At 57.2% G+C, this 60,948-nt stretch overlaps 1 protein-coding gene across 1 annotated transcript; it reads left to right on the top strand.

Annotated features, from left to right (window-relative positions):
* Positions 1-1,088: 1,088 nt before the first annotated feature.
* Positions 1,089-36,639, top strand: N4BP1 (NEDD4 binding protein 1). Its single transcript, XM_090259859.1, has 7 exons — positions 1,089-1,513; positions 19,081-20,756; positions 28,111-28,241; positions 29,960-30,056; positions 32,041-32,148; positions 34,318-34,425; positions 35,968-36,639. The coding sequence occupies exons 1-7, from the start codon at positions 1,316-1,318 to the stop codon at positions 36,311-36,313; spliced, it is 2,664 nt and encodes an 887-aa protein (XP_090115985.1). The 5' UTR covers positions 1,089-1,315; the 3' UTR covers positions 36,314-36,639.
* The last annotated feature ends 24,309 nt before the right edge of the window (positions 36,640-60,948 follow it).

Below are 60,948 nucleotides of genomic sequence, written 5' to 3'. Positions count from 1 at the left end.
CACCACTGCCACCACACCATGTCCTCTCTGCCCCTTCTACCCATCTGGATGAGTATTGCTTCTTTACATCTTTATTTGGTGGACTTCCATGCAGTTCAATTTTCTGATAGGTCTGGTTGTTTTTAGTTTCGAGGTAGTTGTATTTCTTCTTATTGTTGTGGAGGGTGGCAGAGTGTGTCTACCTCCGCCTCCATCTTGGCTGGAAGTCTAAAGAGGGGACAGTGTTGGGGGAGGATCTCAACAGAATACTCATCAGCTCTCCAGGTGAGTCCTTTCAGGGTCCTGGTCTGCACTGACTGGGTGGCGCCAGAGCAGGGGTCATTGGTCAGGGCCACTGGCCCTGATGTCAGCCCTGGCGCCGTTGTGTCTGGCTTTGCAGCTTTTCTTCAGCGCCTGGAGCTGAAACACAGCTGAGGCCTCGATGTTATCGCTAGTCCAAGCGAAACTCTTGTTTCTGTCGTCAACAGACCAGAGGCTTTGTTCCTAAGACCATACCATGCTGATCAGACCCTCCTGTCCTGGAGGCTCAGTGCTGAAAGGGAGGAGTCCTGCAAGGGCTCGGAGGGGAGATTCCAACCCGCAGGGCGAGCGCCATGCTGGTGGAGGGAAGGTCACCCTGGCCTAAGGTCCTAGCCCATCATGCTTGTTTTCCCAGTTTTGCCCATTGCTACACATCAGGGACTTTCCGTCCTGGTGACATTCCGTTGCTGGCCCACCCGATCAGTCCTGCTCTGCTCAGGCCTGCCTGCCTCCTTTGTCACCACCATCTGCCTGTCAATGAATGAGAAGATGGGTTACTCGGTGGCAGGAGCCCTAGTTGTGACCTCGATGTCGAAAGGGAAGCCAGATTCCTTGGGTGACGCTGGGTCAGCCCCGGCTCCTGGCTCGGAGACCGCGTTTCCCAGCCAGCAGGTCCCCCGGAGGTGCGCTGCGCCTCCTCAAAGAGGGCCGCCCGAGTCCCGCTCCGCAGCTGAAGCCGTGCCCTCAACAAACATGGCGGCCCGCTGCGTCGCCTCCCGTCGCCCCGCCCCCTGTGGGCGGCGAGCCTCAGTGACGGCAGCGGCCCACGCGCATGCGCGGTGGCGGGGCCCGCCCGCGGCGAAGGCGACGAAGGGGCAGAGGGCTTCTCTGCCCTCAGTTGCCGAGCCGCGGCGGCCGAGGCGGGATGGTGTAGTCGGGCCTGCGGGCAGCGGGTGGCGGGGCGCGGGTCGGGGCGAGGCGGACGCCGCGGGACCGGCTCGGGGCCAGTGGCCGCACGCTGAGGGGGCGTCGCCGCCGCCCGCCCCCGGCGCCGCTGCGGGAGGCCGCGCCCGCCATGGCGGCCCGGCTGGTGCTGGACGAGTTCACAGCGCCCGCCGAGAAGGCGGTGCTGCTGGAGCAGAGCCGCGGCCGCATCGAGGGCCTGTTCGGCGTGAGCCTGGCCGTGCTGGGCGCGCTCGGGGCCGAGGAGCCGCTGCCCGCGCGCATCTGGCTGCAGCTCCGCGGGGTGCAGGAGGCGGTGCACAGCGCCAAGGTGAGTCCGGCCGCCGCCCCCGCGCGCTGGGCGCGCGGCCTCCGCCGGGCCGGGGTCCCGGGGCGCCCCACCCCCTCCCGCCCTGCCCGCCCCGCGCGCGGCGGGCAGAGCGCAGCCCCCGGAGCCCGCGGAGCTGCGCACTCCGCTCCCGAGCCACGTGACCCTGGGCTAGCGGCTCGATCCCGGAGGGCCTCAGTTTCCCCGGCTGTGGAGGGGCGCCGACGGATGCAGCGACTTCACCGGGCAGTCGGGCGCGCCGCGAGTGTCGCCTGTGGTTGGTCCCCACGCCCTGGCGGCGGTGCGCGGGGGCTGCTGGCCGGGCCGGGCCGGGCTGCAGGGGTGCAGAGCCTTCGGGGAGTTTCCGTCCCTCGGGGACCTCGCTCCAGGACTGTCCGGGCGAGGTGGGGACGTTTCGGAGTGGGGGCGTTCAAAGAGCCCCGTTTCTTGTGTTGGCGTTCCGTGCAGCGGTCCCCTCGGTCGCGGGGATACGCGCGGGCGTGACGCTGAGTCCCGGGGGCGTAGGGGCAGGTGGTGCCCCGCTCCCCTCTTTCTCTTTAAATGATCAGCTGGGGAAACTGAAACTTTTGGGGAGGTGACTCACCGTCTCTAGCTCAGCGTGGTAGTCTTGCACCTCCTGGGGACCTGCAGCTGCCCCTCCCCGAGCCCGAGACGGCAGGACACCCCCCGCCCCGCCCGGGTGTCCACCTTTCCCTCCGTTTTCCCGGGGAATGTGCCGCAGCCGCGATTCGGGCCTAGGGGCTGTGCCCGAAGCTCCGGCTCCCGAATGATGAGCCCTCGGGGGAGGCGGGGGCCCGGCTTCAGAACCGTCCCCGCGCGAAGGCTCCCAGCGTGGGCCGCGGAGACGGGGCGCTCGCCGGGGGCTCCCCTCCAGCCGCACCGAAGGACCGTGTCCTGCTCCCGAGCTTTAGGCCGTTTCTCCGACTCCAGGCAGCTGCTCCCGCGCCTCCCCAGTCCCGGGGCTGGGACGCCCACCTGGCCGAACCCCGCGTGGGCCCCCCGTTCCCAGGACCTTTGCTGCAAGGGAGCCCTTTCTGCTGGCTGTGCGCCCCTCACTTGGCTCCGCCCCTCCCTCTCGGGACCACTGGTTCCACCTGCAGGAGACGGGTCCCCTCCTGCCCTGGGGCTTCCTGTCGCCTCGGATGCGAAGAACTTCCTAACGCAGCCCCGCCCGCTTCCCCCACTCTGCTTCAGCCGCTCTCCGTGGGAGCCTCGCCCGCGTCTGTCCGTGTCCGTGCGCACCGCCCGCTCCCAGTTCCCCTTCCCGGGGCTCACCCCCGCCTGAAAGGGCTGCTTTGGCCGCCAGAACACCCGTGCCTGTCCTGCCAGCCGCCCCCCACCCCTGTCCCTGCCCGCCCGCCCTTGAGCAGGAGCTGATTGGAAAAGGTGTGTCTTACAGGATCTCGGAAGCGTGTACCTCTGGGGTGTGTGTTACTCACCATCCAGGCCTCCCATGTGGGAGAAATCCCCGTTTCCCCGTGAGACTCCGGGAAAGAGTGGAACACCACACTGGCGGGCTTTTTATTTTTGTTCATTCGCTTTGGAGTTTGTCTTACGTTCTTTTGAGGACGAGAACACCGTCGACTTGACTTAACCCTCGGGACAGGAAAGCAAACCAGCGGCCACAGCGCCGTGAGCTGGGGAGAAGGTTCGCAGGAGGGAAGGCCGAGAGGGAAGGCTTCTGAACTAGCTGCTGGGTGTGATGGGAGTAGGCGAGGGGCCCGGTTCTGGGCCCCACCAAGTGGTTTCCTCTGCCTTCTTGCTTTTAAAAGCGTGGATTCACCGCCTTTTAGTGGCTGCCAGGGGAGCGAATGCAGACACGACAAGTGGCCTGGAGAGAGGGGAGGCAGGTGGACCCGGTGCTGCCTGGGAGGGGCCGCTCTGGTCCATGGGGAGGCCTGCGGGTGGAAGTGGCCCCGGTGGAGGGGCTGTGGGCAAAGGCCGAGCAGCCAGAGCCCCCCGGAGGGTCTTGATGATGCCTCCTGGGGCCCAGGTGCCAGGCTGCGGCCATTGCCTTACTCAGCAGGAGCCCGTGCAGATTCTGATGGGAAGAATTTGTCCAGAACTCTGTATTTGGGGGCAAGAAGACCCAACCGTGGGAGGGACATTGTTCCAGCTTAGAGCTACACAGGCGTGGGGTGACGAGATCTCTCCATGCGACTGCCCTGTGGGAATCGAGGGAGTGGCATTAAGCCCTGCTCTCGGGAAGGATGGTGGGTGCCGTGATGACCTGTTGCTTGCTGGGGCCGGGTGGCTGACATTTAAAGAAAACCTGCCCAGAAGTACGTTACCTGTTGCCTCTTGACCTCAAGGAGCCCACAGTCAGGTGGGGCAGAGAAGAGGGACTTGGGAACAGTACGGTGTGGTCCGTGTAGCCGCCGGAGGACGTGCAAGGAGCGGCAGTGATCCCAAAAGCCCGGCTGGTGCACCCGGCTGGGTGCTCACGGGGGAGTGGGGGCAGGTGCCGAGTCCCAGCGGGGTGAGACCGCCCTTCATCAGAGACCCCTCCGGCGTGGAGCGGCAGCCATGGCGGCGGGGTGAGGGCAGGCACGGCATGTGGGGCAGCCCGCGGAGCGGGGCTCTGTCCAGGCCCTGGGGAGGCAGGGGAGGGCTGTGAGAGCCAGAGGGAGGCCGTCAGAGTCCCAGAGCTCTGGGCTGGGCTGCGTGCTGTGGGCTGCCGCCGGCTTGTGATGCTGCAGCTCGCGTGAGCGTTCTGCCACGTGTGTAGCAATGCAACACGGCTGCGAGGGGCCGAGGGGCAGCGTCTGGAAGTGCGAGGAAAACCAGGAGAGGGCACGGCTGGGTGGGATCCTCGGGGTCAGGCAGGGGTGGGGGAGTGCTTAGCCCTGGGGAGTGAAAAGTGTTAGACTTTCCCTTCAGGTCCAAGAGTCACCATTCAGGTGCCCCCTGGGACTGGGCAGGGACTGCAGAGGGCAGCAACTGGTCAGCTAAGGCGCTGTCCCTGTGGGAGGGGGACAGGGCAGGTGCCATGCTCAGTGTCAGCCAGGCACACAGTGTGGGCCCAGTGGTGTCTTCTTGTCAAGAGGCAACTAATGGGACGACTGTAATAGAACAACAACAACAAAAATCCCTGGCTGGTGTGGCTCAGTGGACTGAGCACCAGCCTGTGAACTGAAAGGTCGCCGGTTCGATTCCCAGTCAGGGCACAGGCCTGGGTTGAGGGCCAGGTCCCCAGTTGGGGGCGCACGAGAGACAGCCACACATTAGTGTTTCTTTTCCGCTCTTTATCCATCCCTTCCCTTCTCTAAAAATAAATAAATATAAAATCTTTTAAAAAGTCTTTAGAAAAAAAGAGGTAACTAATTTATGTTTTAACCACGCATACTGTGAATGAATGAGATCTCAAGAAAAGTTCTGAGTTAATGTGTTATTTTTAGAGTATACCTATTCTTAAAAAGGAGAACAACAGAAACCCACCGTGCACGCCAAGCAGAGCATGCCAAGCGGACCAGGGTCGGCTTCGGGCCGCAGGCCGCAGCGTGACTGAGGAGACGCTTGTCTGCTGCTCTGGGGGAGGACGGCGGTGGAAGGCCCAGTGGCCGCAGGGCGTCCTGTTGACACAGGGTGCCCGTCCTGTGGGCAGTGGGAGGGTGTGGGCCTGAAGCCGGGGAGCGTGTTGGGGTCGATGCGGAGGGGCCGCGGGAAGGGCTGGGAGGACGCTGGCGAAGAACGTGAAGGGACTGGGGGCCAAGGGAGGCTCGATGGCGGGGTTTGTAGTGTGACGCGGTCCCGAGACTCTCCAGTGGGTGGTGACTGCCCCCTCGGCAGTCTGAGCCGCCGCTCGGGGACTGAAGGGACCCAAGGTGCCCAGGAAATGTCAGGGTCGACCTCATTGGAGCAAGGACGGTCCCCAAACACCAAGACTTACCTTCTAGCCCTGGCTGCTGTGGCTCAGTGGACTGAGCGTCGGCCTGCAAACCTAAGTGTCGCTGGTTCGATTCCCAGTCAGGGCACGTGACTAGGTTGCACGTCAGGTCCCCAGTTGGGGGCACGTGAGAGGCAACCACACAGTGACGTTTGTCTCCCTCTCTCTCCTTTCCCCTCTCTCTATAAGTAAATAAATAAATAAATATAAATCTGTAAAACAAAAATAGTGCTTTAAAAATATATATATAATCAATAAACTGTACCTAAAAAAAGACTTACCTTCTGGTTTCAGTGACCTGACCGCCTGAGAGGTCAGCCTGCAGAGGAGGCAGTTAAAGGCAGGAGCGACATAAGAAAGGGGGACTAGGGGGCCAGGCCTTGGACTCCGTGGACCACGCCGCTGGGGCACAAGTTCAGCCAGCACAGGAAAATTCTAGAGCTGCTGGCGAGGGAGGAATGGTGGGGGTGATTCTGAGTGGGCGAGGTTCCTTCCCACTCCGAGGGAAGGCCGTGGGGGCCTCTGAGGTCCCCCAGGACCTCGCGGGGAGCCGGCCGCGAGTTAGGGGGTGAACCCGGACCCTGTGTGAGGCCAACAAACAAGAGAAAAGTAACTGGCGTGAATGGCGTGGCTCCTCGGTGTACAGGTGCCCCGTGAACTTCGGGGCACTGGACCTGTGGGCCGCACCCCCCGGCCCGTTGCTGTTTTGGGCACGAGGTCACGCATGAGGCTCAGCAGCGGCCTGCCCACGCGCCCGGCCGGAGAGCTGGCGAGCGGAGGGACTCGAGGTCGGAGGCCACGCCAGTGCATCCCACGGAAGTGCCGCAGAGGCGCTGGCTCTCGGCTCCTTTGTGCGGGAAAGGAAGGGGGCGGGAGGGGCCGGAGGAGGCGATGCTGCCCTTCTCCCATCGGGAGTCCCGACTTCCTTCCGCGTTCGCGGAGTGGGAGGGGAAGAGAGGAAACGCGGTTGCTGCAGAGGGGCTCCCGCTGCTCCTCCGTGGGCGGGCCGCGCACCGGGTTCCTCTTCTCTTCGCTGCTGCTTCTGCAGTCTGTTTTGATCCTCTTTATTTGGGGGGCGGGTGGCACCTGGTTTCATGAATGAATTCTTGAACAGATTTGTTCGCGGAGGAAATACTTCGTAGACGTAGTGCTGGGTGGTGGCATGGAGTTTTTGCTTTGATTTTACCAGAAAAGAGGTTGGTGGCGTTTTTGTATTTCCAAGAATGATATTTTTTTAAAACTCCCCATGGTTGTGAAAATCATCTTCTTAAGAAACAGTGGTTTGTTCAGTCTCTTGTTACGGTTAATATTTTGGGGTTATACCAGAATGTTGAAATAGGGGATCCTCACTGACCGCTGGGGTGAAGGGATTGCTCGTGGCTACTTCCCCTTCCCTCTCCGCTCCCCAGCGAGCGCTGCAGGGTTTAATTCAGTCGAGGGCGGCTCGTTCAGCGCTGCCTTTTTACGAAACTAATGTAGTTGTATAGAATTAGTCTTGCGTTTCAGAGACAAAATTATGGGGGGGGGGGTCTTTATATAACTAATTAAAGAACTTTTTTTTAAATTAAAAAGTCTTATGTCATATGGAAACTGGAAAGTCTTGTTTAAAGACATTGAATTATTTCTTTTTATTGTTACTTTAAGGGTTTCCTTTCAACTTCAAGGCGGTTTTGCCCCGTGTGGGCGCTGACAGAATTAGCGGCTCCCGTTAGCTGACGGGTTCACGCCGGCGTGTGGCTGGGAGCTGTTTGTGCTCGGTGCGCACCGGCACTTCTGTGAGGTCTGGACGAGCTCTGGGCCTGTGGCTAGGATCCCAGGCAGCAGAAGCGGGAAGCTCCGAACGACTCTCCATCCCTGATGGTTCTCTGGCTCAAGCTCGGGCTCTCTGGGCACCGGAACACACGTGCTCGGGCTCAGACAGCGCTCAGCTGCCCTCCTGGGCTCCACCGAACAGCGCCGCGCTGGTGAGTTACTTGGACGTTTCCATGGGTCCTACCAAACTGCCAAAGCGTAAGTAAACATTTTTTTAGAGTTATAAACATAGTTTCAAACACCTAAATCGTGAATGAGGAACCATCAGGAATGTAGAAGTGGCTCAGAGAGCATTTGAGGACCTGAGTTTTTTATCGGCACTGAAAAGAAAGACTGGTGGGTGAAATTGCTTGACTAGATACAAATTGGTTACATCTTCTAGACAGTGAAATCGCGACCTTTGGGGTTACCTCTTCCGCCAGACTGAGAGCTTTCCCTGTGTGCCTGCGGCAGGCTACACCTGAACATGCGGCCACGCCCCCCCCCCACGCCCCTGGCCGCCCCCAGCCCTGATGGGTGGGCAGGGGTGAGTCAGACAGAGGCTGATTCCCAGAGAATTAAATCACCTCTGGGCGGGCCAAGGAGTGTGCTGCACTGTGATCGAAAGGCCGTCCTCTTGCCGTGTTTAGAAGTATGTGATAATTTTCCTTAATAGTGCGCAGTCATTAAAATGGAGCACACGCCCCTTCGGGTCACGTTAGGCACCTTCTCTCTTGAGCAGTGTTGCGCACATCATCGATGCCTGCCTGGGTGCCAGCTGGTGTTTTGGGATCTATTTGTTAGATGTTTATTGATGCGTCAGGGCTTCCTAGCAGTGGCACTGTTGACATTTTGGTCAGAGTGCTGACCCTCTTCCCTGGCGATGACGCCAGGAGCACCCCTCAGTCGTGAGAACCAGGAGTGTGTCCTGGTGCTGCCACTGCCCCCAGAAGAACGGGGTCACCCCTTGTTGGGAGGCACTGTGTTCAGGGACCGAGGCCAGCCCCACCCTGTGTAGTGAGGTCGCGTGCTCAGTGCTGTGGTTTCAGTAACCAGGTGCTGTGGTCAGTAGAAAGCAGATCAGTGTTACCGGGCCCCCCTTCATTCTTGGAATGCATTTTTGGATAAAGAGTGGAAGGAAGGAATGGTTAGATTAGGCTGCAAATACAAGAAACATCCTGAAGTCCAAACCACAGAGGACTGAGTGTGGCTCAGGTCGTGAGCGTTGATCTTGGGCACCAGGGAGCTTCAGGGAGCTGAGCGAGGACCTGCCGTGGGTGCGCTCCCAGACACGACATGGGGCCCGATGGGCAGCAGGAAGAGGAGGAGGGCGGCACGGGCTTCAGTGGCCCCTTGAAATGAGCTTGGGCGAGGCTTGCATGGGAGGCGAAGGGACCAGAACTTTGAATCCAGGTGACCGCGCTTCATCGAAGGAAGGGGAACGGAGGCTTGCTGTGAGCTCCAAGTCAGCCCTTTGCGGGGTGGGCACTTGTGGGGCGGGCACTTGTGGGGCCACCCAGGGTGCGCTCTGCAGCCTCACGCATTCTGCAGTGATGCTGGAGGCGAAGACGGGGGTTATCTCCAGGGAGAGGGGGAAGGCACGGTGGGAATTGAACAGCTGGGAGTGTACTTGAGGGAGAGAACCAGGACGGACCCTTGGGAATACCTGCACAAAGTGCAGGAGGAAAAGGTAGCAGAGCATTTTGGGGAGTAGTCAGAAAAGCAGGACGTAAAAGACAGCTCGTGGTATCTCAGATGTGCGAGGGAAGAGCTTGTCCAAGGGGATGTGGTCCAGGAGGAGAGTGCAGAGAAGGGGCGGGGCCTTTGGGGTGTCCCTGGGTCCCTGTAAGTGTTCAGGAAAGTGGTTGCCATTTGAATGGGCCTGACGCTAGATTTCAAAGGGTTGACAGTGGAGTGGAATTTAGGATACTTTTTCAAAAAGTGGGAAGGTGAAGGGACGGGTGGAGTGGGCCCAGGCGCAGGGCACAGGCCGCGGACTGGAGGAAGTGGTCTGGAGAACCACCCACGTGGTGGGGACAGAGGTGACAGGGGCAGGGCTGCGTTGGGAGTGCTGCGTCAGGCTGGGAGGGAGGGAGGTGTGGCTGTGAGACAGGAGGAGACAGTTCCTGAGAAGTCGGGCTTTAGCTGCAGAAGGAGGGACACACGTGCTGGCCTCTGGGCTCTGTTAAAACACTGTCTTACCAAGTGAAAGGGGGACAGAAATTAGGTTGGGGACCTGAGGACATGACCAGGGTAAGAGCGAAGAGTACATTGATTAGGGATGCTGAGAGTGGTGGGAGCTGGGGGGTGTCAGAGATTGGCAGGGGAACAGGGTGAGGTCGGGGGTCGCACTGAGTGAGGCCCCTGGTCCGGGAGTGCACTCGTGAGCACGCAGGGTAGTCCTTTCCTGGGGCCGGTAAGACACACCCCTCCTGGGAAGAACTTGGTAAACGTTTTTGAAATGAAGTTGAGGAGAAGGGTGAAAAAGAAAGCAGAGGTAGGAGTACGCTGGGAGAACGGCTAGCATCATTGTTACATCGGCAGCAGCGTTAGGAATCCAGCCAGCCAGGTAGAAACCTCAAATGACCCTGGCACAGGTTTGTAGGTTAGTGAGGTCGGAGAGTCCGGTTCTTATAAGGCTTAGGCCGTGCTTCTCATTTATATAGATTCTGTAGGACTCCGGGTCAGTGTCTAAGGGTCAGGCCAGCCTTCCAGCTTCCTCTCTCTCAGCGGTAACGTCCAGCACCGGTTTTGCCGGTCTCCTAACCGTAGGAAATCTTAGGTCCCGGAGCGCACCGCCAGGGTCAAGAGCTGCTGCCGGGCCGGAGCCGCCTCCCTGCGGAGGATTGGGTCTGCTCCCGCCTGGCCTCTCCCCGGAGAGCTGCTGTCGGCTCGCACAGCTTCTGCGGGGCCGTGCCAGGGCACGCTTGTGCCCCGGGGCTGCCAGGCGCGACAGCTGATCGCAGGGGCTGCGGTTTTAACCTCTGTGTCTTGCTTACACCTGTTCTTGGACCAGGGCTGCCAGCTGTCACCTGCTGCCGGGTGCTTTGGAGGTGCGCCCTGTGCTCTGGGAGACGAGCTGACGGAGCCCTTTCGGTGTGTGCCCGTAAGGGGCGGCGGACGTGAACGGGGGTGCTGAGAACCCTGCCCAGGGCGCCCCGCCCTGCAGGCTCTGGTTCGCTGTGCTCTCTGCACTCGTGAGCTGGTGTGAGAGCTGAGGGCTGAGGCCGTAGAAGAAGGCGGGCCAACAGAAACTCACTTCGCCGTGTGAAAGGGAAGTTATGTGTATTATATGCATGCCTCCCCTTTTTCCCTTAAAACCCCAAGTAACATAAAACAGAAGAAGGTGAATATCGCAGGGTGGAGAGAGTTTTTGACTAGCATTCAAATGTTCAGATACCAAATACAGCCAAATGCAAATAATGGCTATTTGAGTCCACACAGTATTTCTTATCAGTGCAGCTGACGGCCAGACCTCTCCTAGAATATGAGAATACTGTGTCTTTATTGCTCACCTCTGAACTTGAGTATAAAAATCAACAGTTGCTACTCCAAAATTCCCAAGGGGTAAATTATTAATGCAGAAATTGAGTGATTTTCAAGGGACAATTACTCATTTCTTTTGGGGCGCGCGCGCACGCGCGCGCGCACACGCACACACACACACACACAGCCCTGTGTGTGCAGAGCTCTAACAGGCTATTAGCACAGCTTTTCCCCAACACGCCACGGCGGACGTCACAGGAACAGTCTCAGCGAGCTGGGGGTGATGTGGACGGCGGTGCGTGTCCTGGGCATTGCTCTGCCCGCCTTCCTGGCCCTTGCGCGCCGAGAGCCGCGGGTCATCTCAGAGGCTCCGGCTCTAACTTGATTTTTCCTCTGAGAGGCAATATTCTAAAGAGTGTCTGGGTGTATCCCAGAGAATGTGACTTGCTGTGAGAGGTTCGCATGAACTAGGAAAAGTAAATTGACTTGTTTGCGAATAACAGATCAGGTCAACAGTTTTAGAATATGTATTTTCTATAGGTTCATATGTATAAAATTGACCTACATTGATAAAAGCATCGGGACTTTTGTGACTATCATTTTAAGTTACCTGTGGGGAAATCTCTGTACTTTCTGTTCAGTTTTGCCAGGAACCTAAAAGTACTTTAAAAAAACTTTAAAAATAATCAAAGTGGGGGTTTTTCACTAATCTTCGCAGTTACCTATTTGTCTCAGCATCCAGCTTAATTTTGCATTCCCTTTTGGTTGCCTAGGCTTGAGAACATCCCAGATCATACAGTTAACTAGTTGCAGATGGAATAGTTCTTAGCTCTTCTTGCAAGATACTCTCCAATTAAACTAACCTAGGAGAGTGACAAAGAATAGAAAGTAATCGTTTCAAAGTCGAATCACGGAGTATTTCGTAGCCACTACGGTTCCTTGTCTGGGACAAGAACCGGGTGCAGCGGCAAACGAGGGCTGGTGCTGTCTCCGCCGCAGCTGCCCCGCGGGCCGTGCAGCCCTTTTCCGTTGTTTGTGACATTAGGACGCAGGGGGTGTGGCAAAGGGGGACATGCACGTGGTTAAACAGAACCGCAGGCCGCTCTACGGTTTGCTGTTGTCCAGAACAGCAGGCCCTGCCGCGGCCCCCAGCTGCCAAGGCCGCTGCTTTGCACCATTTCCAGCTGTTGGTACCAGCGGTTACGGGAATAGCTCATAGGTGCTGCTCGTTCTTACCGAGTGGGGGTGTTATTCACTAAGGCGACATGCAGGACTACCCCATCTTCCCAACTGCTGTGGTCTATTTGTGCCCCCTCAAAACGCACATCCTGAAGCCCTCCCTAGTGCCCAGTGCAACGGCGGCAGGAGGCAGGGCCTTCTGAGGGGGATCAGGTCATGCGGGCAGAGCCCCCGGGAAGGTGCAGTGCCCTGTAGAGAGCCCCTGTGCCTCTTCCGTCGCGGGGGACACAGCAGGCGGTCTGCAGCTGGCAGGGGTCCTCACCTGACTGTGGCCCCCGTGTTGCCTTGGCCTCGGGCCTCCTGCCTCCACGCTGTGAGAAATTAATTTCTGTTGTTTTTAAGCCATCCCGTCTGTGGTAGTTGTTGTAACTGCCTGAATCAACTGAGACCAATATGGTTTTTTGTGTTGTTTTTTTTTTTTTCCTTTCCTTTTTTGGTTAAAGCCAGAAAACAGGGTTTCTGTATAACTGGCATGAGCACAACAAGCCCAGTGCTGTGTTACATTATGTTTTCCTTCCGGTGCAGCTTCTACTTTTTCCTGGAATTTTCATCGACTTGTGAAATTCGACTTGAACACATCCCTGTGATTTCACGGAAGCTCCTTTACGTCAGCCGTTCTTGGAGCCGCCTGGCTGGGAGAAGGCCTCTCTGGCCCGGCCCGGCCCGGCCCTCCTGCAGTCGGCTGGTTGCCCACCTCGTCGCCCCACAGCTGTAGTCTTCGGACTGCTATTTGCCACTCCTGGATCAAATTTACTAATTCATCCCCCACATTTTTGGTGGCCTTTGTCTTAAAATAGTTTCTCAAGAAAAGAGTCCGTGGGACTAATTTTCTCAGGCTTTAGCATGTCTAGAAATGTCTTTGTTCTGCCTTACATTTGATATGTATCGCAGATGGTATAGAATTGCAGACTGAAAATCGTTTTCCCTTAGAATTTTGAATGCATTGCTCACTTTTTATCCGGATCACCCAGAGTTGCTGTTGAGAGTTTCCAGCGCACGGGGGACAGACACAGATAGCGTTGCGGACACTTTAAACACGGAGCTGACATTGGCGGGGCCACTTGCAGAAGACAGGGTGGCAGCTTGTAACCGGAGTCTTGGTCAGTTACCTGTTAGGACAAAAGTCTCAGCATTCATTATGGGATTTAATCAAGACCCAGAGTCTCATAACATTCAAAATGGCTATAATACAAAATTGCCTGGCATATGAAGAACCAGGAAAATGTTAATTCTTATGTGAAAAGACAGTAGGCAACATTGCCAAGATGACAGATGTTGATTTATCTGAGACTTTAAAGCATCTGTTACAAAAATTCTCCAACAGGCAATTTCTGAAACCAATAGAAAGTTTCAGCAAAGAAATGGAAGAACCACCAAATGGAAAGGTTAGAACTGAAAAATACAATAACCTAAATAAATAAAAAGTCCCCGGAGGAGCTCGATTTTAAAATGCAGATGACAGAGGGAAGAGTCAGTGAACTTGAAGACAGAACCATAGCGACTGTCTAATCTGAGCAGAGGCATCCAGGAGAAGGTGTGGTGGGAACATTTGCAGAAGCAATGGCCGAAGGCTTCCCGGATTTGGCAGGAGAGACAAACAGTGAGTCAAGGGCTCAGTGAACATACTCAGAGAGCGTCACAGCCAGGCGCGTCCTGACCACACTGCTGAAAACTGAAGACGATTAAAACCCCTGGGAGAAAGCATCCGGGGAAAAGCCGCATGTTGGAGAATGCATACAGATGTCTCATCAGAAACCACGCAGGCCAGAGAAGAAACCCGATATTTTTTAAGTGCTGGGAGAAAGAGGATTGTTAACCAAGAACTCTGTGTCCAGTGAGATTACCCTTGGAGAATGAGACCGAAATGAAGCCTGACAAAGCGCTCCGCGGAAGGGAAGCTGAGGAGAAGTCACTGCCAGCAGCCTGCTCCAAGAGGATTGCTGAAGGAAGTTCTTCAGACAGGAATGATAAAAGCCTGGCTAAATATAATAGATTACTTTCCCCTCTTGAGTTGTTTAAAACGAGTTAATGGTTGACAGTGAATCTCATAACACTGTCTTGTGGGGTTTCAAGTGTACACACATGTAATGTGTGAGATCCCTGTAATGTGCACGGAAGGGCCAGGAGGAAAGGGACCGAGGCCACAGGAACCCATGAAATGGTGGTGTTCTAAAACTTGTGCCCACGGGGTTTTACGTTATGGAGGGGATGGGGTGGTGGCCCGAAGATGCCAGTGCCGTTGGGCGGGGACACGAGGGGAGAGCACTTCTCCCTTCTCCACTCACTGGTCATCGGTGTCTGGAGGCTGAAACCAGACACTGCAGAGGACAGGAAACTACAGACCCAGGTTCTCATGACTGATGCAGAAGGTGTGGAAATTCATAACAAAATATTTGCCAGCATAATCCATCAGTATAAGAATTATACATCACGACCATGTGGCGATTATTCCAGGAATACAGGGCTTGTTCCTTATTCAAAGATCAGCCAGTGTAACCTATAGGAACGGCCTGAAGAAGTAAAATCACTGTATCATTGATACAGTCAAGTGTTCAGCAAGTTTCAATTCCCATTCATGTTTATGTCCCTAGAAAGGTGGTAGTACAGGACAGCTTCCTCAACACAGTAGTGAACATCTGTTTAAAAAATCTGATATACTTAATGGCATTAGACTGGATGCGTTTTCCCTCCGGTGGTGAACAACAGGGCAGACAGGTCAGCTCTCACCACTGCTTGTCAGCCGTGTTAAAATGCTAGCTAATACAATAAGGCAGGAAAATAAAATAAACGGCATACAGATCAGGAAAAAAACGTGAATGACATCATGATCCCAAGGACTCTATAAGAAAAAGTGCTAGAACTATAAGAAGGTTCTGCGACGTCACAGAGATGTGATCAGCATACAAAGGTCAGTTGTATTTCTACTTATTTAGTAACAATGAACTCATAGAAACTAAAATCAAAATAGAGTGCCATGTTCAGTCACTCCAAAAATGAAGTACTGGACTTCCAGCCAAGATAGAGGCCTAGACAGACAGGCTGCATCTCCCTCCACAACTAAGAAGGAACACAACTACCTCAAAACTAGAGACAACCAGAAGTTCCAGAAAATCAAGCTGCATGGAAGTCCAACAAACAAAGACATAAAGAAGAAATACCCAGACAGGTAGGAGGGGCAGAGCCGGGGCAGAGAGGATGCGGTATGGAGGTGGCGGCAGCGGGAAATGCAGTCATGTGTTTTAAAAAGTTGGGAGGGACACCTGGGGAGCGCTCCAGGCACCAGACCAGACTGCGCAGCTCACGGTTCCAGCACCGGGGACAATAAAGCCTCATTGCTTCTGACTGTGCAAACCAGTGGGGGTTGGGGCGGAGGAAGAAACTGTGGGTCTCTCAGTAGAGTCAACTTGTTTAAAGGGCTCCCACTAGAAGGTCCACAGGGCAACTACTAGAGGGGCGCCAGCCCCATACGGAAGAGGGAGAAGTGCCTGGAAAGGGGCGAGTGCTGAGCAAGCAGCATTGTTTCCTCTCGGGCCCCTCCCCCACATACAGCACCACAACATGGTGAAATGGGTCACCCTGTACTGATGAATCCCTAAGGCTCTGCCCATTACAACATAACAGGTGTGCGAGCTCTACCTAAGACACAGAGGCAAACAAACACAGGAGCCTGTCAAGATGAGGAGACAGAGAAGTATGGCCCAAAAGGGAATGGATCAAGTTTCCAGTGGGAGAACTAAGCGACGAGGAAATAGCCAACCTCACAGACAAGGAGATAGCCAACCTAACAGACTCAGAGTTCAAAACACTGTTGATAAAGATGCTCACAGGCCTGACAGATATGCTTGGGTACGGCAAATGCATAAGGGAAGAAGTGAAGACTATGCTATGTAAAACTAAAGAAAATCCACATGAAACCAGTGGTGAAGGGAAGGAAACTGGGGTTCAAATCAATGATTTGGAACATAAGGAAGAAAAAAATAGTCAACCAGTACAGAACGAGGAAACAAGAATTGTAAAAATTGAGGAGAGGCTTAGGAACCTCTGGGACAACTTTAAACATGCCAGCATCCGAATCATAGGGGTGCCAGAAGGAGAAGAGGAAGAGCAAGAAATTGAAAGCTTATGTGAGCAAATAATGAAGGAAAACTCTTCAAATGTGACAAAGGAAATAGACATACAAATCCAGGAAGCACAGAGTCCCAAAGAAGCTAGACCCAAAGAGGACCACACCAAGACACATCATCATTAAAAGGCCAAAGGTTAAAGATAAAGAGAGAATCTTAAAAGCAGCAAGAGAAAAGCAGAGTTACCTACAAAGGGGTGCCTATAAGACTGTCAGCTGATTTCTCAAAAGAAACTTTGCAGGCAAGAAGGGACTGGCAAGAAGTATTCAAGGTGATGAAAAGCAAGGACCCATAACCAAGATTACTCTGTCCAGCAAAGCTATCATTTAGAATGGAAGGGCAGATCAAATGCTTCCCAGACAAGGTAAAGCTAAAGGAATTCATCATCACCAAGCCATTATTATGTGAAATGTCGAAGGGACTTAAGAAAAAGATCAAAATTATGAACATTAAAATGACAACAAACTCACAACTATCAACTGAATCTGAAAAAAAAAAAAAATCCAACTAAGCAAACCAGAACAGGAACAGGATCATAGGCATGGGGACCATTCAGAGGGTTATCAGCTGGAAGGGGGGAGGGGGAGAAACGGGGAAGTGGTGCAGGGACTAAGAAGCATAATTGCTTGGTACAAAATAGGGGGAAGTTAAGAATAATATAGGAAAGGGTGAAGCCAAAGAACTTATATGCAGGACCCACGGACATGAACTAAGGGGGGGTGGGATTGCTGGGGGGAAGAGGGCTACCGGGCAGAGGGGAGCAAAGGGGAAAAAATTGGGACAACTGTAACAACATAATAAAATGTACTTAAAGAAGTGCAGTACTGGTGTGTAAAACGAACAAACGTGTGTAGTACTCGTACGCTTAAGGCTAGAAAACACTGAAGAACAAGAGCGAAGACCCGGGAAATGGAGAGACATGCCGCGCTCCTGCGTTAGGGAACCTGGCGGATCTCACTCACCCGGAAATCGGCGCCCCAGTCCCGCACAGTTGCTGCACAAGGTCATTTGTAAGATTTAATGGACGGGCGAAGGAACTGAAATAGCTGAAAACTACTGCGCGCAGTGCAACCGTGTAAACGAACTCTTAGCGCTGACGCATGCGTACAGACTGGCAGGAAGTCCCTGCGCCACGGCGGGTGTGCACGGGGAGGGTGTTTCCCGGGGCCTGCTGTCGTTTCCCCCGTGCCCGGACGGACGTGCCCGCCATAAGGCGGCACTGTGGACGCGGCCGCTCTAGCGAAGGCTGGGGGAACCGCTCTCTCTCAACGGCCCCCGCGCGGCGACCCCGCTGTGTGATGACATGAGGTGCGCGCGTGGCCTGAGCGCCGAGACGCAGTCCCGTAGGTCAGGAGGAGGCCCCGTGCTGCGGGGGGCCTGGGGCATGGAGCGGGGCCGCCTGACTGCCCGTACCGGGAACTGCAGGGCGCGGGCGCGCGTAGGGGGGCTGCCGGGACGGCGTATCGGGGGCAGGCGCTGGCGCTGCTGGGAGCCGCCGGGCCCCGGGCGGCGCAGCCCTCCTGGAGCGCACGGTTCCCACACGGCAGCTGGCCCGTGTCACGGAGCAGCCCCCAGCAGTCCCCACGAGCATATGAGCTGTGGGTACGGGCAACCGCGGACGGGTTTCCGGAGCGGGATGTGGAGTGACGGAGCCCATCTCAAGTCACACACTGTACAGTCTATTTACATAACGTTCTCGAAGTCTCAGCCCTGTAGCGATGGAAACGGATGAGTGGTTGTCCCGGGGGAGGGGTGGCAGGGGACGTGCGGTGAGCGTGGCTGTAAAGGGGTCACTTGAAGGAAGTCTTTGTGGAGACGGGATAACCCTGCGTCTTGATTGGAGTGGTATTGCATGAGTTTTAAAGTATAGATCTGGTATGCAGCTCATTTCTTACAAACTCCTGCTCAGGAAGCTCACTGACGATTTAAGTGTGGCGTTACTGTGTAGTAAGCAGGGACCTTGTGCACGGCACTGTCGGCAGCTTTACGTTCATCATTCCACGGAAGTCCCTCTGAACAGAAGCCTGCGCCAGGCTGCTTCCTCTGTGCCAGGTGCAGGGGCTGGGGGCGGAGAGGGCTTGGGGGACCTGAGCCACGTCCCCAGCTGTGTGGGTGGGGTTGGAGCCTGGGAATTGGCTCCAGTGCCCAAGATACTGATTCTGTTCCACTGTTCGTGTGTGCAAGGCACGTGTTTGCTTGATTGACACTTCTGTCTCCATAGCTACCTGCTGCTCCAGAGCCCAGCTCCCTTTCATGCAGCATTCAGGCCCCCTTCAATACCAAATTTCACCAGAAACCCTGATGTTACAGCTGAGAAGGGCATTTCGGTCCAGGATTCTCTGGTTCTTTATTCTTAGAGAAAGGGGAAGGGAGAGAGAAAGAGGGAGAGAACCACTGATGTGCGAGAGACACATCAGTCAGCTGCCTCTCGCACGCCCCCAGCTGGGGACCTGGCCCGCAACCCAGGCGTGTGCCCCAACTGGGAATTGAACCAGTGACCTCTTAGCTCGCAGGCCACTGCTCAGTCCATTGAGCCACACCAGCTAGGGCATCTTTTCTTTTCTTCTTTTTTTAAAATGCCTTCAACAAATCAGTTTGTTTTATCTGGAAACTAAGGGCATAATAACGAAGGAAAAGTCAAGGTTTGTTCTGGAGTAATTTGTTTGACCTGATTATCTTATCTCTTAAGTGTGTCGTAGTGGTAATAAATGACAAGTAGCGGGCAAAGGTGTTTGTTCTTCCAGGCGTGCTAAACCCACGCGGCCAGCTTGGCCCTGGATCACGTTGCGAGGTACACTACTGGGCGTGGTCCCGCCTCTTAGACTTAGATGCAGCATTTCCAGTTTCTGTGAAAACAGCGACTTATATCTGCTCCTTTAAGTCCTTTATTTAAATCGTGGCCCTTTTCCCAGTTATTAGCATGCCTTTGACTTTTGTCTGGCTTGACATTTGTAATTACAAGTGTAACATAATCTGTGTTATAAAGAGCTTTTGTAAACTGATCTGATTTCTCCTCCTTACAGGAATATGTGAAAGGGATCTGTGAGCCTGAACTGGAAGAAAGAGAGTGTTACCCCAAGGCCATGCACTGCATTTTCGTTGGGGCGCAGAGCCTGTTCCTGAAGAGCTTGATCCAGGACACCTGTGCCGACCTCTGCATCCTGGACGTCGGTCTGCTTGGCATCCGAGGGAGTGCGGAGGCCGTGGTCATGGCCCGCAGCCACATTCAGCAGTTCATAAAGCTCTTCGAGAGTAACGAGAACCTGCCCAACAGCCAGAAAGAATCAGAGGTGAAAAGGGAGTTTAAGCAATTTGTTGAAGCCCGTGCAGACAATTACACGATGGACTTGTTGATTTTGCCCACCTCCTTGAAGAAAGAGCTGCTAGCACTCACACGGGGAGGGGAGGTCCTCTCTGGAACCGGAAATGATGAGGATGTCATTGAAGTCCGAGATTCGGAGCAGACGGGGTTTCCCCAGAGCGCTGCCGCAGAAGAAACGGCTCTGCAGGAAGAGGCGAGAAATAAGGCCGGGACTCCTGTCTCTGAGCTGACAAAGCAGATGGACTCGGTCTTGTCTGGTGCGCAGGATGGACTCTTCGTTCCCATAAACGGGCTGACCCTGGACGAGGAGGCGCTCTGCAAAGGCAGGGTTTGTCAGAAAAGGAGATCTTCCGATTCTGAAGAAAGGCACACCAAGAAACAGTTTTCTTTGGAAAACGTTCAAGATGGGGAGCTTTTCCATGATGGCAAGACGTTAGCTGGCAGTGGAGCCGGCGGCCTATCCGATTCGTCTGCTGACCCCGACATCTTAGGTCCAGATGTAAAAGACACTACTGAGGAAATGGAGCACAACATGCTGGTAAACTTTTTTAAAACCATGGGCTACTCCCAAGAAATTGTTGAAAAGGTCATTTGGGAATATGGGCCATCGACCGAGCCATTATTGCTCTTGGAGGAAATTGAAAGAGAAAATAAAAGGGCCCAAGAAGACAGAGACTTCTCACCTGGCACTGTGTGTCCAGAGACCAGCGAAACCAAAACCAAAGGCGTCAGTGGCGGCGTGAGCGCGCTCACAGCGGAGCCCGCCCTGCACGGAGCGCAGGCCCACGCGCAGCAGGACGCGGCCCAGAGGTCCCCGCCGCCGCCGCTCCGGGCCGGCCCCAGCCCGTGTACCTCAGACTGCCAAGGCAGCGCTTTCCGCCCGGGCGCCGCGGGGCTGAAGCCAGAGCCCTGGGGCTCCCCTCAGAGCCTCCGCCGGAGCGTGGACCTTGAAACGGATGGCCTTGCACCCTGTGTCGCCCCTCCAAGTCCCAAAGAAGTCAGCTTTGTTTCTCGAGGAGCGTCAGGTCACCAGCCCAGAGTTCCCGTTTTTCCTGAAAACGGTTTGCAGCAGCAAGGAGAGCCCTCGCTCCCGAACCCCCCCAGGCCTGCCTACGAGGGCCGCTCGGGGTGCTGCGGCTCTCCGCAGCCTCAGCCCGACTGTCGGCCCCTCTCTCCGCCCGCGCCGTGGCCCCTGCTGTCCCCGGCGGCCGCGGACGCGAGGGCGGCGGCGCTTTCGGACCACATCGACTCCTCGGTCACCGGCGTCCAGAGGTTCCGAGACACCCTGAAAGTGCCCTACAAGCTGGAGTTGAAGAACGAGCCAGGAAGGATGGATCTGAAGCACATTGTGATAGACGGGAGCAACGTCGCCATTACGTAAGTCCGCTCTGCCAGTTCTGGTGGGTTTTAACCAGGGCCCTGAGCGCGTCCCAGGGTTACATGCGTTTGTAGGGACTGTCCTGTGTGTCCGCTCCATGGGTCTGTAGCCTTCCGTGGGGGCGGGGGGGGGCGGCAGACAGCAGGTTGGAACAGTTTTGCTGCTCCGTCTTCTAGAGTTGTGCACTCTGCTCCGTCCTGCAGAAGCGCCTTTCTGGGGGCAGGAGACGACAGAAGGTTTGCTTTTCACGTTGCTTTGTGCGTGGGGGGCGGTGCAGAGACGACACCATTAGGCTCTTAGTACCAGGAACCCCGCCTGGCCCCGGTACGAGACGGAGCTGGAGGCAGAGCGGGCGCGGGGTGCCGACCCAAGCGTGCGCAGCGGCGACGGGTGCAGGGTACTTGTCACGCTGCTGCTGACAGAGCGACACTTGGTCAGTTTGAGCTCCTTTGTGGGCCCCTGTCTGTATTTGTTTTTAGTAAAAACAGCTAAGTGCTCATTTCTGTGCGGCCCGAGGGTTTGATTGTACGCCCCTGATATGGAAGTGGGCTTCCCCAGTGAGGGCAGTTTGATGTAGCGAACCGGGAGAGTGGGGGAGCAGGTCAGTGTGCCCCCTCCGCGGGCCTGCGCGGGGCCTCAGGCAGCTTCTGCCTGCTGAGGTCACTTGGGGCCATCTGCTGCCTTGCGCCCCGTCCGGAAGGACATCTGTATCACACCATTTCAACGGCCACCAGGTGAAGTCTCCCTCCCCGTGTTCAAAAGTAGTCGTTCCATTGACTGAAGGAGACCTGTGTTTCAAGATTGGGGCACCTGCACGGGGAATGAAGGGGAGAAGCTGGAGCGGCTCTCGTCCGTGTGGCCTCTTTCCTGGGAGTTCTGGAAGATCCGTTAATGCCTTCGTCTTCAGGAGTACTTGATGAGACTGAAAACATGCTTTCTTACTGGAGTATGTGCTTACGTATTATTTTCTCTTTCGTTTCATTTTAATTAGAGTTCTCAAGTAACCGCACAGGAGGTGGTACAGCGAACCCTGCGCTGGGCGCTCTGGGGCCCCGTGGGTGCCAGTCCCAGCTTCAGGGGCCCGCGCGGCCCGTCCCTCGTCGCAGCCGTTCCTCCCAGCCCGCCTCCTGCCTTCACCCCTCATTCTGAAGGAAGTCTCAGATGCGGCATTGCAGCTACACCTGTTTTAGTATCTGTTTTTAAAATGAAGGGATTCTTTTGAGTTTTACTTCTCAAATGAATTATTGTCCTTTGCTGAAAGAAAGAGCCAGCACCTCACACAGTAAAGCTGGAAGGGCGGCGTACAAATATGTGTGTACTTGTCTCCGTTTCCAGCAGTGCCGTTTGTTGTCACTGCGCCCCGTCTGTCGGCAGCTCCTTGGGGGTGGCAGCGGGGACCGCAGCGTCTCAGTACCGTGCACGGCGCGGTCTCAGCCCCACGGCCGAGCCCAGCACCGGGGCCAGACGGTGGAACGCGTAGGTGTGCGGGATCCTGTCTTCATTTTTCCACATGTGGGAAGGGTTCCCAAGTGGGTGTTCAAAGAATAAGAAGCGCAAATTAACAATCAGTGGTGAAAGTGATACCTTTTTAAAAAACCTTTTTGGTTCTAGTCAGGATGGCGGCGCAGGCAGACATGGCTCACCTCTTCGCACAGCCGTATTAAAATTACAGCTAAAACAGAGGACAACCATCACTTGGAACCGTCAGAAATCGAGTTGACTGGAAGTCTGACAACTATGGAATTAAAGAAACCACATCCATCCAGACTGGGCCAGCAAGCTGGTGTCATATCTGAGACTCCCATCAGCCTGGCTAACAATGTTTGACCCGCCTTGGAGATCCCCAGAGACTCCACCCCATCCAATTTATGGGCCCACCCAAGCAGCTTTTCCATATGAATGGCTGGTCTTGGCTCACGCTTCACAACTTCCTCAATCTTCTCAAACAGGCAACACCCAGCCTCAGCAGCAGCCAGCTTAGATTCACAGCTTGGCTTTGCCTGGGAATCTCCAAGCCCAGCCCAAGTAGCAGCCACCTCAGATTGCTTTACAGCTCAGGCTGGGTGGCCCCAGGTAAAACACAGGTCGGGGCTGACCTTGGCCTGCCCCACCCAGGAAACCCCAGAGCCAGTGCACCCAGTGGACAGTTACAGACCACGTAGGAGCACCACCACCCTGCCCCTGCACAGCTGATCCTCCACGGAGGGCAGAGGTTGGTGGTCAGTGGTCACAGCCGGTCCTTGCAGCTCCCTGGCCTAGGTAAGTCCCTCCCATTGATCTGCCCACAGCAACCAAGGCTCAACTACAGGAGGAGGGTGTCCTCAGCCCACACCTCGAGTACCCAGCCTGGGTGATAGGGGAGACTGGACCACTGGGCCCTACAGGACACCGACTACATTAGGCCACATGGCCAAGACAGGGAGTCATAGCAGTTCTACCCAATACACAGAAACAGACAGGGAGGCTGCCAAAACGAGGAGACAAAGAAACCTGGCCCAAATGAGAGAAAAGATCAAAACTCCAGAAAAAGAGCTAAACAGAATGGAGATAAGCAGTCTTATCAGATGCAAGTTCAAAACACTGGTTATCAGGATGCTCAAGGAGCTTAGTGAGGACCTCGGCAGCATAAAAAAGATCCAACCGTAAACCAGGGATGCACTGATTGAAATAAAGAACAATGTACAGGGAAACAACGATACAGTGGATGAAGCTGAGCATCAGATCAATGATTGGAACGTAAGGAAGCAAAAACCAAGCTATCAGAACAGCAAGAAGGAAAAAGAATCCCAAAAAGGAGGACAGTGTGTGCCTCCTGTGGGACTTCAAGTGTTCCAACATTCGCATCATAGGGATGCGAGTAGAAGAGAGAGAGCAAGAAATTGGAAATCTATTTTAAAAAATAATGAGAGGAAACTTCCCTCATTTGGTGAAGGAAATAGACATGCAAGTCCAGGAAACACAGAGGGTCCCAGACAAGATGGATGCAAAGAGGACCACACCAAGACCCATCATAATTAATAAAATGCTAAAGGTTAAAGATAAAGAGAGGATCTGAAAAGCAGCAAAGGAAAAGAAGTTAGTTACCTACAGGGGAGTTTTCGTAAGACTGTCAGCTGATTTCTCAAAAGACACTTTGCAGTCTAGAAGGGACTGGCAAGAAATATTCAAAGTCACGAAAAGCAGAGACCTACAGCCAAGATTCCTCTGTCCAGCAAAGCTGTCATTTAGAATCAAAGGGCAGATAAAGCACTTCCCAGACAAAAAAAAAACTAAAGGAGTTCATGGTCACCAAGCCCTTATTATATGAAATGTTAAAGGGACTTATTTAAGAAAAAGAACAAAACTATGAACAATAAAGTGGCAATAAATACAAATCTATCAACAATTGAATCTGAAAACCAAACTAAGCCAACAGGAAGAACAGAGGCTAGAAGCATGGATACGGAGAGTGTTTTGATGGGTGCCAGGTGGGATAGGGGAGTGGGGGATGGGTGAGGCGGGGAGGGGATTAGGAAGTACAGGGAGGCAGTTACAGAGTCACCACAGGGTGTAAAGGACAGCATAGGAATGGAGCAGCCAGAGAACTTACTGTGCACGGCCCATGGACATGAACAGTGGTGGGGGGTTTGCCTGAGGGAGTGGGAGGTGCTGGGGGGGCGCAAAGAGGCAAAAATCAGGACGACTGTAATAGCATAATCAGTAAAATGTAATTTAAAAAAAGATGTAAGTGGTGGCGGTACAACCTAGTGAACTTACTAAACACCACTGAATGGTTCACTTTAAAAGTGATGGTTTGGGTTGTTTATTTCACCTCTTTAAAAGTTGGCAAAAATTAACCCTTGTTCTCAGCTAGCTGTTTCAGCGTGAAATGGGAATGACGGACTCTAAATTCCATGAGAGTACCTGTCCTGTGCTCTGAAGGACTCCGAGTCAGCAGCGTGGCCCATGGAGGGCGCTCGGCCGCAGTCTTCGAATGAATGAACGAGAGGGGCTGTTGTTACAGATCAGGCTTTTTAAAGTAACTTCTCACCGCCCATTTATAATGTGCAGTTCCAGCTGCTATTACAGTGATCGTTTTAGGTTACAATTTAACTGAGGCCATATATTTAATTCAACTGATACTTGGAATCTTAAACCTGAAACTCTGATGTGTCCGGTGCTGTACTTTACCTTTTACAACGTAAACCTCAGAACAGTTGTGTGAGGTGAAGATGGTCTGTAACATCAAACGTCTTCAGAATCCCGTCCCAGGCGAGGGGCCGAGATCTGGGCCTGCACCGGCCCCTTTCGCTGCACACCTGCCTCCTGCCCTGGAGCCGGGGCTGGGTACCGTGCTGAGCAGACCCATCCCCTGAGCCCAGCCCGTTAGGGACGCAGTGAAAAGGGAATTGGGGTCCTTAAGCAACAGGGTCCTGGGCGCCGCCCTGAAGCAGCGCCCACCCACCGTCCAGGAGCTTCTGCAAAGCCTTTGTTTACTCGCCAGCCGGCGTCACTGTCGGCAGCTCCTGCACGCGGCCGCCGTGAGAAATTCCAAAATACCCTGCAGAGCAGTGCTGATGAGACATTTCTGTCCTCGGTTTTCCCCCTGTCACCGTGGTGAGTCACATGATGAGTAAACGGAATCGCTTGCTTGGGGCGCAGAGCCGATGTGACCGCGGGGGCGCGGGCCCTCGGCTCAGTCTGAAACTGAGCGTGAGAGCACCTGACCTAGCCGGGTAGCGCTCCCCGAGTAGCTGAGGGGTTCCCCCTCCCTCGCCAGAGCCGCACCTTGTACCCCCTCCTCACCAGTCCTGCATCGGGGCGCCGGCGCGTTTGCGTCACAGTGGAAGCTACAGGAGGAAATGGCTCTTTCTTGGGTAATCGAGAAAGGGTTTCCCTACTTCCCCCACTGCCCTGTCTGGTTCCGTGATTGTCATCAGCTTTTATCAGCTCTCTGTCATCTGTCACCCACCTTCTTTCTGCTTTGGACGCTTCCTTCTAGCTGCCTGCCTGCTGTGGTGTGGGGAGCAGCCTGCTGATGTGTGTGTGACTTGTTTCCAACTTCGTGGCTGCGCTCCCTGGCAGGGGCCTGCACACCAGCACCCCCACCCCCCGGCCTGATGCCCATCCGTTGCGCGTCTGGGGCTGGGGGTGCCGGCGCAGGGCCCCCTCAGAGGGTAGAGGTGTCGCGTGACTGTCCCCGAGTCAGCACAGACAGCAGTGGGCTTACCTGTCACCAGCTGCCGGCCGCAATGACTAAGCCTCGTCTCTGCCTGGGTGGGGCTGCGGCAGAAGGGCCCCTGCATTGTTGGAGGTAAGCACATGTGTTCTCCCCTGGGGGCCTTCCAGGGTCCCGGAAGTGATTCGGTCTTATCCTGAAGATCACGTTTTTGGAAATTAGTTTAGAGCTCATGTTTCTAGAAACCAGCTCTAGGCTTTTCCTCTGCACTTCTGAGGGTCCAGCAGGTTTTCTTCCACTTGCATTTTCCTCCTCTTCTCAGTGGCCCGGCGGCGTGGAGCTGGTCCTCTACCCCTCCCCCACTCCCCTCGCTAGTGGGGCATCGTGGGAGCGTTCGCAGGATGGCGAGTTAGCTCGAGTGTGTATCTGATCATAAGCTAAGGAGACACTGCCGGACGGTTTCACGGGTAGCCTGTCCTTTTCCAGGACTTCCCTGTGTCCCCTGGTTGAATTAGCTCTAGGCTTGTCCTGGCAGTTAAGAAATTAGAATGATTTATTGTTTTTAAAGATTAGTAGAGACCCCCTTCCCTGTACAAAGCTACCTCCAGCCTTTTTCCAGACGTCACCTTGCTCTGTTCTCTCCGTGTTTTGAATGCTTCTGGATGCAAAGGCCACTGAATGCTTTCGTCAGGAAGGGGTTTGCTGTGTGTTTCTGGGGTGCGCGCCCCCGCCTGTGTGGTCTCCTTTGTGGCTCGCTGAGAAGAGAGTGGGCTTCAGCCTCGAAAAGGAGTTTCTGAGTGGTGCTTCTGGACATTAGACGTTTGCTGCATGTCCAGCCCGTTCCTGCTCTGTGAGAACGCAGGTCACTGGGGACGGTGCCACTGTGCGGTCCTCGGGGGGGCCCCGGCCCCAGGGGAGGCAGCCCACATCGGACGCCAGCTCACCCACCCTCCGGCCCGGGAGCCGTGGCAGGTAGCTCCGTCCCATGAGCTGTCTCGTCCTGCTTACCCGATGGGCACCTCAGTCCGTTGCCTCCCTGAGTTCTGGGGTGCAGGTGCACAGCGCAGGAGAGCAGTTCTGGGGGGAGGAGAGAGAGGCTGGAGGCCTGTGTCTAGAGGTCAGAGAAGGGGGTTGTATCGGAGTCCTGAGCGCCGCAGGGGGAGGGGCAGCGGGGGTGTCAGCGGGCGCGCACCGGGGCAGCAGCGTGAGGGGCGCTGGGCCTCCTGGCCCCACATCGAGCATGTGAGGTGTGGGGCTGCTGGCCGGATCCCTTCCCACTCGGCAGGTGTGGAGGGGAGCGCGGAGCCAGACACCGGGTTTGTCTAAGCCCCGGGACCAGGACGCAGGCGCCGCGGCTGCGTTTCGGGATGTGTAGCTGGAGTTGCGGGCTGGGTTGGGACTAGGAGAGCCTGGGGGGAGCGGGCTTCCCAGTGAAGCAAGGTCCACTGAGTGGGTGTGACATGGAGACGCCAGGCAGGGACAGGGGACAGGCCTGACTGAGGTGCACCGGTTGATGTCATCGGCACACAGGTGGTCGTGGAAGCAGGGATGGTGCATTATGCTGATCTCAGACTGGAGCATCACAGATCGGGGTTTTGATTTTTAATATTTTTTTCTTGTTTCTTTAAAAATTTGTTGCCAGACTTCAGGGCAGAGGGCATTTTTATTCCCTCTTCCTGGGGCCATGCACCACCCGTTCGCCTAAGTCATTTCCCGTCGGCAGAGCCACCAGGCCGCCGGCGTGGCCGGAGACCCGATCCGGCCGCTACAGAAAACCCTGCCGACTCCCGCACGACACTGCTGGTTGGTCCCCTCCTCCCCCGCCTTCGAGCACCTTCCAGAGACGGCCGCCGTGGCGCCCGGTCATGGCATCTCCCCTCTGCCCCCACGCTGCAGTCCGCGTGCCCTGCAGGCCCCAGAAGAGCCCTGCGCCGCCAGCCTCTGGGGGTCTTGCGGGCGAGGACTGGGTCTCTGCTGCGTCACGCACACGCCCCCTCAAGGTTCCCTAGTAGGATGCACGGAGGGTTCTCAGAGGCCGGGTACCAGGCAGAGAGCTTAGGATGGGCTCTGCGTCTAAAACCAGACACAGAAAGGGCAGCGAGCAAGCGGTCCCGAAGCTCAGGACGCCTCTCGCCCGCACGTGCGGCGCCCCGCCGGCTCTCGCTCAGACGGTCGGTCTCCCTGCTTTCTTACAGCCACGGTCTGAAGAAGTTCTTCTCCTGCCGTGGCATCGCCATTGCGGTGGAGTACTTCTGGAAGCTCGGGAACAGGAACATCACCGTGTTCGTCCCGCAGTGGAGGACAAGGCGCGACCCGAACGTCACAGGTGAGGCCAGCCCGTCTCCCTGGGCTTCTCTTCGATGTTTAATGAGTTGGCTTGCATTGCAACACAGACCTTCTGTGACATGGGCACCAGCTTTAAACACGAAACTGTAGCTCCACTGCACCCAGTAAAAAACCATCAAGGGGAGGGTGCCGGCATGCAGAGTAGCTGGGCGGGTGGGGATGGTCACCCCAGCCGTGTCTGTAGGAAGTCACATTGGAGTTCACTCTGTAGCACAAAAGTTTTCTTGGACTTTCTAAGAAGTGGATTAAATAATGTCTTTTTAAAAAAAAAACTTTTGACCTTGTGGTCATTCCATTAAGCTGGGTTTCTGCCTCTTTTTTTTTTAGTTGAATTTCCTGGGGTGACATTGGTCAATAAAATCATACAGGGTTTCAGGGTGCAGTTCTGTAATCCAGCATCAGTATGTTGTCCTGTGTGTTTGCCACACCCCACGTTAATCTGCCTCTTTTTTAAAAAAATTGTTTTTTTTTTTCCATCGTGCTTCTTTCAATATTATTTTTGAAAATGGTCACTTGATAAGTGTGGAGCCCTCAAGCAGAACGTCTTGTTAGTGGCCTGCTTATAGCGCATGTAAGCCATGCCTGTGAGCCACGTGGTTCTGCAGGGCCCGCCTGCTGCCCACACAGCCTTGAGCGTACATGAATCATGACCTGTTCCAGAGACACTCAAGGTGGCCTGTCGCTCAGGCTGCGGGGGGAAGACGGGGAGGGCTGTCGCGGGCAGCTTCCCACAGGGCCCCTGAGCCCCCCGAGACGAACCGTCCATTGGGAAGAGGGAGGAGAGGGCAGGGTTGAGCCATGACATTGGACAGGAAGTCAGGCGGAGTCCCTGCTGAGGCGGGGACAGTACAAGCCCACGCTCCCCTAGGAGCAGCTTCCCTCCTTGCGGAGAGTGCGTCTGTCCTCCCAGCAGGTGCTCACAGCGTGACGCGGACCCCGCGTCTTGTCCTTGTTTCTGCACTGCCGTCCCTGGCAGAGTTGCGGCCTCTCGCACTGCGTGCGCTGGGACAGTGAACTCCTGTGTTGGGCGTCCAGCTTAAATCTGTGCTGAGTCCCCTTGTAGCAGACGCAGGCATGGGAGTCACAGGCCCTGAGCGTTTGGCTTCTTTTTTGCCCATGACTGGTTTTCTGAAACGTGGCTCTGGCCCTCCTTTCTCCTCTGTCACAACACACCCCCGTGAAAACCAGCAAACATTTGTACAGGTGACCGGGAGCCCGGGCTGCCAACCAGACGGAGGCTGAGAGGCTCTCAGGGGCCCCGCGGGCCTTCCTGGGGTCCAGGCAGAGCAGTCAGCCCTTCCTCTGCCCCTCCCGTCACTCTTCCCGGCCGGAGGGGGCTTTGGCCGTCACTCTTTGTCCTCTCTTGCTTGTAATGTGGCCGTGAGAACGTCCTGGTAGTAGGACTCATTACTCCAGGTGTGTGGTTCACTCTTGTTAATTTAAGACGCAAACGAGCTGAACTTCTGTAGGTTCAAAAAATCGCTCAGGTCAGTTTTTACGTGGCATTTGCCTTGGCGTATGTTTTGCTTGATTTTTTTTCTTCCCGGTGAGTTAATAAGATTGAGTCTTCCTGAGTCAGTAGAAACAAAGGTTCCCCCACCACTCTGCAAGTGAGACATTTGGGGGTACGTTCATTTATTTAAACAGCGGGAAAGATAGTCTTTTTCTGAATGTATATTCAACTTATTCCATAAACAGAACAGCACTTCTTAACCCAGCTCCAGGAGCTTGGAATATTATCTTTAACTCCTGCACGGATGGTCTTTGGAGAAAGAATTGCTTCTCATGACGACAGGTATGAAAGGCCGTTTCCTTCCTCAAGTGGGCGTGGGATGGGGAGGAGCCAGCCGCCTGCTCCACAGGGCATGTCACCTGCGTCTGGACCCCCGTTCTTAAAGGACTCACTGTACTGGGGGGGGTGGGGGTGGAGAACTTTTGTATTTATGGTCATTAAGGTTAGATGCCTAATGATCTTTGCTGCATGGATGTAGGAACATTTTAAATAAGCTGCTCAGTTAGAGTTTTCCGGTCTTTTTAAGTAAAATACAACTGGGAATCCGTAAGTAAAAGCAGGCGCTGAATTTGTCTTTTTTTGGTGTGTGTGCTGAGTCACCTGGTCTCGGTCTTCTGGTTCTGGATGCCCCACCTCGGGGCTCCCTCTGCACAGTTGGGGGGCGGTCTGCGGGGTGGGGGACGGGGGCTGGTGCAGCTGACACACAAACGCTCACCTATGTCCTTGGCGTTGGTTTCTAGAAGCTTTGCTGAGCACCAGGCAAGGCAGTGTGCGGGGCAGGGCCCCGGGAGGTCCATTCAGACGTGGCCCTTGGCATGGGTCCCAGCCCTCCACCTTCCGGGGAGCGGCATCAGCAGGGATCCAGTGCTGGCCGCCTGTCCTTGCCTCGTCTGCAGGCACATCTTGCTTGCCTGTGGCCATTGCCACTTACAGCCCTAGTCTCCGGGACACGCCCCACATGGGAGATGGCACTTAGCTTGGAACCCAGGCTAGTGGACAGTGTGGTCTGATAGGCAAGGCATGAGGACAGGGCTGTGCAGAGGCTGGGGCGCAGCCACCTCGTCCAGCAGGAGGGCCGAGGCCTTCTCGTCAACAGCTGTGGCCGGGGCACCTCTGTTGTGGCCATGACACTGGAGGGCGCTGGAGGCTCGGATAGCCAGGCAGGGCGGGCCCTCAGACACAGCGCTCCCCTCCTGGGGCGCCGGGCCGGAGCGCACGCCCTCATCCTCAGCACATGCACTCGGACACCTTCTGGCCTGTCTTCCCTAACCCTGTGGGTAAACATCACCACTCACTGTTGGTGCCAGTTACACGTAATGTGCAAAACGCTCATTAGGGAATCGGAAATGCTGAGTCGTGTTTCCTTACCGAGGCTCCCTAAGGTCTCTGAAACTGATCAGGCCTGCTTGTCTTTTAATCCCCTTCAAATACTCAGTACTGCTCCTAGGTGGGGTTGTTTGTACCTCTAGTTCTAGTGATTCGCTTAGCTTACTGTTTCATTGTCTTTGTCTGCATTGCTGTAGGCAGGTGCTGTCACCCTGACTAAGGGAAAAGCTCACCTTATTGCCCTGGCTCGGTGGCCCAGCTGGGTTGTGGGGTCGATTCCTGGTCAGGGCACGTACCTAGTTGCGGGTTCAATCCCCAGTTGGGACCCACAGGGAAGGTTACTGATCAATGTTCCCCCCCCCCACTTCCTCTCTAAAATCAATAAACATATCCTCAGGTGGGGATTAAGAAAAGAACAAAAACCAAAAACCTCACATTATCCTCCCAAGTCTCTCATGAAGAGGGTTTGAACATGGATAATGTCCAGCAATGAAACAGACTAGTCTCACCACTGAGTTCTGACCCTTGTTTTTTACCACCATGGGTCTTTTTGTCGCTGGGGGTTGAGTGGCTCTGTAACCTCGGCCGGACAGAATGGGAGTGCGGATGCCTCTCCTGTGGGGAAGGAGCCCCGTGCGCCGCTCCAGGCCTCCTGCGTCCCCTTCTAACTGCTGTTCCCCGATAAGACACTTATTCTAGAAACAATGTACGCGTGTGGCTGAGGTCATTGTTTTAAAGGTTTAGGTGGTTTGAGAATCAGATCTCCATTCATAACCGTACCGGCGGCTGCTGAGGGAGCCGGTGTTTCCCGTTGGCCGTGGGCTGATGGGCTCAGTGCCTGCGTGTCCCGGCCGAGGCCAGGTCCTCTGCTTGTCCTGCGAGGGGCTGCGCCCAGGAGCCAGGACGCCGGCCCCGTTTAACCTCCGCTCTGTTTCCGTAGGTTCCTGCTGCACTTGGCAGACAAAACCGGCGGCATCATCGTGACCAACGATAACTTCAGAGAGTTTGTGACTGAGTCGGTCTCCTGGAGAGAAATCATTACCAAGAGGTAGTATCTTTCTCCTCCGTCCTCGGTGGGGAGATTTCATCGCGTGCCCTTCGGCTGTGTCTGCGCTTTGCTTTGTGTTCGCAGGGGTCCTACAGACAGCGGGCCAGGGAAACCCAAGTGGGGCCTCCAGGCAAGGGGCAGGACCGGCACACAGTGGTGGGGCCTGCGGTGCCGCAGGGCGCCTGCCCAGAGGTCGGTCCGCGTCCCTGTGGAGAGCGGTGCAGCTCCGCAGCACCCTGGGCTCGCTAACTGCAGATGTGGCAGAAACAGCCTCCGCACCCGATGCAGCTGTGAAATAGGGGCTTCCACTCCCTCTCTGGGCACCTGCTCTCACGGCGACTTCCTGGGCGCCCCCCACCCCCATCCGGAAGCTCTGGGAACCCCGTCCTCTTGGGGTTTTATGGGGGCTTCCTTAGCAGGCAGATTGTTAAACCAAACCCTCAGCCCTCCCCCTCCCACCCTCAGGTCACGTGGTTGGGTCTCCTGGCAACCAGCCTCCATCCTTAGGTGCTTCCGAAAGTTGCCTCATTACCATAACAGATGTTCACTCTCCTTACCTGGGAAATTCCCGAGGGTTTCCAAAGCTGTGAGCCATGAATTGTGCAGGAGCACCAAATCTATATGAGAAACAGATTTTGGACATCTGAGTGACCAGATACAGGGTTCTTATAAACCATTGTACCATGGTTGGGTTCTGTGACAGCTGTGACTCCAGCAAAAGGACACAGCCAGAGTCCGTGTGCAGACTGGGTTCTCCCTTCCTGGGAGGCGGGAGAGGATTTCTGCTCTTTACTAGCGGATGCTTTTCTTCAGCATTTTACCATCATAGTTTAATCATTTATTGAGAACAGGTTTGAACATCATCTAAAATAAAGCCGAGGCGAGCACTCCTCTGAGCTTTCCATTCGGGATGCTGCTCTGAATGTGCCTCGCTCACCTCCAGGGCTGTGAGCGCCGGCCCCCAGGACGAGGCACCAAGTGACCAGTGACGTAGAGCACAGCGCGGGGCTCTGGGGGGCCGTATGCCGCCAGCGTAGTGTAAACTGGCGTCCCTGGTGGTCCCTCCCCTCTGGGGCATTTCAGTTTCCCCATGTCTGATATTTATATTTTGCTAAATCTGTAGGGGGGTATACAAAACCGATCTTTTGCTATAAATGCCCCAGGTAGGAGTTAATTACTAGATGCGTTTTGACCCACATGTTGTTAAAAAGCTGGTGACAGCTGACCTGAGAACTGGTCTTTGACCTCTGGGCACAGTTACCAACACGCCCTTCACCTCCCAGGACTCGTCTCTGCTGGATCTTCGCCCTGGGCTCCTGGTCAGTGTTCACTGGGCGCACGTGTGTACTCGAGCAGGTTTCAGGCATGCGACGGGCTCGCACACCCAGCCCTTGCTTCCGAAGTCCCCAGCGCGGGCAGGGGCCCAGATCTGGACGCAGACGGCACTGGGACTTGTGTTTTCTTTCCTTTCCCCGGACTCCATGGGTTATACTCAAATGACCTGAGGTTGTATTTCCTCGCGGATCACATTGTCTTCCTTTTTCTAAAGGTTGTCTTCACTGGGTTTGCCAAGAGACACGTTAAACACTTTCCTGGCCCCGGGCTGTCCTGAAAGAAAGGGTTTCTTGGGCCTCTGCTCACCAGGAACGGACCAGCGCCAGGGGTGCGAGGCCGGGCTGCGGGAGAAGGCGGCCTGCCCGCAGCCCCGGGGCGGGGGCGCGCTGGGGGGGCGCGGGGGGGGGGGACGGGAGCCGTGTGCAAAGGACAGACGGACACTGGGGAGGGGCGGCTCCGGGAGAGGCCCGGCGGCCTTCTCTCCGCCGCTCCCTCTGCGGCTGTAATTTCATACAGGCCGGTCAGAGCGTTTCTCGCCCGACGCGTCTGCTCAGACATCCCGCCGCTCTTGCGCGCCGGCCGTGCGTTCTGCAGTGGTACCGACACGGTGCTGAGAGAGGCTGCTTGCTTCCAAGGCTCAGCTAAAACCTGCAAGTCTTTGTAAGAAGCGTGGGAGCATCTGTAGAGATGGAAGGGGTTTAATTCCGGTGCGCTTTCGCCCTGTAGACAGCTAAGCAGCCTGTGACTCTATAGGGGACTGTCCCTGTGGACCCGGATGGCTGCCTACGGGACCCCTCCGTGTGCCCCCAGCCCCGCCTCCCTTCTCTGTTGCAGGCTGCTGCAGTACACCTTCGTGGGCGACATCTTCATGGTTCCCGATGACCCTCTGGGGAGAAGTGGGCCTCGGTTAGAAGACTTTCTTCGGAAGGAAGTGTTCCTGAGGTATTTCCCTTGTCAGATTGTCCTGTCTTTACACGTTTCTTCCCATTCTTTGTGCTTCAGTGCAAGCACTGTCTGCACACTCAAAATGGCATTTTTATTTTTAAATAGTCTGGGGTCGTGTATGTGGAAGCTAATCAGGCAAGCACCCGGAAGACCAAACCTTCATCTGTGGTCTTTTGGGTTCTATCCTAGGAGAGCGTGGGGGTGCCAGACCTTCCCTGTGGGTCTAAAAAGACAGCAGGTTTTGCCGACGGTCACGTGTCAGCAGATGCCACCTAGATTCGTTGTGTGTGCAGGGACACCTTTTCGCATCCATTTGCAAGGCTGCTGGCCGCGGCCGTTACATTGGGCATTTACTCCTCAGGTGTCGGTACCCGAGTAGCTTCCTGTTACTTTCAGCCCCCACTGAGTGGAGAAGCCAGTATCCTGCATGTATCTGAAATTGACTTGACACTTTCACTTTTCTTTGTTGTGGTTTAGGCTTGTTTTGGGGGCTTTTGTTGTGTGTCTGACTCATTGCTAGTGCTGTTTCTGTGCCCAGGAGCCCAGGTGCTGGGCGCTGCTCACTGCAGCGTTCTCTGTGACCCAGCCCCAGGCCTGTTCGCTCTCTTAAAACCACACCAGGCTGCACTTGGGTGTGTTTGCCAGTGGCTCCCCCAGCTTTTCGGGGCAGGGCGATGTTTCAGCAGGTCACTTCCATTCGTAAGGGGGAGACCCTTTCTGGGTCCTAGGCTAGGATTGGGGCTGGGGTGGGGGGCTTCACACACAGGGGACCAGCGCGATTTCACCTCCCTGGTCTTGTGAATCGTTTCCTTTTGGAGCCTTCGCGTTTTCTTCCTTCATGGGCGAGGACTCAGTGCCCAGAGGCCCCGCTTCTCTGTGCACCAAGGGAGTGACAGCCATTCTCAGCATCTGCTGGACGTCGGTGCCTCCACTTCTCTTCCAGACGTCTGACGTGGAAACCCCCACCAGGCTGCGGGGTCCGAGGCCCGCGTGAGCCTCAGGGCAGGGGTCAGACCTCACGGAAGGAGGAGGGAGCGCACTCTGCCCCCTTCCACAGCCCCGGCCTCCTGGCTTCGGGGTCCGCCCTGCCCCTCACCTGACGGCCTTTTGCACAGGTGCTAATGAGCTGACAGGGAAGTGAGACACATGTGCATACGAGCTATGGCACCCAGGCCTCAGCGGCCTCCTCCAGACCTCGGAGAGAGGGTGGTACCTGGACAGGTGGGGACTGCGCATCTGCGCACAGGGGTCTCTGAGGCCTGTCAGCCAGGCCCCACACAGAATCCGTCTGCAGCAGAGGAGGCCTGACACCCATGCCTGTGGGGAGCGCCCGGGGGCCATGGTGCGCCGTGGGGTACAGCCAGACCCTGTAGCGGCAGACCCGGCGGGCGGGTGTGGCCCATGGAAAGCTGCTGTTCCCTGTCACTACTAGTCTGGCGTCCCTGCCCACACTGCAGTTTCGCGCCCGCCTGCAGAGGCCGGGGGCCGCCTTGCATCGGTGCTACAGCCCCACTCACCAGCACCCCCTTCCCTTCACAGAGATGTGCAGCCCCTGCTCACCGCCCTGCCCTGTGTGGGCATGTTTGACCCCAGCTTCCGAGGCCCCAGCGCCCAGGCAGCCACCACCAGCCACCAGCCTCTGGCGCGGGTTCAGGGCCCCTCACCCAGCCACTGGCTCCCGCAGCAGCCCCGCTTCACCGTGGGGCCCATCCTGCCCGGCCTGCCCATGCCGGCCCAGCGGTCCTCGGCAGAGACCAGCGAGCTGCGCGAGGCCCTGCTCAAGATCTTCCCGGACTCGGAGCAGAGGCTGAAGATCGACCAGATCCTGGCGGCCCACCCGTACATGAAAGACCTGAACGCGCTGTCCGCCTTGGTGCTGGACTGAGGGCGCCGGGGTGAGGACGCCCGTCCCCGGTGGAGGTGCTGTTGTCTCGTGCAGAAGGGGAGCAGGTGTTCTGTCTACAGAATCGGGGTTTTCAAAGCCAGCTTTTTTCTATATATAAATTATGCTGCTATTACAGACTTAACATTTTCTGTGAAAGGAAAGTAATTTTCTGCCTGTTCAGAACTGTTTAATAGCAGTTGAGTGTATCGACATTTTTATGTTTTTTAAACTATTTTCCTTAAAGCTCAAAATATTGATAAATGGATATGATTAGCATTTCTAAATAAAATTAAAAAAAAAAAAAGCTGCTTTCTTAGGCAAAGCAAGACCTCTTAAAGTATATTTTCTTGCAATGACTGCGTCCAGTCCACTACCAGGAAGTGTGCATGCCTGCCCCCCTCTCTCCCTTGGAATTGGAGTCAGTTCGAGTTGGTTTTGCGCCCGTCTTTCATCAGAGCCATCTGCGAGTGTGGCCAGGATGCCACTAGATGGCACCGTGTACCCAGCCGTTGTTAATGACAGGGCGCAGTGGGACTCCCATCAGGGCTTCCAGGGCTCGGAGAGCACACCCTTCTCCCCGCGCCCGAGGGGACGCAGCCTCTGCCCTCCGGCACACTCGCCGGGCGGGGCCTCGCTGCCCCTGACTCAAATCCAGAAGTCACCTCTTAGCCTCTGCAGGTGACAGTGCTGAGTGTGGAGGTGAATGAACAGCCTGTGATGCTGTCATCTGGGTCCCCAGCGCGGGAGACAGCCCCTGACCCCTTGTGCAGCTTTGCCAATAAGTGGTTTTCTGTTTTCAGAAGGACCCCAGCCAGTGAGCAGCAGCCCCAGCCCCGGGGCCAGAGCCCCAGCTTTGTGTCTGCACCCCTTGAGCTCCCCCGTGAGCCCCTCCCAGAGCTGGCATCTCCGTGTTGTGTCCCCGTGTCGCCCAGGTTCTGTGCCGTGACGTTCTTCTCCTGGGCAGTTCGTTTTGCACATTTTTACTGTTCTCTGGACCTTCAAAGGGCTTTGCATTTTATACCTGTTGTCGCCAGGCGGCTCACGGCCCATGTTCTGTTCGCCCTGTGGACCATGTCTCCCGGCCCCAGAAGCCACCGCCGCGGCTCCCCGGGTGCCCCTCTAGGTGGCTAGGTTTTTACTTCCCTCATTTTTCCCTTGAATGTCTCCGAGGTGCGTGCTGGTGTGGGACTGGTGCTCAGCTGCTGCATGGGGGCGGGTGCCAGAGTCACCGAGCCTGGGCAGGGACCTCAGGCGCAGCCCAGGGCCTGCAGAGGCACAGCCGCTGTGTGAGGTCGGGGGCTGTCTTGTCGTGACTCTGACCTTCAGGGTCAAGGTTTGGTCCAGAACTTCTGTTTCAGAGAAGGACCCAGGCCGCGCGCGCGGATTGCCAAAGCGCAGCCACGGGTCTGCCCCCGCTGCGGGTGGGCCTGGGAAGGCTCTGACCTTCGACCTTCCAGTTCCCTGTTTGTGAGAGCCCTGCCTGCAGAAGGCTGCGCGGGAGGAGAACAGAAAATCGTTACTTGTATTGATGAATTGTAACAGGAAACATGATTCACAGATCTTTCTGAAATTCATCAAGTTTAGTTAAATTTAGTACTTAAGACCTCAATTTTCAAACCATTTAAAACGGTCGTTTTGTTCTCCGCCTCCTCTTGATCCTGGGCTCAGTGTGGATGCTACAGGAGCGTGTCCGGGCGGCGCACGTACCTCGGCGCCTCCTCGCCCTGCGTCCCTGCAGGCTCGCAGGTGCAGGGCTCCACGGCCCGTGTTCAGGGCCGTCCACGAGGCAGGTGCGGGGCTCGGCCGCCCTCCTGCAGTGGACACCGTCCGCTGCTCGGGCTGCCGGGCCCCGGCGTGAGCAGGCGGCGCTGCTGACTTAGCCTGGGCCCACCTTCTGACCCAGGCCCTGGGCTTCCTCCTCCGAGGAGCTGGTCTGACCTTCCTGTTGAGCAGCCTGGGTCTGAGACCCTGGAGGCTGTTGCTGGAGAAGCAATAAGAAGGCATCTTGGCCGTCCTGGGTGACCGCTCAGCGCGGTCTGTGGTCTGGCAGGCTCGCCGGGGCCCTGGCCCGTGCAGCCCTCGGTGTCGCTGAGAGGAGGAGGGTCTGTCTTGCTCGGGCTGTGGCCCCTGTGCATCTGGAGACCATCTCCCCCAGGGTGCGCTCCGCTCTCCAGGTCCCAGCCTGCGCCCTGTGCACCCCCGAGACAGGGCGGCCCGTCCCCCTCACTGCCATGCCTCGCCTGCCCCTGCCTCCTTCCTGGGTCTCTGTGCCTCCTCTCCTGGCTGGTCTGATCAGTGACTCTGACACTTGCCACTCCCTCGTGACCTGCCTCCTCATTATTCCCTGCGTGAAATTCCAGATCTTTCAAGTGAGTCAGATAACCTGATTTCCTCTTAAGAACCATCTTGGTTCGTTGCCACTTCCCCTTGCCTCCCCACGCCTCTGTCTCGGCTTGCCAGGTTGGCCTCCCCGCCCATGTGGGGACACTATTGGAGCAGCCACCGGCGACAGCTCATTGCAGCGTCGCCTCTGCCCCGCCCTCCATGTCCACCCTCGGTGACCTTCCTTTCCCGGGGACGGGAGGGTTCCCTCCTGGCCACTCTTCCTTTTCCTCCTTTTACCTGAAGACCAGTCCGCCACGCCTTCTCGACCGGTGCTCCCGAGCTTTGGACCGGCGGCGGGCTCATGGTGGGGAGGGCGGCTCTGGCCTGGAATCTTGCCCCTTCAACGGGCTCCCTGGATGACACCTGTGCAGGTGTCCCGTGGACCACATTTTGAGAAACCAGTGTCAGCCTTAGGAATCAGCACTTTTCCCTAATTCTGACTGTCCCCTTTGCCCTTCAGGAGGGTGTTTCTAGCCCCCCCAGAGCCCCTGGGACACCTAGCCTCCCCCGCAGACCCTTGGTCCGCATCCGCCTCGCCGCTCCTCCCCCTGCGCCTGTCTGGGTCCCCCGTCTGCCCTGGCCCTGCTCTCGCGACCTCCCGGACGCCACGGCGCCACTCGGTTTACCTTCCAGAACCCCCTCTTTCTTCCCGGTCACCTGTCTTCAGGGGCTTGGGACCAGAGCACCAATCCCAGTGCCCCCAGGCTCGGTCTCCCTCTTTGCCTCCTGCAGCGCCGCACACGCCCGCCGCAGCCACCCACGGGCCCGTTCCCTGCGCGCTCCTGCCCCGTGCGCCCGCCTCCGCTAGTGGCGCCCTTCTCCCGGCCCCGGGCCTGCTGGGCACTTGCTAAGCGGACGCCCCCGAGCAGAGGCGGCCCACGCCGTGCGGGACCCGAGGCGCTGTCACTGCGGCGCCTGCCGCTCACTGCCGCGCTGTGTGCTGTTGTGCGCTTCCTTCCTAGACTGTGAGCTCCTCGCGGGCAGGGACCACCTGTGTTCATTCCTTGTGTTTCCGCGGCACCAGCGCAGTGCCTTGCACTTAGGTGCCCAATAAACATCTGCGCAGCTGACTTGGGGGACAGTGCCTTCTTGAGCGCGACGTCGGCAAGCCCGGAGGACCCCCAGAACCATGCTGTTGGCAGCTGCGCCGCGGTGGCCCTCGGGCGAGCACCTGCCTGCCTCCCTCCCTGCTCCCTGCTCCGAGGCTCGGACACACGTCTGGCCCAGCGGTGGGCGTCCGACGGGCTGAGCCAAGCGGCAGGCCAGCCAGGGCAGACGCTTGTCCTGATCAAGGCCGGCAGAGCTGCTCCTTCGGTGGGAGCCGGGGACTGTCACACCCAGTCTGTCCGAGAACATCTGCCACAGGGAAGGTGGTCTGTGGTCAGGAGGCCAGCTGGAGCGTCCTCAGTCCCAGGCCCGTGTTGCCATGGGAACCTGGCGCACCATAGCCTTCCTTGGCTGTCCAGATGCCACAGGCTAACCGGCATCCCTCTTCCTCACCTGGGTTCAGGTTGGAAGCCTTGAGTAAGACCTGTACCCCTGCCCTTGACTTGGTAGGTGAAGTGGGGGGCTCGTGGTGTCTGCAGAAAGACCCCGAGGTCGTGTGCAGACAGGACTCGGGACGTCCACCCCAGGCAGGGACAGGGGGAGGCCCCCAGCCTTGCACCCAGGGGCACTCCAGCCCACCCTCAAGTAGGCGGCTCCCTCCACTGCCTCCCCACTGCGTCCCTGCTTCTGCTCCAGGTCGTGTCCCCAAGGTTCCCCAGTGTGACTTCGTTAGCTCAGTTCCCTCACTGGGCGAGGCCAGACCCGTGCACACTGAGCCCTTTCGCCCGTGCAGTGGGTGGGGTGGCCTGGCCCCTCCTGCTCCAGGGTGTCGTTAGGGACGGGGGTGTTCATACGGAAAGCACCCAGCGTCGTCGCCGACAGTCCCCACGACCCTCTCCCTGATCACAGGCCCTCCCGCGTCCCTCCTGACCAGTCTCCAAACACTTGGCAGTCTCCTCCTCAGATTCCGGACGCAGCCCTCAGCCCTCTGTCACCGCCGACTCCCCGGAGCCTCGACGGGGCCGGCGGGGGGGGGGGGGGGGGGGGGGGGGGCGCGGCCAGGCAGAGGACAGGGTGTCACGTGCCCGCGGAGGCTGGTCCTGACCACCCTGAGCTCCACACACCTCCGAGGTCCCCCTGGGAGAGGAGTTGAGCCTTGGGGCTCAGAGACGGCACTTCACACAGCTGGGCTGTCCAAGACTCAGTCTGTGACTTCCAGAGGCCCTGCCGCCTCCCCTGGAGGTGACTGGGCAGACAGAATGGCACCTAAGGTGACCCCCATGCTCCCACCCATGACCTGAACTGAGGCCCATGACCCGGTCAAGGGTGTCAGCCCACCACGGAGAGGGGAGGGAGGGGAGAAAGCTGCCTCCCCGCCCCCCACCTTCCTGCACGGTCCAGGGGCCCACATCCAGCCCTGTTCCGGGGGGGGGGCAAGAGCACATTTTTTTAAAAGAGAAAGTGAGGCCCTGGCGTGTGGCTCAGCTGGTTAGAGCCTTGTCCTGATGCGCCAAGGCTGCCGGTTCAATCCCCAGTCAGGGCACATGCAAAAAGTAGCCAATGAGTGCATGAATGAGTGGAGCAGCAAATGAATGCTTCTGTCCCTCCCCCTCCCTCTCTCTAAAGCCAATAAATTAAATTTAAAAAGAGAGAGGGAAAGCGGACTGGCCGGCAGCGCAGAAGCGCAGTCCTCGCGAGCCCATGTGTGCATCACCCCTGCCCTCCGCCTCCCTGGGGGACATGTCAGTCCAGGGGCCTTGGATAGGGTGTGGAGCCTGAAAGCAGCCTTTCTCAAGTCCATGGTTCCGGGGCTTGTGGCAGTTGCTGGGGAGACTGAGGCTGGACAAGCCGGGATTTGCCCAGAAATGGCAGAAGCTCCCGCCGCCAGTGCCGGAGCTGGACACCCAGCAGCCTGGGGGCTCCCTGGATCAGCCCTGCTTCCCCCCTCCCCCCCCCCAGGATGCCCAGCCACAGACCAGGGCCTCTGGGGCTTTCCTTCCCACCCCCCCCACCCCCCCCCCCCGCCAGATCCCCAGGGAGCCAGCCTTCCAGGCTGCACAGCCTGAAACCCAGTCTGGGGTCAGGCCTGGGCAGGCCCTGCCCTTCCCCCGCGCTGCTCCCAGAGCGAGGAGGAGGAGGCCTCCCCTGAAAAGAATGCGCTTGTCTGCCCGCCTGTCTGGCTCCAGGATCAGTCTAGGGTTTCAGCCACCAAAAAAGGCTTCAGGAAGGAGAGGGCCGCCCGCAGCTGGCCCAGGGAGCTGCCGAAGCTGCTGTGCTCCCCAAACCTGGGTCTCTTGAGGCCAGCAAGTCCCTCTGCCCTGCCATGTCCCCTCTGAGAGGGGGTGAGGTGGAGTGGGGACCCGTGCTCCGTGCCCTGTTGTGCTAGGAGACCCGAGGGTGTTCCGGTGGCCGTCCCTGTCCTTGGTGTTGCATCCAGCTGTGCAGAGCAGGGACTGCAGGGGTTAAGGGGGGAAGTCCCTGCCCTTGCCACCCACAAGCCTGTCTCCTCTCAGGTCAAGGAGACCCCAGTTCTGCCTCAGCCCTGCTGGCGATCCCTTGGGCTAGACCCACCCCCTCTCTGGGTGGCAGCATTTCAGTACTTGAGACAGAAGTAATTCTCCCGGCTGCCCCTGGCCTGACTGGCAGTGAGTCCCATGGACGGAAGAGCGCTTGACGGGAGGGATTGTCCTCCAGCCGTCAGCTCCAAGCCCTCCTCTTCCAGAAAGTCTCCCAGGGAGCACCCCCCTCCACCCTCCCAGCATACCAGCCCCAGGCAGCGGGTACTGCTTGCATTTATTGAGCACCTACTACACGCCAGCGCTATGGAGCACACTAGACAGCAGCAGGCTTGCGTTTAACCAACATGAAACCCTCTGACATTACAGGAGTCAGAGCCGCCAGGCCCCAGCCCTGGGCAGGGCCTCCTGAGGCCTGGGTGTAGGCGAGGCCAGAGTTGATCGGCTCTGAGGTGGCCTCAGGGAGGTGAGGCACTGATAACGAGGGCTGACTGCCCAGGAACCAGGGGAGGCCAAGAGACTCTGGCGGGGGCGTCCCCTGTCAGTGAGGAGGAGGCTGCTGAAGAGGTGCTCAGGAGAGGAGAGGGAGGGGCAGGTAGGCTGGGAGCAGGGCTCAGCAGAGGCACGGTCCCAGCAGAGGTGGCTTTGCCTGACCCCGCAGGAAGCTGGGGTGCACAAAACACTCTGGGGCTGTCCCACCTTGAGGCAAGGGGACCGAGGGCAGCCCTTCCGTTGTCTGTCTTTGGCCTGCGGGCAAGCCCAGACATGGAGTCTGTCCGCAGCACCTTCCAGTCCCCTGGAGTCCAGCGCCCGCAGCTGGCAGGGCAGGCAGCGGCCTTCATCCCATGCTTGTGGCGGGGACGCAGGCATGGAATGCTGGTGGTCCCGTGGTCATCAGATGCTCCCTGGGATGATTATGTATGACGTCCATCTTCCCCCTGGGCCATCAGGACTTGGTCTTTGTAATTTCATCCCCTGCACGGAGCACGTAGTAGGTGCTCGACAAACATTTAGTGCGTGGAGTCCCTCCACCAGCAGAGGGGTTTAAGAGTGTTTTGGAGCCCCGTGGCAGAGGTGGTGGGAAGTGCTAGGAACACACCCTCCACCCATGTTTTGGAGGGGACTGTCCCAAAGACAGCCTGGCACCTGGAGGCCAAGTTCCTCACGGATGACGTGATGGTGTGTTTCTTCAGAGGGCACATGGGGATGGCGGGAGTCTGAGCTCCTGTTGAAGGCAGACAGAGAGACCGCGGGCAGGCCTGGGTGCCAGAGAGCCACCCAGGAACCAGATTGTGTCCCCAGCAGCCCCTCATTCATGATAGCGTCTGGGCAGGAGGCAGAAACTGCCCCTCTGGCCCAGGGCCGGGGGGCAGCTTGGAACCCCAGTTGGTCAGCTGTCTGTAGGCAGCGGCAGGACAATGAAGGCTGGGGGGAGCAGGGGGTCGGCGGGGAGGCTGGTGTCAGGGGCAGGTCCTCCCTGGGTGGTCAGCGGGTGGAGGCCAGCCCCGCAGGGACCCAGCCTCAGACATCCGGCATCCCCTGGACGGAGCCCTGGGCTGGGAACTAGAAAGTCCCAACTCTCCCCAGGGTGGGGCCTCTGCGGTATTGTGGGAACACAGATGGTCAGAGCGCACGGGACCCACAGACTCACAGCGCAGACAGGTCAGACCGTGTCTGGGGTGGCCCCGGGGGCCAGCAGTTGATCTGAACTTGGGTCAGTGTCCCAGGGCTGTACAGTGGGGACAGGAACACCCTCCTCCAAGGATTGCTGTGAGCATCAATGAGGTCATTTCTCCTCCCGTGAGCACACATGGAGACCCCAGGCAGACCCCGCTTCTGGGAAACGGAGCGCCAGCCTCCCCGTGGGGAGCAGCCTCTGGGAATGGGCCCCACGTGCTGGTTCCCTGGCCCAGCGCCGGCGAGACGGGAAGGTAAGTGGAAGTGGCGCGTGGCGGTGGTGGGCGGGGCTGTCATTGAGGGCCATGAGGCTGAAGCCAAGGGGAGAGCTGCAGAGGACCCGCGTGGGAGCCTGGGCGCCCCGCCTTCATGGGGTCCCCGCCCATCATCACAGGCTCAGCAGTCGGCCTCCTTCCCTCTGGGCTTGGTTGACATGAGACAGAAATAAATGTGTCCTTTATGTCACCGTTATTCTGTGTCCTGTCACTGCTTCGCCGAATCCTCGTGGGTACGGGAGCCATTTACTCGGGCGCCGGCCCTGGCCTCTGCTCCAAGGACAAAGGGGAGGCCAAAGCCAGGCGCAGCCTTTCCTCCCCAAGCTTCCCTGGGCAGACCCGCTCTGAGGCTGGAGAGGAGCCCTGGGGTGTGGGGGTGAGAGGGGCGGGGCCAAGGCGCCTGCGTGCCTCCGAGGACTCGCCCAGCAAGAAGGGGCCCGGCCCGCCCTGCGTCGCATCCGGTGGTGGTGGCTGCCAGGATGCATTGGACTCTTTTTCCCTTTTATTTCCTTTCCTTTCTTCCTGGTCCTATTTTCCTCCCTCTCTCCCTCCTGCCCTTCTCCCCCCCCCCCCCACTCCCTGGTTTCCTAGCTCCCTCCTCTCTTCCTTTCCTTCTTTCTTTACATTTTTAAGTTGTATTGTATTAAATACCCAAAATTACCCAGAGGCATAAGGAAGAACATAAAAACATCTCCACTTCCACCCTCCTTGAGATAATGACCATTTCAGTGCCAACCTCCTTATTGTTTTGAAAACAGGCAGTTTTTAAAGTAAGCGCTTCAGTGTAGAATAGCCTTAGCTCTGCGGGATCTTGTCAGTGCAGAGTGTTCCCATGCTCCCCTCGGCCCGGCTTTAGTCCGTCCAGGCCGCTCTAACCAGAGTGCCTCGGGCTGGGGCTTAGAGAACAGGGAGCACCCCTCATAGCTCGGCGGGCAGGGTCCAAGGTCACGTGCGGGCAGACCTGGTATCCGGTGCGGACCTTCCTCTCCATGAACAACCTCCGTGCCTCTCCTCACCGGGACCCTGATCCCGCTCATGGCCCCACGCTCGGAGCCAGTGACCTCCCAACACCATCGCATTGGGGGGCAGGGTCTCGCCAGATGCTCGAGGGAGACGCAGACAGCCTGTAACAGCCCAGAAGCCATCTGTCCTGTTACGTCAGTAACATCTGTCTGTGTGATACGTGCGTTACAGCGAGTGACCCAATATTGACACGCCTTGCTCCGGTTTCCTTGGTTTTTACCTCGTTCCCTGGCTCTTTTCTGGGACCCCAGCTGGGACCCCACAGGACACCGAGTCCTCCTGTCTCTTCAGGCGCCTCTTGGCTGTGACAGTTTGCACTCGCCTTGGTTTTGACGACCTTGAAACGTTGGAGAAACGCTGGTAACATGTTACAATGTTCCTCCACTGGGACTCCTCTTTTGTCCTGTGTTTTTCCCAGCTTAGGCTGAGGTCACCGGGCTGGGGAGGGGCTGTGGAGGAGGTGACCGCCAGGATGTGGGGGAAAGCCAGGCCCCCGGACACACAGTGACTCCCAGGCCAGCCTGACGAGGAACACACCGCAGGGGCCGGTGCCCCAGGCCTCCTCCCTGAGTCCCGCCGTCGCCTGCAGTTGATCATTAACAAGGGTGCCCGGTGGGCGTGGTTGCAGCCCTTCTGGGCCTCCGAGGACTATCTGTCGTGAGCACCAAACTGAGTCACGAGGAAGCAGCTCCAGAGACAGGCACCGAGGCGAGCGCCGCCCTGCGGTCCTGGGCCCACCCGTGCGCACCTCACAGACGAGAAACGGGCCGCTGAGGCTGAGGGACTCGCCTGGTCACAAGGCTGAGACGTGGAGAAACGGAGATTAGAACCAGGCCTGTCCCGGCTCAACGCCAGGCTTCCTCCACGACACACGGTCCACCCGCGGGGACTTACACGGCCCACGTCCCCAGCTTTCCAGGTGAAGACACGGCGCTCACCAAGGCCGGGCCACGCGACAGGACCTGCTCCTGCAGGGCCAGCTGGGGACAGGGCTGGTCATGGGCCCGCGTGTGGCAGGTGTGTGTGGGCGGAGCCCAGCCTGTCCCTCAGCTGTGGACAGGGTTGCCCACGCATAGCTGGCGCCCCCAGCCAGCCCTCAGCAGGAAGGCACCGGATGGCCTGGGAGCGTCCGTCAGCCTCGGAAGGCGAATGAATACACGCCCATCGCCCATCCATCCATCCGTCCATCCATCCATTCGTCCCAAAGCCCTGAGCCCTGGCACGCGCCCGGGGCCAGCAGTGGGGACGGCCAGCAGGGCAGCGTCGTTCGCTGACTCCATGGGGCTTCCACTCGGGTGGGGAGGATGCGCAGACAGTAAGAACCTTAATGTTATTCCTCACCGTCGTCGGAAGCGGAACTCCACGTGGGCTCCTTCAGCTCCTCCTCAGCCCTCTCCCCGTCGGCCCTTTGCCGGCTTCGCAGAGAGGGGCTCAGCGCTGCTGCCCTGCCGTCCTCGGTCCCCTCGCTGGAAAGCACCCCACCCCCACCCCTGCACTCCCTGACTCCCAGGGGAGCAGAGTCCTCCCCACTCCCCCCCCACCCCCCTCCCTGCCCCCGCCTCCAAAACTGCTCTGCTGGGATCCCCTGAGCCTCGGGGCTCCTCCCAGAACTCCATCCAGCTGCGGCCGGGCGGCCTGCAGGAGGAAGGACCGGCTGCCCCGGAACGCGGGAGCTGCGATCAGATTCCTGGGCAACAGCTGGATCCGATTTAGCCGGAACGCTGACCGTGCAGCCTGGCCGCCAGCCAGCACCCCGCAGGGGGCTGAGCCTGCCACTGCCTTTTCCACGGAGATAGAGTTGCTGAGGGCTCCCCAGCGCCCCCCACCTTCAAGCAGCCTGAACAAGGAGAGGGGGCGACCAGCTTGCTGGTACCCCCACCTCTGCTCCCTGCAGACCAGGCCCCCGGCCTGCTGCTCGGGTTTCCAAAACGCAGAAGTGGGGCTACCAGGGCACAGCGGCAGGAAGCTGGAAGGCTCGTGAGTTTGGGGGTTTGGGGGTAACATTTCCACCTAGGGCGAAGGAACACACACAGACTCATGCTCCCTCCAAACACACACACACACACACACACACACACACACACACACACACACGCACGCACCACCAGCCACCGTCTGGCACCCGTCGCCCTCCCTCGTTTGGAAATCCCAGGCTCTGAGTCTGACCCTCATTGTCCAGACGGGGGCAGGGACACGGCCAAGGTCAGCCAGCAAAGCCAGTCCCCGTCTGCCGCTGTAAATAAATACTATTTATTCATGGTCACGTAACATGTTTACTGGGTGCCTGATTTAAACCAGACCCGCAGATGGGTATTTGAAATACAGTTCCTCTTTTAAATTAATCCTCAATATCACAGGAGGCTCGGCGAGATTAAGCCCTCTGCCCAAAGCCGCGTACTGAAGTGGCAAAGCTGGGAGTGACCTCAGATGATAGGATTTCCTCCAGCGCTGGTCTGCTGCCCGGAATCACATCTCTGGTCTCCCCAGGCCCTGTGATTAGAATGTAAACGACCCTGGAGAGGTCTCCCTTCAACCAGGCACAGCTAACACCTGGGGGAGCAGGTGGGAGACCCCAGGGCGGGGTCCTCCCGCAAGGACAGGAGAGGGTGAGAGACACAGGCTCCAGTCCTTCCCAGGAAGAGTGGTCTTCCGTGGGAGTGCCGTCGCGGCTGTGCTGTGTGGGGCAGGGCTCAGGCCCGAGCGCGGGGGATGGGGGTGAAATCTTCCTGGGGCGGTTTGGTCCTGAACCTCAAGAACTTTTCAAATGTGCTTCCTTTCTGACCGGTGACTGACCCTCAGAGCTCCGTGCTGAGCCTAGAGCCCTGGCTATGCTCAAGATTCAAGAATTAGGTAGAACCCTGGCTGGTGTGGCTCATTGGATCGAGCGCTGGCATGAGAACCAAAGGGTCACAGGTTCGATTCCCAGTCAGGGCACGTGCCTGGGTTGCGGGCCAGGTCCCCAGTTGGGGGCTCACAAGAGGCAACCACATGTTGATGTTTCTCTCCCTCTGTTTCTCCCTCCCTTCCCCTTTCTCTAAAAATAAATAAGTAAAATCTTTTTAAAAAAGAATTAGGTAAAAAAGCACGTTACACAGGGTATGGGGAGATTGGTCCCAATGGCATGCCTGTCCAGGGATAATGAGTGACTTTAATGTCTTCAGTGTTTGTCCTCGACTTTTCTTCTTTCTGCGTCTTGAGTGGCCATCTGTGCGGGAAGCCACTGTTCCTGTCTGCCTGCTGGGCATCTCCCTTATTTGGGGAACTCCAGCCCCCATTTCCAGGCCCCCACAGGCAGGTGGGCCTCGGACCGGGGCGGGGCCAACAGAACCCTCCCACCCAGCCACGTGACTGGCCCGGCCCGTGGGGTTCAGCCCCGAGCCTCGTAGGAACTGCTAGACTGAGCCTGGTGCTGTCGGGGATCCATCCTGTTCGCCCAGGTGGGGGCCCCTCCCTCATCTGGGGGGCATGCTGCACTTAGCGGGGCCTGGTTCCTCCTGACTCTCCGTCGTGGCCTCTGCAGCTCCCCCATCATGGTCCCCGTGGCTCAGGTGGGCCTTCAGGAGTCAAGGCCATGCTCCTGGGGAGCCCGGACAGGTTAACACCGAGAGCGCATCCGAGTTCTCCCGCGTGGGTGCAGTTTTGGGGGGTGTGATAATAATAACTCCAAGGCCGGAACTTAGACTCCAGGGAGGTCAGCAAGACGGGTCACAGGACGGAAGGGTCAGCCTCGGGGCTCAGAAGGTGGGGAAGCCGAGTGTGGATGGCTTTGGGCCGCCTCCAGTTCTGTCCAGCGTCCCTAACGACGGAGTGTAACAGAAGTTCCGCTGGGTGGGTGTGGAGGCTGGGGGGTGGGGGGGATCCAGGAGGTCGGGACGCTTCAGGGACGCGGAGAGCTGGAGAGGAACGTGAGGCTGTGATGGGAACGGCAGGGGGAAGGCGAGCAGGCCGCGCGGGGCCGGCAGAGCTGAGCGCAGAGAGCCTGGGAGGGAGACGCCGGCAGGTTGGAAGGCGAGGGCTCCTTCCTGTGAGCAAGGGGTTCGAGCAAAATGCCGCCTTTTTGTCTTTGAAGTCGGAGCTGCATCCTGTGAGAAGCCGGGACGGTGGGTGCGTTAGGATCCGTCGGTTACATGTCGGGACCTACAGGTCTGTCCCTGCCATTGGCCGGGCGGAAGCGCGTTTTCCAGGAACACAGATGGTCCGTTTGGAACATAAACCCCTGCTTTGGTGTCTGCAGAGCTCTGTCTCTAAGGGCCGCGTCCTCGGTCCCCTGGTTTAGGGTGGGGTCTGGGTGCACGTGACATGTGACTGCTGTCCCCAAGCTCCTTTCTGTTCTCGTCGAAATGCTTTTAGAGAGATTGGGGATCGGTTTTGGAGTTGAGGTACGCCGCACTTCTCCGTTCCATTGTGCTTGCCGGGGGCCTGAAGAATGATAAAGGTGGGGTTTTAATGAAGAATTAAAACCACTTCTGAATTTTTCTAGACGCGTCCCGACTTCCACGCGGGTTTTCGGTGTCCGACGCCAGACTGGCGGAGACCTGCGGGAAGGAAGGGGCTTTCCCCTGGCGGCTGCCTGGAGATGAGAGCGGAAAAGCCCTTCCTCGCCGGAGTCACTGCCGGGCCCAGGCGACAAAGAGACACAGACTCTAGGCCACATTTTCTCCCTTTAAATTTTCTTTAAAAGTTTTTCCCAAAGTAATACAAACACTTTTTTAAAAATTGAAGATTTTGGAAGGGGCAATAGGAAAAGGCCGTGCTCTCTGGGTTGCCAAGTCCTGCTCCTGCTCCTGAGAAGAAATCAGTTTCAACTCTGCCAAGAAGCGTGTTGGTGGGTCCTTCCAAGTATGTTTTATTGTCACGGGTGGGGAAGGGTGGGTCTGCTCTGCAGAGGAGGGGCCAGGCTGCGGCCACACCTCCTGCAGGGCGCAGGGCAGCCCCCCCCCCCCAACAGGAAGCAAGCCCGTCCAAAATGTCACTAGTGTCGAGATGGGGAAACTTTGCCTGACCAGCTCTGATAAAGCAGACCGAGAAGTATAACCTCGGCCAGCTAGTTCCGGGGCAACCAGTGTGGGACTCCTTGCTGTACGAACGCGCCGTTGTGCCTGCGGCGGGCACACGGATGCCCCCAACAGAACTGGGCCTCTGTCCCCAGGAAGAAGAGCGGAGGGGTACTGGTTAGGTGCAGTGCTGGCCCAGGTACTTCTAGTCGCGCCAGGACACCTTGGCTTCTCGTGCCGTTATGGGGCTGCCTCCTGCAGCCCCCCCTCTGTGAGACGGGGTCCGCCCCTCACTTTCACCTCCTCTTCCCCCTCCCACCTTCCAGCGTCTGTCATTGGAACATTGACTCAGACATTGACGAAGTGAGTAGCATTTATTTTCTGTCTGGTCATCAAGGTCATACCTGTGCGTCGTCTCAGGAGAGATGGTGAAACTGAAGTTACTAAACAGGATTTCTGTTTTGACAATGGAAATGTTCCCTGCTGAGCCAAGGTTATTTTTAATCGTACGGTTCTGTTTGTTTTCCATCAGCTCTTTGGCTTTTCTGGAGTTTCTCATTTCATGTCTCCGCCTTGCACTGTTTGACTCAGGCCTTCGTAAAGGGCTGTTCACAGAACACCGCTTCTCTCGGGGACAAGAGGGTGCGCAGGAGGAGAGACGCGCTAGCACTGACCAAGTTCCTCGGGAGCTGTACGCTTCCACGGTCCTTACTCAGGTACCAAACAACCCAGGGACCCAGCTCACGTGAAAGCCAGAGCACAGGCCTGAGAGCCAGGATCAGAATCCCGCACGCCTTATGTTGAATAAGCGTTTGGTGGGTGGTGTTCTACATTTGCCTCTGTCTGAGAGCAGTCTTCCCGGATGCCTTGAATTTAGGCAGGAGAACCATCTCTCACGGAGGCATTGGTCCGACACAACGGCGCGATTCTTTGCAGCACGTAGGGGTGAGGGACAGGCAGTGGGTCTGCCGACGCTGTAACGGCTGGGGACGTCCTTCAGCATTGACTGCTCCGTCCATGAAATGACGTTCAGACCAGGAAGCAAGTTCCCCACCGTTGGGACATCGGCAGCAGGGACACGCTAGGACCCCCAGGCTCGGAGCGTACGCCCTGATTGCGATTGCACGTGTGAACCCTTGCAGGCTGCCGCGGGGATTTAAATGACGTCCCGACCTGCTTCCCGGAGTACGGTGCGGCGGTGGGGACTAGTTCTGCGGTCCCCGGGGCTGCGAGGCTGTCGTTCAGCCTGTGCCCTGAGTGGGGCGACACCGTGTTTCTGCAGATCATTTGTGGACGCAGCGTGGTCGTAGTCCCCGTCACTGTTGATTGGCTAGTTTTTATTAAGGACAAGTTTACATACAGTGAAACAGGCAGATGTGAAGTATAATTCACGGAATTTTGACAAATGCATCCACCCTGGTAACCAGCATCTTCACTGGTTAATCTTCTCTTTGGAGAATTAAGGGGAAATACTAATTTGAGGTAATACGCCAAGGTCTCTGCCAAAGAGCCCTGTCCCGTGCGGCTCCGTGGGCTGGGCATCGTCCCGCAAAGCGGAAGGCGGTCCGCCTGGGTCAGTCCCCGGTCCGGGCACATGCACGAAGCAGCCAATGAGTGTGTCCAGTAGGTGCAACAACAGAGCAGGCTCTCCCTCAAGTCAATAAATAAAAATTAAAAATAAATAAAGAGACGGAAGCCCAGCACGCACTGAGCGGACCCTTCTCATTTCCCTGCCCGAAGCCCTGGCGGCCGCTGACCTGCTTGCTGACCCCACGGAGCAGAGCTGCCTAATCTGGGTCCTTCACAGAAATGGACTCACACACCGCGTGCCTTCTTGTGTCTGACCGCCCCCCCTTTGGGTACTGAGCATAACGTTTTCAAGGTGGGCCCACTTGGTAACACTGACCAGCCCTTCCTTGTCTATGCCGACTCTCACTCCGCTGTCGGCCGACCGGATCTGTTTCCCCGCGGGTCTGTGGCCACTGTGAACAGGGCCGCTAGGAACGTCTGTGGAGCGGTTCTGTGGGAACACTTGTTTCAATTCTGAAAGAGATGTTTTGTTTGTCACCCAAGCAGAGCAGATCTTCACGGTAAGAGTGGCATGGTGGCCTGTGACTTTGTTTTCTCTCCGCCAGTTCCTTGTTCTAAAACAAACAGACAAAAAGAACACGTTGGTGGCGAAGCCCCTGAGCAAGAAAAGGTAGACAGCAGTCGTGCTGTGTGGCGTGATTTTGGACGACAGCCTTGGCCGGTGCGCAGGGACTTGAAAAGTCACAGAAGCAGAGGGCACGAGGGAGGCACAGGCGCGTCTTCAGTTGCCAAAACCACGTGCTGCGCAGGCACCGGGGCCTCGGACTCCCGGGTCTCTGCGTCTCACTCCGCCAGTGTCCCGGCAGCGGGGGGCCCGGGGGCCTGGCTGCGGGGATGGCCAGGGATCTGGCAGGCATAGGGGGCGTCCAGAGTGAGAAGGTGACGGTGCCTGAAGGACAGCCTGGCCTCCTGCCTGGGGGGGGTGAGGAGCCCGGAGGCTGGTTTTGGGGGGCTGGAGAGCAAAGTGCAGGAACACCTGGAGAAGAAGGGCCCCCAGGTCAGAGACTGGGGCCGTTACTCCAAGGCCGTCCAGGACCTGAGGGCTCAGAGCTTTGCAAGTTCTGTGGATCGCGCTCGCTTCCTCTACACGCCGACGCCTGTCTTGTTGCTGAAGACGTCAGGTCAAGTGGGAGACGGAGCTGGCCACGCGCCGGTCTGCGGAGAGGGACATCGATGGGCTCTGGAAGGTCCCTGGTGCCCCCAGTATCCCTCGGCTGCAGCTGGAGACAGAGTTCGAGGCGGAAGAAGAGCCGTGAGGAGGAAGTAAAGGGCCTACGAACCGTGCTGCCAGCTCTGGGCTGCTGGCGGGGTTGGATGCCCCAAGTCTCAGGACCTCAGCGAGATCGTGGTGGACACCCGAGCCCAGTGTGATGAGCTGGCTCAGAAGAACAGAGAAGGGCTAGACACACGCTGGTCCCAGCGGACTGAGGAGAGGGCCACAGGGGTCACCTTGCAGACGCTGAGCGAGGAGGCGCTCACAGAGCAGAGACGCACAGCCGAGTCCTTGGAGCTCGGCCTGGGTGCTGAGAGGTCTGCAGGCCAGTTTGCAGAACAGCCTGGGGGAGCGGCAGACGCACTGCATCAGGCGGGCAGGTGGACCCAGCTCAGCGGGCAGAGGGGCAGCGCCAGGCCCAGGAGCAGGGCCCTGCTGAGCACCAAGGCCAAGCTGGAGGCTGAGACCGCCACTAGGAAAGAAGGGAAGGCCTCTGGCCCTGGTGACGCCCTGGTCGACAGCCACTCTGTGCCATCATCCAAAGGACTGCCGCCCACGGGACTCTGGATGGCAAAGTGGTGTCTGAGGTCAGCGACACCGAAGGTCTGCGGTGTCAGGACAGCAGAAGTGGGCGCCCCTCGGGGGGCAGGAGGCCCGTAGAAGGTTCAGAGATCAAAACACCTTTTAAGTCTCCTTTAAGGGACAGATGTTGACGAAGACTGTTTTCACTTTCTGTAAACTCTTAAGAGGAAAAGCTCACCCCTGCCTCGAGGAGGGGACAGCGACGGGACACGTGTTAAGGCTGGATCCACCCAGTCACTGAACCAAGAACCGCTACAAAACCGCGGTGACGGCACCGCTCTGGGGAGGAGGAAGTGAGGTCATGGGAACAGAACTCCCAGCACAGTGCCTGGCATGGGACCATGTGGCCGTGGTCGTCACAGACGGGGAGGGGAGGCACCCAGCTTTCTTGGCTCCGGACATTCTTCTCCCTCCCTCCTTTTGGCCTGAAAACTTGTTTGCTGGAGGGAAACTCCGGGCGCAGCATCCAGCAAACGGGGCAAGAGCCGCCTCCTGCTCGTGAGCGGCTGCGGGTGAAACAGAAAACTGTGCCGCTTCAAACCACTCCCTGGAAGCGCGGACTCGCTTCACAGAGCCACGGTCACCGATGCGTCCCTGGAGCCGCAGCGCCTAGCGCTCCCAAACAGCACACGCCCCGACTTCGTCATCGGGACAAAGCAAGCTCCGGGCGAGCTAAGCCGCTAATCACGTGGGGGCCGGGCGGGGAGCTCGGTGCTTTTCCACCACAAAGGTGCTCTGTGGCCGGTCCCCTGATGCCTGGCGCTGACGCCATCTGTCCCAGCACCTGCTGCTTTCAGAGGCGTCAGCACCCTGGGTGACCGCGGCCTGCCCCCCTCCAGGTACCGGGCTCAGCTCCAGGCCCCTGGGGAATCAGACCTGCTTCCGGACTGCGAGCGAGCACGGGGAGATGGAAGAGTGTTGGCTGGCTTGTCTACTTGATTTTTTAAAAAAGGGAAAAAAAGTCCACTGTTCCAGACCAAAGAGCAGTCAGCCCCCTGGGCCTGGGCGGTTCCGGGCTCCGTTGTTTTACTTTGATATTTTATAACGCTTCGTCACGGTGGCAAATGACGCTGTTGCTTAGCAAGCAAAGTTATACAGCAAGTTAGATCCAAAAGACCCAGGACAACGTGCAGGAGACGCAATAAGAAGAAGAGTCCGGATGCCTGAGCGCCAGGCCGACACCCCCAGAGCCTGCACGTGGCCCCTGACAGTCCCCACGGCAAAGGGAACGGAACACTGGGCAGGGCATAGGCCACAGGTCACCTGTCCATTATCCCCTTATGCTTCATGGCAAGCCCAGAGGTAGCTACGATGATTGCCTCTGTTTTCTCCCAGGAAGGAGGCGCAGAGAGGTTAAGCATTGTTCAAGGTCACACAGCCAGGCAGGTGGGTCCGGAATTGGTCCTTCGGCCCCTGGCTTTCTGGCATCACACATGCTGACCCAAGAGTGCACTTCCTTGTGCCTGAAATGTCCAGATGGCTCTGGACGGGTCACAGAATAACCCTTCTGGCCGGAAGTTCCTCTGCTGTGAAAAAACGTTCCCGACAACAGTGACGGTCCCCACGGGGAAGGGCAGGAAGGGGGTGCAGGACCTGGAAACGGGGCTCAGTGTGAAGAGTGGCCCTTGTTTCAATTTATCTCCCACTGGGAGGTGTAGCGGTTGGTCACTGGGGGGCAAAGAGGGTCTCATTCAGGCCCTCTTCCCCTGAAGCAGTCCCCCCCCCTGCCCTGAAGGTCTCCTTTACCTCCGCTGGCCAAGACAAAAGCCACTTGCAGAATTGAGGGAGCTGAGCAGTCCAGAAAGGCTTTTGGAATTTCAAGGCCTCACCCTAGAAGCCTCTTTCTTTCCCAGAACCCTCCGCTCTCTCTGGAAGGGCTGAGGCAGGGAAGGATGACTGTCCAGCTTGGGGGACATTTAAGACTGGGCAGCAGCCCGCCAGCCGCATCCAGAGCTCTGAGGTCATTTCCCCTGATACCAGAGACTTGGCACCCGCCGGGACCCTGGGTGGATCAGGGCGCCAGGAGCGCCCCAGGTCGGATGCCTCACAGCCTGGCGCCAAGCAGAGAGGCCTGGGAGGGGCCGGGCCCACCCTGCCTGCCTGCCTGCACCACAGGCTGACCTTGGGCTCAGGGACACCCACTGGGCAAGAAAAAGGGGACCCCTTCTGGAAACCTCAGAGGCTCTGAAACCAGACCTAACCTCCCCCTGAAGCCCCGCCCCTGTTGATGCCACCAGCAGTTGCTAGGAGACGGCAGGCTCAGCAGGTGCAGGTGCCGTGGAGGGCTTCCCCAGAGCCCAGGCCACGCGGGCCGCCAGCAGCCGCCTGGGGCCCTGCCCACATCCTCGGCTTTGCAGGAGCCAGAGGCCACAGCCGGAGCCCGTGGCTTTGCCGAGAAGTCACCTGCTTGGAGCACGTGGGCTGCTCAGGCGGACTCTGAAGAGCATCCCTCGGGCCCTGGTTGCCAAGGAAACCACGGCAGCCAGGGCTGTGAGCGCCTGGGCCAGCAGGTGCCCCACCAGAGCTCCCACGCCGGACAAAAGGTCTCAAAAGTCGGTCCCCACCCTGTGAGCTAAGGACAAATGAGAAACTTGAGGCCCAGGTATGTAAATAGACACAGACGTTGCCCAGACGCCTCTCCTGGAAACCCTGACCTTCGCTCTGAGGTCATGGACTTCCCCTGCTTTTTGTATTGATGTTACCTGGCTTCTATGGAATGATGGTGATGGTGGCGGAGCTGGGCTATTTCCATCAACACCTGTTTACATGGCAGCATTGTCGGCAGCCCTGTTTGATGGCCCCTCCATTTATACCCCTCACCCCCACCCCCGGCAAGGTCACTAGAACAGGGCAGGAGCCTTCTGTGCGGCACAGCTCGGTGAGGTCACAAAGAAAGGGCGTGGTTAGCGTGACCTGGGAAAATGTCACAAAGGAGGGGATGTTTGAGGTGAGTCTTGAAACCTCAGGAGCTGCATGGATGGTGGGGAGTGGGGGTGGGAGGTGGGGACAGAGACACAAGGAGGGGACAGGCTGGTGAGCCGCTGGTTTGGGACGTTGCTATCAGTCTCACCCGGTGGGGCCACGTCCGGCCACAGAGCCGGGGTGGCCACTGGGGACCAGGTAACCGGGGGCCTTGGCGGGTAAGCTGTGACGTGCGGACAGCAGCCTGCGAATCGATATCCTCAGCCCCAGCCGTTCACTGTCCAGGATTCGAAATTCCAGAACTGAACCCGGGCGGGCAGGGGAGGTGGAAGGCCGCCTGCCGGGGGCAGAGGAACGGGTGACCCCTGGGAAGCTCCTTGTACCGGCCAGAGGGAGGTCTTCCCAGGCCACCGGGTCTCCCCGTCTGCACCCCGGGGGCTTCTGGGTTCCCTACTGGAGTGAAATGAGACTGACATTTTTTTAAGTAACTCAATTTAATTTTGTGCTGAGCCTGTGTTTTGCTGGGTGGCAGAAATGTCATCTCAGACAACTTGGGGTGCTCATCCCTTCCCTCAGAGCCACCTCTGATTTCTGGGGCACCTGTCAAGGGCACACGACCCCATCTGTCCTCAAGCTCGCCGCGGGGTCCCTCTCCTCAGTGCCGGCACCGTTCTGCTGCTCCCCGGCTCAAACGCTGCCTGGAGCCCGGCCTTGCTCCGGGCCTCGCTGCTGCCCCCTGCACCCTTCCCGGGGAGGGGCTCAGATGCTGCCTGGACCCAGCCTGAGGCTTACGGAGCTCCGGACCGAGGCCCGTCTCAGGACCATCTGGGTAAGGCCGAGCTGCCCTTTCACTGCCCTGGGGGAGGGGTGGCTCTCCCCCCAGACCCACCGGCAGCTTTCAGCATTAGGGTCACCCTTCCTATTAGTCTCAAGGCACTGGCTTACGCAACCCAAATGCGGGGAAGAGGACATTCCCTCCTCCACTTATCCCGTCCTCCGGAGCTGCTGAACGGGGCCACGGGGCCACGGCCGGGTCTGGCTCCTTCTCTCTGGAGCCCCGGGATCCTCTTCGGACAGTTCTTTGCCAGATACTTGCTTTGTCATCTGGGTTTTGCCTTAATTATTGAAACAAAACAAATAAGCCAACTCAAACGTCCACAGCGCTTGGCCGCAGCCCCAGCCTGGCGCCATCTCTGGCAGAAGGTTCGTGTTTTCCGCAGGAAACCTCGCCGAGGGGCGTGGTCATGGCCATCTGTTGGGGCAACTGGGAGCCGTGAACCCCAAAGGCTGGTCGCCAGTCGCCTCGATCCAGGGCCCAGAGGCTGTGCTTCCTTGGCTTGTCTGCTCTCTGCAGCCTGCGGCGACAGAAGATGCCAACGGGAAACCATCCTGCTGGTCGGAGTTACTGCTAAGAATGAAGCGATGCTCCAGGCCTGTTTTTTACATCCAAAACCGTGTCCTCCAGCCACTAACAAACATCCTCTAGTTGGCTGTCACCTGCAAAGTGGCAGCTCTTTCTGTCTCCCTTACTTTTCTTTCAATTTAATTTCCAGAAACAGGAGCTGCCTTTCTTGGAGAGTTAAGTGTTCGTGGTTAAGACATCGAGTTCTGTTTTTGCCACTTAATTGCCTGATAACTTGGAAGAGGTGATTTGCCTACACCGAGCCTTCGTTTCCTCAGAGGTGAAGGGGGTGCAGACGGTACCTCAAAGAACGGGCAGGAGGATCAGATGCGTGAATACGTGTCCGCGCGCAGGCCAGTGTCCACAGCTGGCCCTCAGCAAGGGTGTGGGGAGCCTGGCAGTGGGGACCCAAGGCTTCAGACCAAAGGAAGCCCATGTCCAGGGAGGAAGCGAGAAGGGGAAATGCCAGAGATTTCAGGCCAGAGACACAAAGCAAAATAATATCACTTCAACTATAAATAGCCACCGAGTTGACGCTTCCTGTCATCCTGCAAAACAAGGAGCTCCTTCCTTTATGTCATTTGACGGATAAATAGGGCCCCACCCCTCCCCCAGCACACGCCCAGGGAGGGCCTGGGACACAGCTCCACCTGCAGAGCAGGAGCGAGAAGCAGCCTGGTGGGGGCTGCCCACAGCTCTGCTCTGTCCCTGGCTGCCATGGCCTACGGCCTCCCTCCGCAACCCAGAGCCCGGGACCCCCCCACCAACCAGGAGCTTCCAGAAGTGCCGCCTTGGCAGGCTCCCAGACAGTCCCGCAGTGTGGACTTCCAGGATGGGGTACTTGGACAGGAAACAGCAGAGAAGCACCTTTGTCCGTGGATTTCAGAAGTACCCCTTAGGATTCTAGAGTGGGACTCATCGTCTGGAGTCCACTGGCTCCAGCCTCTGCCTTCTTCACCATCATCATCACCATCATCATCATCATCATCATCATCACCACCATCACCACCATTATGAGCATCACCACCATCATCACCATCATCACATCACCATCACCACCACCATCATCACCATCATCACATCACCATCACCACCACCATCATCACCACCACCATCATCATCACACCTGCATGCTAGTGCCCAGCAGTGGACATTCAGGGATAAATGTGGTACAGCAAAGAAAACCATAACAAAATGAAAATGCAGCCCACTGAATGGGAGAAAATATTTGCTGATCATATATCTGATAAAGGGTTAATACCCAAAATATATGAAGAACTCACACAACTCAATTATATATATATATATATATATATATATATATATATATATATATATATATATATAAATAACTGATTTTCTAAATGGGCAAAATACCTGAATGGACATTTTTCTGAAGAAGGCACACAGGTGGCCAACAGGTATGAGGAAAGATGCTCAACATCACTCATCATCAGGAAAATGCAAACCCAAACCACAGTGAGATGTCACCTCGCATCAGAGCGAATGGCCATTGTCAAAACGACCGACGAAAAAAACCATGTGTGATGGGAGGTGACAGACTGCCTAGGTGATGTTGGTGACCACTTTGCCATGTTTACAAATACCAAATCACACTGTGTTGTACACCTGACTCTAACGTATGTCCATTATACCTCAATTTCAAAAGACCATAAAACAGATTTTTTAAGGAATAAATATGGAGTAAATCAACACGGGGAAGTACAAGTGAATAGAAGCCTTCGTCTTGCCTTTCCTAAGGCAAAATTTGGGAGACTTGAGCTAATTCCCACTCTTCCCTGTCCAGTACGTGACTCGGTGCTGGGCGGCCACAGTAAACCCAGTAATATTAGCTGAATGAATAAATGGATGCGTACCCGGATAAGAAGAATTCTAGTATCTATCACACTGTACAAGGCAGGGCATAGTATGTGCTCTGTAAAGGTTTGATAATTAAGTGAATGAATGAAATTATTAACACTATGCGTACCACGTAGCAAATGACCAAAATGACTTTTCCCACTATCATTCATCGATATGTACAGATGTTCTACAACCCCATGACTGCTGGACTCTCCAGGTGAGTTTCAAGGCCCCTGCAGAGTCTGGCCCTTGCCTTCTGCGGGGGGAAGGCTGCCTGCGTGAGCGGACAGGGGACACGGAGGAGGGGCCCGGGGCCGGCCAGCTGCCCTGGAAGTGTGGCTGCCTCAGCCATATTCTCTCTGGGATTCACTTATTCTGTGTTTCACATCGTTGCCTGGTTGCCATAGGATTTACAAGACGCAAGGTAACATGAGCGCAAGTCCTCCTTTGCAGAAAGAAGCCATTGAAGCCGAGGAATTGCGGTCGGTGCGCAGTGACGGATGGTGTTTGGACAAGCTGACTTCGTACAAAGTCAACATTCACGGGACTTGGGGCAGGCCCCTGGGCTGAGTCGAGGCCCCCACCTCTGCTCAGTTGGATCCTCCACCAGACAGAATCCAAGCCAGGAGCAGGAGACAGCGGAGAGACAGCCTCCAGAAACGTGGAGGCTGGGAGCCCACGGCCGAGGGCAGAGACCCCTGGCTGAGCAGCCCCGGGGGCTTTGCCATCGTCCACCTGCTCCCCGGGTGGGCGCCCAGTCATTGTCAAGCACTAACCCTCTTCCTGCTCCCCCCTCAAAGGCCTTTCTTTGCCAGCAGCCTCAGGGACCTCTTTCTTCCTCCTCCTTCCTCTTGCTCTAGGAGCATTTTCTTTATTAAAACAAAAACTCAAAGATCAGGAAAGGTGTGTCTATGCAGAAGCCAAGTGGCCGGGCCTTCTCCGCCACCCGCTCACAGTGCAATGAGGTGACTGGAAAGAGGAGGGAGGGGACCCTAGCGCTCATCCTCATGGTGCCCTGTGGCCGATGCCCTGCCAGGCTGTCTGCCCTCCTCGGCAGCGTGCCCCGCGCTTCGGGACCCCGGCTCCCCTGACGCTTTCTTATCTCCTGCATCCTCCAGCGCCCGGGCCTGCTGGAGACTCCGCCGT

The sequence above is a fragment of the Furipterus horrens genome, unplaced genomic scaffold, assembly GCF_987537825.1.
Source record: "Furipterus horrens unplaced genomic scaffold, mFurHor1.1.pri manual_scaffold_13, whole genome shotgun sequence".
NCBI lineage: Eukaryota > Metazoa > Chordata > Mammalia > Chiroptera > Furipteridae > Furipterus > Furipterus horrens.
This window is presented reverse-complemented; position numbering and strand designations above follow the sequence as displayed.

What these genes read in the sequence shown, in the direction of transcription:
- N4BP1 (XM_090259859.1), top strand. Translation starts at nt 1,316, where the DNA reads ATGGCGGCCCGGCTGGTGCTGGACGAGTTCACAGCGCCCGCCGAGAAG. An exon ending in AGGCGGTGCACAGCGCCAAG is followed by an intron (nt 1,514 to 19,080) that starts GTGAGTCCGGCC and finishes TCCTCCTTACAG; the next exon opens with GAATATGTGAAAGGGATCTG. An exon ending in GGGAGCAACGTCGCCATTAC is followed by an intron (nt 20,757 to 28,110) that starts GTAAGTCCGCTC and finishes GCTTTCTTACAG; the next exon opens with CCACGGTCTGAAGAAGTTCT.